Source organism: Asterias rubens, chromosome 20 (assembly GCF_902459465.1).
Source record: "Asterias rubens chromosome 20, eAstRub1.3, whole genome shotgun sequence".
NCBI lineage: Eukaryota > Metazoa > Echinodermata > Asteroidea > Forcipulatida > Asteriidae > Asterias > Asterias rubens.
In genome coordinates this window covers 12,492,473-12,564,561 of record NC_047081.1, presented here as the reverse complement: position 1 = coordinate 12,564,561, position 72,089 = coordinate 12,492,473, and the positions used below count along the sequence as shown (strand labels likewise).

The window sequence follows — 72,089 nt, the reverse complement described above, 5'->3', positions numbered from 1 at the left end:
GGGGGGGGGTCAAGAGATATAAGGGGGTGTGGCTATTCACATCGAACTGTTCATCTGGGCAGCTTCGGGTCTCATTTCGGGAGGCAGAGGCAATGGTTCTGATGAGGGGTGGAGCACGCTTTCGGAACGGCAAGCAACAAACGGTGCATTTCGCTATAATGAGGAGACCCTTTATACTCTATGAGGAGACAAACACCAAAATAACTAATAACAAAAACAATCAGTTGATCCCCAGATAAAGTAGAACAGATAACACCACTTTGAAACAATACAACTGATCTAGTTTACTTCAAAGTTCATGTACGTTGTGCTCCATCGACAGTTAAGCTCCTACCTAATCCGTTGCTAGGTATGAAACGCAAACCAGTGTTACACACTGTTATAGCGAGCCATTGATCATGCGTGTTGATTTTGCGGGCGCTATAAGCACTCACCAAACGCACAGAGCCAGAGTGTCATTCCAAGACTGTTTCCTCTGTTGCCAACACGTAGATTATAATTCTCTTGTAATGTAGGAGTATTTACCAGTACTGTGTGCAAAGTGGACAGGCTTTATTGACAATTGGATGAGCGTTATTTGGATAGAGTAAGTTTTGCATGCCAGATTTGAGACCAGTGGTGCACGTTGGATATGGACACAACCCTACCATGGCATAGTGCGTACTCATGACACATGCACTTTAATGTAACACCAACGTAAGTACCATATTGCAGTTTAATTTGCACGTAGAAAATGACATTAGTAAAGTTGACTTGGTTGGAGCATGGAGGAATAAATTAGATCTAATTTATTCCTCCATGGTTGGAGTGAATTGCCACCGGAACGATACGATTACACAATGTCAAGACATTGGTTCACATTCCAACCTCATTTATATCGGTGTGTATTAATTGTTCGGAACTCTTTTCAGGAATTCCATCGTTGGGATATTGCAATTGGCCTATTATTCAGAAAGTTGTTGTTGGAATAGTTGATTGCCATGGACTGACTGATGTATTTTTAATTGGCAGGTTCTGATTCGAAGTGGATTGATGTGATGATTACAAAGTGAATGTGCCACTTGTTTGCGATTCAAGCAGTTAACAAGGTAAGCACAAACCAACTTATATACACTAAAACTGATGTTCACTGTAAACTTGTTTACATATTGCTTTATACTTTGCAAGTAAATCTCCCATCCCACGTTGATATAATTGCAGGGTTCAACCGTCTTCAGAAAGTGGATTTGAATTGCAGGATCTTGAACCGGGTCAGACTCTGATCCTGTTTAACCGTTTTTAAACCACATTGCATGATCATGAACCGGGTCAGACTCTGATCCTGTTGAACCGTTGTTAAACCACATTGCAGGATCTTGAACCGGGTCAGACTCTGATCCTGTTTAACCGTTGTTAAACCACATTGCATGATCTTGAACCGGTCAGACTCTGATCCTGTTTACACCAACCGTTAATCCACAATGCAGGATCAGATCCGGATCTGATCTACCTTTCTGGATCTTGTTTTAATGGGGAATGTTTCTCTCTTGAAACCCTAGAAGGGGGGAGGGGGCTTGTTTGGATCGTGCCTCGAGTCATTGTCATTGGTTGAATAATAAATAACATAATCGTAGAGTTCGCACTGAGGTTCCGAAAGTTTGTCAGGTTTGATATCGCTTTTATGCATGTATATGTTATGGGTGTCATGTGTCTTTATAGTGACTATTGTTATATCAGTATGGTGAATATGTTAAAATAATTGGGACTAATAACGCTAAATATGTACGTGTATGTCCTTCTGCAATCCAACCATTTATAAGTAATGGTATAACGACTGTTCATAATAACTCCGTGTACGATGTTTGGTCTATACGAAGTTAAGATGCGGGACAGTAGGCTTACATAGCACATCAATCCTTCAAACTCTGTGAATAGTCAGGCAGTAGGAGGGTTAACGATTTCACAAGTATAGTTCCTTATTTTTTAGTCATGAAAATTCCCAATCAAATCACAGTCCTACCTTGCATTCTTTGTAATGTTAGAACATGTCGTATAGAAGCTTAATCTGTATACACTTGATAGCAATATGTACACAGTAATTGATAATGTTTATGTTAGAATGTACTGCTTAGTACAGTTACTATCGGCGGATGACGTCATGATCGTAGCAGTAGGTACATGTTGAACTGCAGTAACCAAGTTGCTGCACTCGAAGTAAATGAATAAATAACCGAACACGCATTATAAATAAATAAATAAATACATAAAAAACATAAACAATGAATACACAACAAGAAATAACGAATACAAAAACACAAATTAAATACATAACAAAGACGTAAATAAATCACAATTAAATAATTAAATTAATAAATCAACAAATAAATAAATTTACAGACAAACAATAATGCTGTTTATGAACTTTACCATATAAATAGTCCCCATATGGTGTACAATCGGATCCTGACTTACATATATTTACTTGCCTTTCTGGATCAGTATAAATGGGCCGAAAAGCATGGATGCAGTGGATTGTTTGTTGCTGAAGTATCACTAGATTGTGGCGTTAAGAACAGCTTTACGTAAGACACGGTGCAGTGGGATAACCTTGGCATATAAAGGTCCCGAGAAGTAGAGGCTGTCACCTCAAGTCTTTTCTATTGATGATAACATCATCACCTGTCGTCTAGAAGGGCGGCAGGTCAGTGCTAAGAAGACTTAAGCTCAGGATGGGGCTTCATGAGGAAAACATCATTTGTATTAACAACAAGTTGACTTCAAAGATTTGTAATTCTTCATTGGCAGGCATACAAGGAAATTATAAATTCTCTGAACCGGTTTAGTGAAAAAAAGCAAATGTTGATTTTATACCTTGTTATTAGGTGGTACCATTTTGGAGAAGATGTCGCAAACATAAAGTGGTTTCATTTTCAAACTTTGGGTGATTACCAAACGTATACAAACCCTTTAAGTGCATCTGTTGACAATATTATCATACCAGGTGTACACACAGATGTACATAATTCAAAGAACGCAGGTTTAATCAAAACATGATTTGCGAAGTTTGAGTTGTTCTCGCGTAAGCAAAACTCTGTCTAATACTGTCAATACAGCCCTGTATTCTAGTTGAACTCACTCATTTACTTCCTTGTGCTGTCTGCAACGGCCACGCCCAGTTGTGCAAAAAAAGATGATTACTTTTTAATAAACCTGCGTCGTCACAGTTTTATTATTGGATTGAAATAACTAATAACATAAGGGGAACATTTATAAATGATCCGTATTACTTTAATGTTGCGTCTGTTGGTCATGTTTTCCTGGGGCATTTTTGAGCTTGGAGCCTTAAGTGATCGATACACTGAACCCCGAGGGGTGGGGATGTCTTATCACGTGATGATGAGATTTACCATTCCAGATGTCTTGCATCGCGTGGGTAGACTGGGTCTGATTGAGAGGATGTCACAACTTGTCTGTTCCTCATTATTCATCCACACTCGATTATTTCCCCAAGATACAAACATTCTTTCTGCTCTCTCTTAAAGGGAAAGAGAGGTTTAGAAAAATCCACCGAACTGTTCAGCCCATCATCACAGGTCAGCCTGGTTTGTAATGTCGAGTGTCGACAGAGCTGTGTGTGATACATATTCACGTTCTGGTGTGGGTTCGAGTCCCGTTAGCGACACTTGTGTCATTGACACTTCACCCCGTTATAGATATGTCCTTCGGATGTGTCATAAAGCCGAAGGTGCTACGTAATGAATGTATAGGAAGCTAGTACACTTGTATCGTAAAGAGAAGGGGGTTGTCCCATAATTATTGCTGGTCTGGTCAGGCATGCAGCGATGTACACATTAACCGAGGTGTACTTCTCCTGCCAAGGTGTTATATTTTGGTCTCTTAGCCTCATTAAAACATTCTAAAGAGCACAGCCTGATTTGATAACTTTACGACAGTCATGGCGCATTAAGAATGTACGCCATTATTATTAGCAGTACTTGTAGATATCTAAGAAGCTTTGTGCTGGGCGATATATTCTTCATTAATTACTAACAATTATTCGATGTTTTGATGACTTATCGATAATATGCAGCCTTCTGATACCTACTATCTGAGTTGTAGGTCTACACTAAAGAGTTAATCCGTGTCTCTCTAGTGTTTTTACATTGTGGATTGCCTCGATTCTACGTTCCTATGTATGAATATCTTTGACACAATTATGTACAACCTGCTTACTTTGTGAGTTATTTTAAAGTTTTGATATTAAATTATCAAATTTGAATTACAAGATTTTTCGGTTTATTCGTTGTCTCTATTGTCTACTGTTTACTATGCTTATTGAAGACTGTCATTGACCCAAGATTGCACATGACGTCACGCTTTTAAACATGGGCCTCACCGTTGAGGCAAAATGAGGCAGATCATTGGACAGCTGCTCTTGGTGCTAATAGTTTACCCATAGCCATGGACTCGGGGCTTGTTCTTTTTTCGTCATGATACGAGAGTGGATTGTTTTCCAATATTGATATTTTTATTGATACATCGGACAGTCTTCACACATCAGTACAATCAGTACATCTTTCTGCTGAGTGATGTATACTTCAGTCGTCTGCTCTTTTATCAGGATTATCATATTCCTTCAGGCATGTTAAATGCTGTAATGCATTTTTTTACGGATGTAAGAATAGGTTGTCATAGCAAGCAATGTTTCGTCTTCATGTCCAGTTATCGATACGGAAGGGGGGGGGGTCTAATGAGTAGCCTCAATATCATCGTATAGCATTGTTGCAAATTAATACTTATATTGTAGATTGGATGGGGAATCGATTTGTCATTACATCCACCTGGTATTGAGAAGTGTGACGCATCTGTAGATTCGTCTTAGACAAAGTGGAGTTTGGATGAGTCCGTCTTTGTACAAAGGTTGAAGTAGAACAGGTAACTAAACTGTGTGTGCTTGGTATTAGATATAACAATATTCATATAATATTAAAATATTATGCCCTATAAAAAAAAACACGTAAAAATGTTACCCTGTAAAAACGTGGAAACTCATGATGGTTTGGAATGGCGTTTTTGCAGATTCCAGAAGGGTTCCCTTGATCTGTCGATTACGTCATTCAAGGTCGGGGAAATTAACAGACAATTAGCGTTTTAATGCTCAAGTTGTTTTTCTCATTTCGGTATACATGGTTTACTTTGGGAATAAGTTGTAAATATCTATTATTAGGGAACAGAAGTATATTTTTCCCATTCCCTTCAAATCCAAACCGGTGTTCTATCTGTGAGATCGATTGTTGTTTTTGATCAGGTTTGTTTAAACCCTTGGGGTGAGTCTTCAAAAAAATGTTCAACGAAAAAAAAAACCACTTAAAGCCAACTCACATTTGGATTAAATCTATACATGATCACAATGCGTCTCTTTGTTGTTTTTAGTCGTCTTCATCTGTTTTGACAGCTGAAAACGCTTTTTTGGTAAGATATGAAAACGTGACGTAGGTATGGAATCGTGTTTCTCTTGAGTCGATCTGAAATGAATTATCTTTTATCAAGGGATACGGAACGAAACAACCAATGTTGAGCCATTAACATACTCACCTCTTCCTCAGGAAGGAAGTTGGCTTTATTTAATCATCCCATTCTAAATTAAAAACAACAAATAAACTCACTCTATTTTCAAAATGCCAACATGTTGTGATAACAGACAGTTGACACAGTATCAAATATTAGATTATTTTTATCGACAACAAAAAGAGGAATCTACGCACTCTCATTCAGATGTCAGTCGAACTTTTACCACCCTGACCGGTTCTTCATTTCGTTTCCCCATTATTATTAAGTTTACTACATGTCTCTAAGTTTGTCCTTTTGTCATCTGACAGTTCAATTCACATTAAGACTACATTAACCACCCAACTCAGCCTTAACAACTTTTGATGGATGTAAAACCCGAATTGGGTTGATTGTGATCTATCTAGCTAGACATTCAACTTGATTGCTCATCTATAAATATCCAATATTCGTCTGGTTCCTTAATTCGCATTTGATTGCTGTGGTACGTGACCTTTCAAACCGAATCAAGATTTAGGAACAGGTTCGAATTTACTTCGTGTCGCGCATTTCGAATCCAAATGTCACGTGCACCCTTTCAAAATGGTGAACATCAAAGCCAAATCCTCATCCGAAAGGACCTGTGAATCAACAGCAAGTCTACCTTTCGTATTTCTCTTGTCACTCGAACCAGGCCTCGATAACGGAACAAAATTGAGGACGAGGTCGTTTTGTTAACATAGTAAGGGGCGTAAACCAACACGTATAACATTAAGGTGTTGATTGACCACAACCAGCCTTATAATACTTTTTAACCATTGTCTTATGAAGTCAACTTGATATTATAATTATTGTCTTGTTTTGTCATTTCATTATCATTTCTATGTTCAGCTGAATTCAAGTGTTTCAGCTGATTTTTTAACCCAGAAGCGTCTTGGAGATTCCAAGTGGTTCCAGCAGACGAAATGATCACAACTATGGTGTAACGAACCAATTCATTTGACTGATACACAAGAGGTCATGTGTTTTATTATGCATAACCCGATCATAACATACACCTTCATGAACTCCAATATTGTGTTAACTCCTGAGACTTTTCTCTAGATTTATGTAACATTTGATATTGTAACGTTGCGCCGCTTTGCCTCTCTGGGCGTGTTGTACTTATCTCTTGATATTGTCTAGAGGGCGCACTTTTCCAACCTTAATGCAGCTCAATCACGTAATGCTTCTGATGCGGTATTCAAATGGGAGTGAATTGTGATTTGCACGTGGAGCCTTTCGTATAGATTCAAATAAGAAATAAATTAAAGCCAAACAGGTTAATGTTGTTATTAGCTACAATTATTAACTTTTTAATCAAGGCAAAAACTACCTTTTTTCTTGTAAGCTCTGTGGAATCCCGCTCTGATGATCGGGTCATAAAATGGATATCTTCTTGATGACACTATAGTCAATTAATTATAACAGTTATGACAGGAGTGTTAACGCCTCATGGGAGAATTAAAATAACCACTCATGCAAATTTAATAAATACTTTCAGCAAATTGTCTTTAACCGTTGATGAGATTATCTCCAAATGCAAATAATTGTATGAGAATATGATTTCCAGTCCTAAATGTGTCAATAAGTAATCATTGCTCCTGAGTTTTGCGGTATCAAACACTCATCTTAAGTCAAAATGTCATACTGAGAATGCGAATAAGGATAGCATTGTTTCAGATGAATAATTTAAGACTGGAACCATGATGACATTGTCATTGCTTGAGGGATTAAACCTGTCCAGTAAACACAACGTCGGGACCTGGGCTTGAAACTGACAGAACTTGACCCGGATGCAATGTAAATTTACAAAGTGACAGCCTCAAGGTGTTTATAGCTCTTCTATTTCGATCCGTAGTCTTCCCAAATAAATCGGGTAGCTTGTAATTTATTGTCTTTGTTTTTATTTTACGCATTTTTACCAGTACTCTTCCACAGGAAATTCACCTGAGGTAAAGTCAAAGTTGATATAAGTTGGGTAATTAGTTGATTGTTCAATACGTCTGACCTTCGTTTCTGCTCGACGTATCTTGCAATGGAAATGAGTGTCATCGTATATAATGCTTTATCGATGAGGTAAAACACTATTTGTTGTATTCTGCTTACTAGTCTTAATTTAACTTAGCTTGTTCTGCCCATACTATAATTATTGGTTTGCTCTTAATGCAACAGCAATTGGTAATGTAGGTTGTAAACAGAGCATGACGAAAAAACTCAAATTACAAAAGCCATGATTAAAGACAATCAGTACCCTTTTTCATAATTCCACGTTTAAATGACTATACCCACATTTTCTTGAAAGATCTAAAGAGATTGTTAGATACGATCCCTTTGAAGTAGTGTAGTTTAAGAGAAATATGTTACTTTGAACCCCAAATCTTGAATCCTAAAATGGCTCAGGCTTCTCGTGTTATGCCAGCTTGTTGAGCAATTGAGTCCACATTTTCACAGGTTTGTTAGTTTATGCATCTATTGAGGTACACCAATTACTAGTATTTCACAGGTTTGTTAGTTTATGCATCTATTGAGGTACACCAATTACCAGTATTTCACAGGTTTGTTAGTTTATGCATCTATTGAGGTACACCAATTACTAGTATTTGTTAGTTTATGCATCTATTGAGGTACACCAATTACTAGTATTTGTTAGTTTATGCATCTATTGAGGTACACCAATTACTAGTATTTGTTAGTTTATGCATCTATTGAGGTACACCAATTACTAGTATTTGTTAGTTTATGCATCTATTGAGGTACACCAATTACTAGTATTTGTTAGTTTATGCATCTATTGAGGTACACCAATTACTAGTATTTGTTAGATTATGCATCTATTGAGGTACACCAATTACTAGTATTTGTTAGTTTATGCATCTATTGAGGTACACCAATTACTAGTATTTGTTAGTTTATGCATCTATTGAGGTACACCAATTACTAGTATTTGTTAGTTTATGCATCTATTGAGGTACACCAATTACTAGTATTGTTAGTTTATGCATCTATTGAGGTACACCAATTACTAGTATTTGTTAGTTTATGCATCTATTGAGGTACACCAATTACTAGTATTTGTTAGTTTATGCATCTATTGAGGTACACCAATTACTAGTATTTGTTAGTTTATGCATCTATTGAGGTACACCAATTACTAGTATTTGTTAGTTTATGCATCTATTGAGGTACACCAATTACTAGTATTTGTTAGTTTATGCATCTATTGAGGTACACCAATTACTAGTATTTGTTAGTTTATGCATCTATTGAGGTACACCAATTACCAGTATTTGTTAGTTTATGCATCTATTGAGGTACACCAATTACTAGTATTTGACAATAATACCAACAGTTTACCTTGTCTTTAAATTTTAGAAGTCTACTACTGATGTAGACTGAATACAGTGATTTTAAATTCACATGGAATTGCATATGTATTTTGCTAAATGAAGCCTATTTTCTGTTACACGACTCCGTTTGTTGTACTTGAAACAAGTAAAAGTAATTACTGATTAATTGACCTGTTTTATCTAATACATATTCATTATTAAGTACGTGAGCAATGAAGTGTCTCGTTTGGAAGTCATTATTTAAAACCAGTTTTAACCAGCAAGTCGAACACTAGTTCACTCTATGTGTTGGCCTTTTATATGACTCCGAGTCTTGTCTGTTTACTGTATACTACTCTAGCTCACCTATTAGACGGAGCATTTTTAAAGCATTGAGAGTACATGTATCTTGATAGTAATTGGAGCATGGGAACACCTGCTTCTCTATATAATGTTAATAATGATCAGTGAAACCAATGAGGTGTACACCATTCGCAGGGTCAATGTGTTAACAAAATGATGCAGTTGCAAATTAAGCAAGACATAAAAACCTCTGAATAAATAATGAGGAAGGGGATTGGGTAAATAATAAAACATGTCCAATATTAAACGAGTGTGAAATCAATGGAGCAGCAGAGAAACGGCTGGGGTAGAAAGTCATAATTTATATATTCAATTCAATACACGTTTATTCAATACACGTTTATTTCATACTCTTGTTGAGAACAAAAAAACAATTGTGAGAATTAGACAGTACATAGAAATTTAACAAATCTAAAGTGTATTAAATTATACAGAAAAACAATATAAGTAAAGTACATATCATTAAGAGTTTTGAATGTATGCTGAACCCAAAGCAACTGTTTAAAACTAACACCCTACACAACCCCTTATGAAAGCAGCGCACACCTGCACCCAAAACATGTCTAAACTAACGGCAACTAACAATCCATATGGTAGACAATTGTAGACGCTATCTCAAATCATAGCTTCTACACCCACGCATTAGATCCCTATACCCACCCAACCCATGCATACACGATCATCCCATTTCAAGCATGACTTGAAGGCTTTTCTTGAATGAAAAAAGGAGAAAACCCGAAGAAAAAAGCAAGAACCACGCCCCCGCATTCTTCACATTTTGTTTCGCAATTTGCGTTTTTTTTTGTGATGGAAAAACATACACAATAATGTGACCATTCGAAATCCCAGACAGGTGCGAGAGTTTCTTTGACAGATTCCTTATTTTCAACCATTTTCTAAAGGTCAACTCTCGTCTTATCAAAGAGATAATCCCAGTTGGTCCAAATTGTATTTATTTCATGGCTCGCTACATTCAATCCTACCCCGGTCTAGTACACCTGCACGCGCTTACTCGAGTTGTTCTTCGCTTAGTAATGAATTACAATTAAAATTGACCAATCTGTAAACATTTGTTTTTCAAGCTGTGCTTTTTGATAATCAACATTTGTATGCAGCTCGTAAATATGCGTTAAAGGGATTGATGAGAGTTATCCGGTATAGTCTGTCAATAAAAGGGCCAGGATAACATAACTAAAATGGAGTAAAGATAGTCGTGATGGAACATTTCCCTTAAAATAATTAGTTTTTATCTCGCTGGTCTGAAATGTGACGGTGATCCCGTAATTCCGATGACCACTTCTGTATATAATGCCTCTGTATAGGGTAACACAATGTATGCGGATTCTGGTTTGTTAACAACAAAAGGTGGCCAGGTGTTTTACACCACCATTATTTACCCAGATCTGTAAACAAAACAGGAGGTAAAATTCGACCAGAAAAAAAAAATGGGCAACTCTCTATAATTTTAAATGACAACAACAAAAATTATACAAATGTCTTAGTTCAAAACGATTTTTAAATAACTTGTACACCAATCCGAAGAGCCTTTTCGTAACGTTCTCGTTACAAAATGTCAGCATGCCGCTCAACATATCATTTTAACAAACTGTTTGCTGTTGGCCCAACCGAAATGTTTGTCCAACTGACAGTTTGATCTTTGCCTGCTAAGTGGCGGATGGGCTTTTCTCAACTCCCTAAAGCGACAATGTATTCTTTATAAAGCAGGGCTAGCCACATGGGAGAGTTACTGTCGTCAGCTTGAGGATTGACATTGTGCGTATCCAATTGGCATGATACAGTTTCAAAGCTTAGTTATTAAGGAACAATCACAAGTCAGATTTAATCTGCATCAAAACTAATCAAGGTAAAGCCGGCTTGGTCATAGTTCCTTGTTGAGACAAGATTTTGTGTTATGGATATAGGGCTATAATAGGAAACATGTGAGAAATGAAGCAAATATTTGCAGACATTAGTTTATTTTTGACACGTTGGCAAAAACAGAAGAAGAGATTTAATGCCCAAGCGCACTTTTTTAGAGCTGCAGCTAGGTATTTCGCAGTAGCCTTTCTTGACTGGACAAATCTGTACAACTTCGTAAGCAAATACTATTCACGAACGCTCGAGTGCGTCCATTTTTAATACACCATTCGGTGAAAGTGAAAAAAACCTCCCTGTTTAACCACTTTGTGTGTTAATCACCTTAAAGGCGAGATAATTAAAAATGGCGGCAAGCCGAAAAAGTAATCCAAACTAAACATTTTAGTTCGAAAAGTTTGTACTAAAAATGGTGACAAGCTAATCAACTTTGAGATTTGAGTGTGTAGAAACTCTCTGAAATATTGTTCACGTTTATTTTTTTCTATTTTAAATTGTTATTTATTGTATCTTACAGCGCAAAAGACAATAAGCGGATGGATTCGAATTTTGTAAAAATTTTTAGAGTGAAAAAATAGACAATAACACAAACACAATGTTGCAATGCAAAGCGACAAATTAAAACGGAACAAACACATTACAAGACGTAACCAGACCAGACCAGACTAGGATTGTGTTTCGAGCAGTGGCCCTTTCACTGCCATTCACTTCCAATCATTGTCTCCAAAGGTTATTTGTGATAACATTCACCAGATTTGGTTATTATTTCATAATTCATAATCGAAATTTGTGGTGCATTGTTTGTGGGTTGTGTTTGCAAAGGAAGACGATCACGATCTGCAACTTGAAAGAAAATGTCGTGTATAGGTGATAATGTGTTTATTCTAGACACCAGCAGACACGTGGGCACATTGCGTGGGAAGTTTAAACAAACGATAAGATGTGATGGAGCATAAAGTATGGCAGGATACCTTTGTTTGTTGTGTGGGATGACCTTATTTTAGACAAAGGTATGTCACTCCATCAAATTCTGTCTTGGCAAATATTTGGCCGTAATTTTTCGGTTGAAAAGCTTGTCTTGCAATATTGCCTGTTTGTTTCCAAAAAGCAGAGCTTGCCACGTTTGGTAATTGATCTTAGTAACAAGCAATGGAGGGGTGTTGGTAGTAACATTGCGAGAAAAGGCTCCCTCTTAAGAAATGAAGCTTTGAGAAAGAGGTTAATGCTTACTAAAGTTACGGACAAAGACTTCTGTAGCCTTTCTTAGTCATCTGAAATCACAAACAAATTTTGCAACAAGTGTGTTTTTCTGTCATGAGCCAACAATTTCAAAGATTTTCAAATGTTGGGATACATTAAGTGAGAATACTGGTCTTTGACAATTACCAAAGGTGTCCAGTGCCTTTAGTTTGCACAGCAAGTTTGCAGCTCGATGGGAATGACCCTGTCTATGACAGGCAAATTTGAAGTTATTCTCCAACGACTGAAGATCAATGTATAGAAGAGGATCAGGTGTTTTTCTTATGCTCTCAACACATGCATCTAAATAATGTAAGTTGCTTAAAGTGACGTCGGGGAGGTGTTTGGACGACCTGAGCTTTGAATTTGCTTTCATGAAATACAGTTTGACTTTGATTATAAATAATATTGAACATTTTAAAGCTCCATGTTTGTCAAGGATGCACAACACTCCTTGCGCAAAAACAACAACTCTAACTAAAACAACCAATGGTCTAAGCTATCAATTCCGAAATAGATAGGCTATTTAAACCAATATTGGCCCGACAATGGCCGATCATTTTGAAAATGTTTACAAGTTTGCTAGTTAATGTATGTGGGGCTTACATTGCCAGCAACTGTTTTGTCTGCAAAAATCGAATGCAATGTTCATTTAATGTTGTAATCATATTCTCTTTTATCAAACAATTTTGTTTGTACCATGGCGGAGTAAGAGATAATCCTGTTGCTATATAAGGTACAGTTTTATTGTTTTGATAGTGATTGGCTAATCCGAAAGCTGTGTTCTTGTCATAATTCGAAGCAAATTGCATCAACCTTGGAAAAGCAATTTGACGTTTAAGATTACCTGACCCAGCAATAAGGTCTACTTTAGTTCAGTAGCACGCAACTCGTCCTCGCTCGGAGTACCTTATGGTGCTCTCTAGGGCTTCTGAATTGCCTTAGACCATACAGAAATTGCCATGTAGATGGTCAGAGACATTGTAAATGCCCTATCAATGGCCTACGCTTAGGATATTAAGAAGTCAAACCATGTTCGCATGACAGGAGATAGAAGCCGTCGTGAACATTTTACTCCAGAAAAACATCTACTTTATTCCCCCGAGAAACATTCCAATTACAGACTGCCCCTTTTTCAATACATATTTTTGTTGTTTCCTGACTAGGTTTTGTGGTCTGCAAAACGGAAAATAAATTATGTATAACGCTCGCGTATGCGTCCTGGATAGGTTTCACGCGGAGTCGAGGTGGCACTTCGGACGGTCGGGTCAAACGAAAATAGTCGCTTTGTCCGGCTCCAAAACATGTGTGTAATTTTACCCCAAACAATCCCCATTTCCTCATTCAAAAGCTTTTATAGTGTGTGAGGCGTTGCAATGGTGAGGTATCATTGTATATTCGGTATTACGGTAACACCATACTATAGTGCTGTTGTGTATTTTGCTCGTAGAGAACTAGGTCTGCCTTTTTACTGCCGTGGGGTAGATTTCAGAACTTGGTAGACTAATTAGTAAAAAAAACCAAAAATCTGTCCTGCTTTATAATTACTACATTGACAGAATGTATAATATCGGCTTGTGGGAATTGGTATGGAGCCAACCGAGTAGTGGCGGCGGGGTAAGGTTTTACTTTTTGAAATATGAACAAATCATAACATTGCGTTGTTCGTTTTTATAACGAATATTTGTAAACAAAATTCACTTAAAACTCAACACTGATAATTTCAATGATATAAACTTGTTGATAGATTATGCACACCGCATAATTAGCATTAAAGCATAACGAGAGGAATTACAGGCGTTTAAATATCTCATTCCTTTAGACTAGGGACTTATGGTATATAAGGTTCCATGACTATTTGCCAATCCTACAATATGATATGTGAACGTTGGAGTTGTATTTCTTATATCGAGCACATGAGTAAAGATATAGGGATTCTATTTCCTCGTGATGTCAGATTTAAAGGGGAAAGTGAAGGCAGATTGAGGCGGTTACCTTACACTTTGATATCCACCCCATACTGTCATGGACACTGTATCAGCACCGCTGATTCCGTGACCAGACTATGTTAGCCTAATTTGGTCATAACAAAAAGTCTGTTCTTCATATCCGTATATTAAGGGACAACAAGCATTCGCAGCTTCACCCCAAGCCTATATGACATAATTTTACTCGCTTCATGAACATCTTTTATATTTGGCCAATTGTTCCGTATGATTGAAGCTTTTTAGGGTTCGTTTGGTATTATAAATCTGTGCAGCAGGTGATTCCAATGGCTTCGTGTCACCAAATGTCATTGGATTCATTGGTAATTGAGCGCTTGAGACACGGGAGCTGGAAGGGAAGTTTGCTTTGTTAAAAGAATGTAAAGTAATGGATGGCAACTTAAAGGGACACAATGCCTCCCAACTCACAAACAAAACGAAGAACGTAAAGCCTAACGCTATATGTTGAGAAATAAGATAACATGGAAAACCTATTAAGTTTTGTATCAGAGTATAAAACCATTTCATAAATATACATCAATATTGTTCACTTTATTTAGCCATTAAAGCAGTCGTAAACAAAACATGTTTGGATTCAAATATTGCAGTACAAATACAGTGTTGTATGAAGGTATTGAAATAATTATATGCACAGGCCCCAAGTAATCCATAACAAAGATTTAAATAAACAATAAACATTTCCCCCTTTTTAATAATAAGAGTTTTAACGGCAAGCACAAAGTAGAGTGCAACCTATGAAGGTGTTATTGCAGGCGAATGGGTGACAACAACTCCAGCAGGGCTGGATTATTCTCCTTGAAGATACATAGAGAATGCTCTTGTAAATATACCCGTAAGATAGAAGTCTTGTTGGTGTTTCTCTGGGTGTAATGATCTAATAACCTGCCATTAAGTCAACCGCGAAATAGAGTAAAAACATGCTCCACATGGGACCGTAATAAAAATTGGTGTGTGTGTCGTGTATGAGAGCATCATTCTGTACATAGGGAAGGTATCTCTACACATACACATTATTACAATATCATATTGCTTGGGGTGATTATGCAACCACAACCAACCATTATTTCAAACTGTTGAAATAGTGTTTGCCAATCCATGTTAGAGTATCACTTGCAGAATACTAGTCCTTTACAATAACACGGATTTTGCAATGAAAATTATAAATTTAAATATATTTTATGATTGTCTCAAATAAGATTTAGTGAGAATTGTTTATTCCAAAACACAATATGTTTCGGTGACAGTTTTATATGATATTTAATACGAGCCAGATGGTTGCAGATAATTAGAGCCTTCTTCTCTTGTCAGTCAAATTTCCCAGAAAATCCCCGGGGAGTTTTCAACAGTTTCGACAATAACAAATTGAATTGTGATGCAGTTAATTAAGCACTTGATGTCGTTTATTACATTATTCCCCTGGACGTGCTAATGAAATTGCATTAACAGTTTATGAAGGCCTTCCTTCATAAAAGAATAAAAATATATAACAAAAGTCGATCTAATGTAAGGCCACACTGTGAACTGTTGCATTAACTAATGATAATACAACAACAGTTTGAAGTGGTCAAATTAAAAACGAAAAGTACAAGAAAAAATGACCATGAAAAAAAATGGAAAAAATCATCTCGCATGAGTTTACAAATGAACAGAAACATTGGACCAACACAAAAACCGACATAATAGTAACCTCATGAAACGAAAAGTAAACAAAACGAACAAATCTTGTTAAAAAACACAAAACAAAAAACAAAACAACAACAACAACAACAACAACAACAACAAAAAAAAAAACAAAAACACTAACTATAACTGCAGAAGTATCAAAGACAACAACTACACGAAAAAAAAAACCCAAAACGACAACATAAACAGCCGCAGCAGCCGGAAAAAGAAGAAAACAAAACAATATCAGTTGCAGCAACACCCGGAGCAATTACAGTGCTGACATAAATGACTACACTTTTATAGCTTCACCTATGGAAATTGGAGAACTGATAAAGTTGGTGCGTTTCATTTGCCCTGGCTCTCTCAAGTGGAACCAAATATATTAAAGTCACACCTTACGTTATTAAAAAATACTCCTGATCACAATCTAATAAGCCCTGACACTTTGTGACATACGGTGCACGTCTTAAAGATGCATTACCGAATTATATTCGAACCTTTAGTCTTCTCGACATGATTGGGTATACAAAACGGCCCTTTTTCTGAGAAATTTGTTTCTTGTTAACCCAAAAGAAAGACATTGATACACACTGTTTATAATCTTTTTCCAATGAGTGAATAGTAAATGCGGTTGAAATATTTGTCCGTTCACAAACGTCAATGTGACCATTTACATTTTCCATTAGAACTCCTACTCAGAATGTTTGTTTGATAAACCGGAGCACAAGACAACACTTTGCCACAAAATTCTCCTCGCAATTTTGATTGTTGGAAATTAGGTCTCCTACAAAGTCAATTGATTCAACAGAATTAGAGGAATAAACGGACGAGTGAGTGTAAAAGAAGCAGACGTCATTTCACACAATAAGTAATTCGGCCACAGTATCAGTGTGGATACGATCGATGTCAGCGCGACCGCGCCATTTTGTTGTCTGCACGTCGTTTACCCACACGTGTTGTCATTGTCTGATAAAGGGCGCCAATTTAAAAACTGGTTTTACTTTCACTGCACTTTAGCGACGAGGTCAATGTTACTGACTAAAAAGTACATCTGATATTTAGATTGCTTCGCGATAGGAAATTTAAATATATATGTGACATGTTATTTATTTGATTTGTTTGTCCTTGTCTCTGGATAAAATCTAACATCTTTCTGTCTGTATATAGAAAGAGAGAACCATCTGCACCTGAGCCTAGTGGGCTCTTCTTACCGCCGAACTCTGCGTTTAAAGAAGCACATGGCCTAAGGGCCAAAGTAATTCTTTTCAGAAATGATTAGGGCATGAGATTTTTAAAAGCGATGTGTCCCTTTAAGAGCACCATTTCCTGCAAAACTAGTGCCGAGGTTCTGCGGACAATAATTAATTGACAAACCTGTAAAAGTTTAGCTCATTAGGTCGTCACAGTCCGAGAAATAGTGAAAACAAATCTTTTCTCAAACACTGGGTCGGCGAGATCATAACAAATTAATTGTTTTACTTACTTTGAAATTATCGGAATCAGGCAAAAATATTTCGAGCGAAGTTTCCACCAATACATGTTGTATGCCTTGTATTTGCAATTGACTGGTATTTGAGTATTACCGATGTTGTGCAAGTCCTTAATTGAAGTTTGATATCGAGTAAGCTATTAAGATACCTTTCATTTCATTTAATTTCAAATGACCTGAAATGGTCTCTTCTCTCCTAAATTAGAGATAATTTAAATATAAACAAAACAGACATATTATGTATGATAACAGTTACAGCATCTCTTAACCAAGAGGTAATCCTGCACCTAAATCACAGCACACAAACCAAACCCAATTACCCTAAACGCACCTTCCCAGACCAATACTCACACGTGTCATTTCCAATCATAGGATCCAACATTCTTCTCATGAGTGTCATGACTTGATAACCTCTTTACATGACATAAATACAGACCATGATATACAGCCCAGAGCTGTTTCTAGGACATAAAGCTGCTGCATCCGAGCATGAACAAACTGTAATTATGCCACAAATATTACCGTCTGTTTTCCACATCTTGCAAAATGTTAATGATGACTTTAACAATAACCGTATTGACGAAACGAAGCGTCGTTATAGTTTTTACGTTTTTTCCTACCACGGTCTTTGGCCTTTTTTGCTGTCATGTAATTAAATGATTTGTCTGCAGCATTGTTTTTACCCAAACCCTGTAGTCTACATAAATTAAAACACACTGTTTACGTTTCTATCTGATGTCAGACAGCAAACTGGGTATCCAATAGAAACTTAAGCAACCAAAGTAATAAGTCACTCTTACAGTTAATGGTGCAATTGTAAAGATTGGTAGTTCTGTCTAGTAATGCTTTGCTAATTTATTTATCCTTGTTCATAAATCCCATTTTTTTTGCTCTTCAATAAATACTCATCGTTTCTGTTTGTTCGTATCAACTGATCTTTCACTGCATAATGTCAGTAGGCTCGATATTACATACAGTTCTGTAAAATAATAAAAGCCACCCACATTCTAATCTTAATTCGATTAAAAGACGAAGGTTATTTTAATTGCATGGATTTGTCATCACATTTTGAAGGAACAAGTTAAAAATTTTCATATAAGCAAGCTGTTTGTTTTCATTTCGAATTTAATTTAGCAGTTATTGCTACATTATTGAGATATCTACTGCTGCACTCCACTTCTCTGCTGAGGCGCACAAGTCGTAATTCCTGCATTATTGGTCGTCATAGTGCATCACATCCATGCAGAATGAACCCATAATGGACTTTAAGGAACAGTTACTGTACTATAAAACATGGATACCTCGTCTAAGTTTAGAAAACCACAATTTGAATGTTATTGTTCTTACTAGTGAATTTAATTAAAGTACAGGATTGCTGAGTTGTAAGGTAATCAAAACGTTTCATATCATCAAACAGTAATTTGCGTTGTGATGTTTGTTTATTTCCATTTTAGCACAACTAGACAATCTGTTGTACATGAATTAGATACAAAATGGTGACATAATAATGGGTTATCTGCAGTTAATCGGAGCTCGTTTGGGGCTTTACTTTTTACAAAAAGTATGTTTCATCATTGGTTTACCTCTACTCTAAGATGGCTATTGTGTTTATTTATGGATATTATGTTGGAAAAAAAATTGCATCATGCCTTCACAATTCGAAATTGTAAGAGCCGAATTTCACAAGATTAGTAGCAAAGTGACATACAGAAACTATTTAATCCTGAAATGGGCTTATGGAAACTGTTGAAGGTTACATTATGTGATGCTTACGATTCAAGATTGAAATCTACCATGGGTGAATCTACTCTAATCTATCACTTCTTTCGACCGAGACAGGGGAGGAAAAAGAGAAAACCAATTCCCTATATAGAAGAGGTTGACCTACTTATTTCAGCAAAATGACAAGACTAAACACTAAAGTATTTATCATGAATGCAGGCTACCATGTTATGCACATTAAAGGAATGGGTTATTACATTGTTGGTAAACCTAAACACGATCATTATTTTCAATCGCAAGTACTTATACAATTCAAATTCTGGTTCATGGTTTTCGGATTTAAGTTTGTTATTATGACTCATTTTAATGGCAGTATAACTTCACAATGTATTTCTGGTCGTTAGAGTTACGAATAAAATTGTTCGTATCACCTGTTTTTTTTTATAACGACAACCGGTGCCAACTTAAACTCTTTTGTTTAGTTGCCACATACGCACAAACCGGTATTTTGTTCTAAAAACGAGCATTCAATTGCCGATTGATTTGTCGCGCACATTTTTTAATGTAGATAATGCTTACAGTAAATTTCTTGTTAAAGTTGATTATTTAAGAATATTAATTGTGTAAAGCTTCATCAACGAGGCGCTTTTTTGGCTTTGATGTTACGATAGCAATTAAGATGACGTATCTTTCCAACCAATCGGATTTGTCGTGATGTATCAGTAGTGAACCGTGGCATTTAGATGACGTATCACCTGCTACAGCATGGGATATGGTATCATGTTACCTAATAACCAAGCCCCATTGGATTCAAAGGTTCACTGTCACCAAGTTGTTCGTAGCAAATGCATTCGGTTGATCTCATGTCGATTTACTAGTTGTCTTATAAGTTCACAGGGCTGTTTCAGTCAGAACTTCTGCCTAGTTTTTCTTGTTTAAATAATGTGAAACATTAACCTGCCTCTTATCAAGCCGTTGTAAAATCTCTTGGTAGAATGTTTCTTAATAATGAACCACAAGGAAAACTGAGTGGATAGTGTTCATCATTTTAATAGACTATAGTGGGATTAAACCTTGAACCTCCGGTTGGGGGGGGGGGGGGGGGGGCTAACACAAAATTATGGCCATAGTGGGATTAAACCTTGAATCTCCGGGATGGGGGGGGGGAGGGGGGGGGGGCTAACACAAAATGATGACTCAGTTGGATTAAACCTTGAATCTCCGGGTTGAGGGGGGGGGGGGCGGGGGCTAACACAAAATGATGACTCAGTGGGATTAAACTTTTAACCTCCGGGTTAGGGGGGGGGGCTAACTCTAAATTATGACCGTAGTGGGATTAAACCTTGAATCTCCGGGTTGAAGTGCTGGTGTTTTCACCAATCATTGCGATAACGAGCTTCTCTTTGGCAGTTAGTGTTCACCTCTATACCTCTAGTTTAAGTTCAACAGTGATCAAATACTCATGTTCTCTTATAATTCAACCCTTTGACATTTCTATCAGGTTATAATTTGACACTCAGCTGGTACGAATCGGCATTTTATAACCCACTTTTCAGGTCTGAGACCGTTGTGACCTTAACAGAAACCTCGCCAAGTTCCTCTTGAAACCACAGCCTGTCACTATTTCTACTAATATTGTTCAGCAAGCTACTCTTAGTCCGATGTTCAAGCGTATTCAATGTCACTCTCTCAAATAGTATTCTTGAAGAGGGCAGTCTGAATGGCCGGGTTTTCAGTTTGAAACACTTGTTTAAACTAAAGGAGAAAATGCAGCTACTTAACCTCGTTAATTTTACTATTTATAATTCCCATAAGCTGTTATACATGTCCGAGTTGCATTTTAATATGGTTGAGTTTCGCCAGTACTCAATGTAACAATTTGTTTTTGTACTTTAATCTCATAGCACCACCATATCAGCTTATAACGGACCTACCCTTTAACGACATACTATTGTGTTTACTTGAAACTACTCTTTATGTAGAACTCCGACAAGCAGACCGTATTTCTATATATTATATTATTTCACCGGAAAGCTCTTGAGCAGTACACGATTTTCCCCGTTAGGTACTTGTTCATGGCACATACCTGGACTCATATTCGAGAGGCATACGTTCGGCAGGTTTGATGTATCGATTGAAACTTGCTCGGCTGGATTTTTTATTTACAGTTTATAATTTAAACTCCCTCATAACGCCGACCTTATCTTCATGTTACATTTGACTCTGTTTTTCGCTAGGAAGATTGTGATCGTAGTTGAGTGACGTCATCAAATGAACGGAGGCCTACAACGTTCTCGTCAGTAAATACAATTTGAGACAGTCGGATGTTTTATACAATGTTGTTTCTAGAAAAAAGTCCCGAAAAATCCCGTTTTTGTCATGTGGGAAAATATTCCCAGATGTATGTATGTGCACTTAAAACATCGAAGTACACAAACAATGGAGCAATGGCCTTCTAAAACAAGATCCTGCACACATTTTTCATCTTTGTTTCAGAGGTCGCACAATTTTATGGTAACTTAGCGGCCATTTTGTTTTCTCTATGATGCCTTGACTTTGGTGTGCATGTATATTTCACTCACTCTGAGTGGTTAATTATTCAAGAGGCAATGGAAAATGTATATAAGCTATGGAACTTGTTAATATTATATACGATTCTGTAGAAGCAATGAGCAGACGAAGCAACACATGCAGCTGCATATTTCAGTCATTATTGGTTTTCTAAAAATGGTGACCTAGAATAATTCCCGAGATGGAGATTCAATTCCCAAATAACGAGATATCATTAACTTGTTCTTACTCATCAATGTTTGTTTCATGATATGTTGGATCTACGAGATATCATTAACTTGTTCCTACTCATCAATGTTTGTTTCATGATATGTTGGATCTACGATATATCATTAACTTGTTCCTACTCATCAATGTTTGTTTCATGATATGTTGGATCTATCAGCACATTTCGGGAGGTTAAACTAACTGGATAATGTAATACTCTTAATCCATTTATGTTGTGTCATAAAATCCCCGTTGGTTTCAGCCACCAGGATCTCAATTTCCACTTAACTGATTTCAGGCGAAAGGTAATGAGACCACGGTTGTTTGTCGTCTGCAAGCCACAATCCTCCCCATCCATCAAACACGTAGATAAATAACCCACAATGTAATTGAATCTTAGTAGAAAGAAATTGAGTCTGATTATTTGTGAGTTTGTTGTTTCAATCAGAAGCAGTGCTTTCGAGAATTGATTCCGACATTGAATGCTTGGCCACCACGGTCAAGAACAAATACAAAATACTATGAATATTGTGACGCCAGGCTACCTTAATAATTGTCAGTTTGGATAAATAATGCTGTATATTTTTATGAAAATAATAAATTGAAAACTTTTTGGGGATAGAAAAACTAACATAGAACCACTTCTGATCTCATTGAAACGAGGCGGGAGTATGGTGCAACTTACACATTATGTTATACAACCAATCAGGCACAGTAGTTTCCTTCGTTCGGCACTCTCATTTTCGTCTTAACATATATTTTATTTTTCCTTTTTTGTTTTTTAAGACTCATAACTCTTCTTCACCTTGCACGAAGGCGGGGGGGGGGGGGGCGACTTTGTGGGGGCGACAATAACAAACCTGAGACAATTTGAGCTCAATCGGTCATCGAAGTTGCGAGATAATAATGAAAGAAAAAAACACCTTTGTCACACGGAGTTGTGTGCTTTCAGATGCTTGATTTCGAGACCTCAAGTTCTAAATCTGAGGGGCTCGAAATCAAATTCGTGGAAAATTACTTCTTTCTCGAAAACTACTCCACTTCAGAGGAAGCCGTTTCTCACACTGCTTAATACCCTCAACCTCTTCCCATTACTCTTTACCAAGTACGTTTTTATAGTAATTATTTTGAGTAATTACCAATAGTGTCCACTGCCTTTAAATAGAGAGGTAACTTCAAAACATCTAATTTTGAAACTCCAATCTTGGCAAATATTTATGAAAAGTAAGGGTAACGCCTTGTCCTGTCATCGGTGCTGTAACTCTCCATGCCACATCAACCCTACCCACACTTAAGCACTATTATATATACCATATCAGGTAACATAACGAGAGTAGACTTGGAACGATTTGATCGGCGTAAATAATTAACAGCAATTGAACTTAATGCACTTTTCTTAAATGGGTTAAATCCCCGTAGAAATAAGGTTCAACAAGTCAGTGGTTCTCGATGACCAGATAACCTGAGCTTCATTAAGTTATAAATGCGCATATTAACCTTTTCGGTTGAAGTCTTTTGGTTTGATAAAAGCGGCATAAATATGAAAATGGGTCAAAATGGATGATATCGCAGAGGCCGAAACGAGTTGACAAAAGAGACATCTTTTTTAAATTGATTCAAAGTCAATCAAGAAAGGCTATGTCCTTAGTTTTGGTATTAGGTAATGGTATATTGATATATTGTTTATATTGTTATGCTGTGAACTAGGCCAGGTATGACTAAGCGGCTATGACTCCTGCTAAGCGCAATAACCTCCTGGAAGTCGTTGCCCTCAGTAGCAACAGCCGCAACCACTCAGACACTAAGTCCCTATCCGAATGGGGGTTGGGGACGCCAACGTGGATACTACACACGTCAAAACAGTTGAAGCAACAAACTTATGTGGACTTTGTACTTACACACGTCCAAACACTATGTGGACCAACACACGTCCACACAGTAATTTCAACAGTTTTAGAGAGTTATCTGACGGTTAACATTAAAAACAAAAATAAACCCCAATAACGAAACTATGAATCAATGAACATAGTTACATTGTATGTCAACTCTACTGAACATCCAATAGACTTAATCGTCACACTTTTCATATGCCAATTATAAACAGTTTTTTATTAAGCCGATTTGAGGCCATTGTCTTTGTCCACGTAGTTCTGAATGAAGATCTAAGGCCAGGCAATTTGAAAAGATTGGGTTTAAAAAAAAACCTCATTTTATCCGAGGTGCATATGGCGTCACTAAGGGCGCCCCCACCATAGAGTTCAATTACAAAAAGGTCATTCAAACAGGTTTATGGCGTCACTAAGGGCGCCCCAACCATAGAGTTCAATTACAAAAAGGTCATTCAAACAGGTTTATGGCGTCACTAAGGGCGCCCCCACCATGTAGTTCAATTACAAAAAGGTCATTCAAACAGGTTTATGGCGTCACTAAGGGCGCCCCCACCATAGAGTTCAATTACAAAAAAGATCATTCAAACAGGTTTATGGCGTCACTAAGGGCGCCCCCACCATAGAGTTCAATTACAAAAAGGTCATTCAAACAGGTTTGTTGACAGTATTTTAACAGCATCTTATACCTAATACTGCAACGGGATGACGTCATTGCGTGGGGTCTTTGAGCCCGAAGCCTGACCACAATTTTCCGTCAACGTTCGTTAAATGAACTTGATTTATGTGCGAAATTATTGTTATCCAAACGTCTTGAAAGGTTGACCTTTAAGTCTGCCGAATGCTGATTCTCGTATGATATAATGATGATTCCAAGGCCATCATTAGTACTTAATGTCATGCAGTCGAAAGGAGGCAAGAACCAGACCTTATCTAGCATTACATCAGGTGTGTCCAAGCGTTACGTTGCCAGATGTTTCAACTAATGTACCTGCGCAGTAGGTTCGGATTAGCTCGCATAATGATCACGGCTTGTTTGATGTTCGCTTTTGAATATATCCAGTAAAAAACACGAGTTAAAATAATGCAATGAATACACGCACAGTAAACACTGATGTTATACTTTGACTCGATGCAAATAATAACTCTTTTATAAAAAAAATCAGAAAAAATCAGACGTTGGCTGCAAATTTTGAATGTTTTGACTTAACCAATAAAATAAAAATAAGAATAAATAAAAATTAAACACATATTGAAAGCGCAATCCCTCTTTTGGACAAAACCGTACACGTTCTTGCCAAACAAAACAAAAATCAAACATAGAATCAAACCGACAAACACTCCCGAAAAACACTCTCTAAATTTTTGTGACACGAAATTTGTGTCAACACGACCCAGAATCCAAGGTATAATCGCGTAAAGAAACCCGCCTCAAAACAAGTTTGGCTCAAGCCCCTTGGATGTGGACCAAGCCCCCTGAAGCGATATCACGATGAATTCTTCCTGTGAGATTTTAGAGTCTATTTGTATACGTTATAAACTAAATGAGTAAAATATAAAACCAGCAGGGGAGATGGCTTTAGCTTTCAACCCTAACCGGACCTTCGTCATAGGCATAAACAAGCACGAACGAAAACATATCAATTTATAGCAAAACAGAGGAGCATACAATTATGTGGAACCATCCAGAAACAGTGGTCAAATTACTGCCAATATACAAGGTTTGAACGCCTAAACTTTAAGCTCGACACATAAAGCTGTTTCGCGAAGACAATGGACTGTGGTTGAACATTACAAATGTTTTGTTTCTTTGTATATATCATTTTGACTTTTATGTATGATTTATCAGGGTGTGTTTTACCTTTAAATAATGAATTCCTGCAGCAGTATGTAGGAACTATTCTACAGGCAAACACTAGTCACTCCATAATGTCCTTCAATTTAATCGTTGCTAGGGCTAGGATAGGAAAGGACAGGTGAACAGAGAAGGGTAGCAGGACAAGATGCTTCCCTGACCCCAAATCAACAAATTTATTTGGGCGGGAGAGCTGTCGTCTGTCCCGATCGAGGGGCTATTTCCGAGCGGCCTTCCGCTTAAGACTACCGCTTTTTGCATTATCCCTCGGGCGACGAATACACTCTTTGCGCGGCTCACTCTTCGCTCTTCCTCGGAGCCGGTTGAGACAATATTTATGCAAGGTTTCGACCGCGGTATGTAAAAAAATATATATATTTAAACAATAACATAAAAAGAAGACAAACAGATTTAGGATGAAAATCCCTATCATTGTGTCCTCGAAGTATATGTATTACGAGGGGACATAGATCCTTTTACTACTTCAATTAATTCCGTCTTAAGCGAGTAGTAGAAGATTTGTTTTTTAAAGCAGCTGTTTTTTAAGTAAATTTCAGCTTACTTTTGTTTAAAACAATTCTCCGCCCACGTGTTTGAAAGGATAATACGAGTATCGGGGAACAATTAGGTATTTGAGTATATGCCAAACTTTATCAGTAACATATCTTGGATACGAATCATGGAACACCGAATGATAAGGTAGTGCAGTATCAGACAGAACAATAAATAATTCATTTGATTTATTGGAACCGCCAAGTATTACTGCTTTGTATAGCTTCACTGTTATCATCCATGTTTAATGGCGAGACATTTAAAGTCACCTGGAAATATAATTTTTTTTCTTTCAAACATAAGAGTATATGCTTACGAACAATAAAACATTTTTTTTAGTAATTGTTTGTCACGATTTATATGTTAAAAAAATATATAAAGTTGTTTGGGGGGCTGACTCCGCCTACCCCTTTTGTGACGTCAATCGAGGCAGACTTTGCCTGCAATGCGTATAGTAAACACACATGCAAAGTACATGTACGTCCAAGTCGTGAGTTGGTACATTTCAAAAAGTGTTTTTTTGCATTCAGCAGCAATACACCTGGTCGGCATTGCCGGAAAAAGACAAAAACTCACGACTTGGTCCGTACATGTACTTTGCAATTGTGTTTACTCTACGCATAACAGGCAAAGTCTGCCTCGTTTGACGTCACGAACAGCGCCCTCTCGGGTCGGGGTCTACTCTTAAATTTGTAAATAACATAAGAACTGATTTTTTAAAACCTTAGTTAACTGTTTATTCACATTCCACTCATCAAAACACATATATTAGTGACAAAAGCTTTATTTTGAAAAAATACCACTTCCAGGTGACTTTAAAGATGGCTCTAAATTCAGTTTCTTTTTTTTTGTTTAATTACGTGACACTTTCACTCTTGCTTGCCACTTTCCTGAAGCTTGTTCTTGTTTTTAGATATCCACTGACCTTAACGATCTCAAAGTCTTGCTGTATCGGAAATTCTCTTAACGATAATGATGTTTCATTCGATGAAAGAACACCAGCAAATCCGTCTAGAGCATGCAATAGCTATGACAACGGTTTTTTAATAATGGGAATGCTAGTAGCACTACAGAAACTCGAAGATTCTTAGCACCCGTATCTCGTTGCGATTGGGCCACATTCATACCCGACTTTGTACAATAATTATTCATGAAAAAAATTTGTTTCGATTTTTGTCATTAAGTCAAACAGACATCACAGGTTGACTGTTGTGACATCTACAATGTCAACTCAGAAGCAATACCCGGAATTAGAGCCAATGCATTATGTTATGTTTGCATCAGGGATGAAGAATATAATTTGTAAATCTAACCTAACACTAATGTATAAAGTATCAGTCATTATTTTGATAGTACTGTTTCAGTTAAAGATACAATATTAGACACTCGGAACAAGAAGCATGACACGATAAATATGCATGTAAAATAGCTGCCATGTTTTCCAAACGGTACGTTTAACTAGATACCATCACAATTTGTAAATATTACATAAGTTCTCCAATTCAATTAAGTTTTCTTCCAGCATCAATGTGTAGCCTGGATCTCCCAATAATCACGAATGTTTATGCAAGCTTCCCTTTATGCAGTATTAAAGATATGAAACATTAAACACACTATATCGATAAATAATTGATATGATTGCCATATTACTCGAGTGCAAAACGACACCTTCTACAGTTCCATTATGGTTTGATCATGACATGTTTCACACGAGTAGCTAGTGAGTTGAGTCTGACATTTTGTTAACCTTCCCACTTGCTATTGATTTGCAAGATGTATGACGTCAGTTTTAGGCTCATTTCGGTTCCTAACCCTCACGTAGATAACGGAGGGCATACTAGTTACATGTCAGGGAGACTTGGAGATACTATTATCCATACACCAAGGTCTAAATTCACCAAAACTACAACTGTTCTAGCTCGGCAGGTAGTCACCGGGAACCCCTCGTATCACCATTCAGTTACACAACCTTTTAGGTGATAACCTGAGTTGTTCTAAATAGTGAAACTTCAGCTCAGCAGACTTTGTCTGCCAAGCGTTTTTATAACGACATATCTAACCATGTTTTGGGAGGAAATTTCATGGTGAAATTATTGAAAACGGGGCTGTGACTTAATTGTCTGTTGTGTCATTTCCTTGTTTTGTAGGCCAGGTCAGGCAAGGCGAGGCCACACAGCATTGTCTTAGACTGGTGCCCATTGTGTAACACTGCCCTTTACCCAGTGCGTATGGTAGAAGTTGACTGAACACATACTTCTGGCGCGACGTTTGTTTGCACAGCATATTTGGATTTTTTGGACCAGCATTTTAAAGCTGCAGGGAAGAGCCGTTAATTTCACTGAACAGTTTTGAATAATTTAAACTTTCTCCTCAGCTGCAAACAAAGTTGAGAACATAGAATATATCCACAATGAATATTGTGTCATCTCTTCTGAAAAGTCATGTTTACGATAGGCTGTTTGTGGATTGTATTGGCAGAGTGTTCTTTTTTAATAGAGTTTTTTTCTCACTTATTTATGAATCGATATGACACACATTTTCTTTTAGAAACGTTGTTATAATTTGGTACTTTTTCGTTCATTGTTTTAATGCAAAAATTTCCAAAAATATATAAAAAAAAGGAAATTAGAACGAAACCTAACACAGTTACCATAAATTGGAAACAAGTTTTGTCTCCCTCTCTTTTTTTTTCGAAGGGGGATGGATTACTGCCAAGCACACACCTACTCCATCTGATTGCTCGCTCACTGCGTCCTACTGTGGACTGCCCATCATATGCTTTTTATCTGTGAACGTATTATCGCACAGCCAATGCTACCCGATCAGGGCACTTATGTCGTCACATAATTGCATCAGAGAGCCATATCTTGGCCGATAAATATCACCTGCGTATGGATAGGGTTGGACTTATTCTAGTACCTCCACGTGTAAAGTCATACCTTTGTCGGAGTTGTTGGGCCGGGGTTGTTTGTGTGTTTGGGTTTAGTACCTGTCGATTTGAAGGTGAGTTTTGAATTGTTGTCTTGATCTGATCGAAAGATCATATAAATCATTTGGAATCGATTGTCCAATAACTGGCTGTTGAGAAACAGTCGTTGTGTTTCCATTTAGGGTTGAGTGCCTACACGAAACATGTGTTAATGACAGTAAAAGCCTTTTTGGCAGTTGTAACTGCTGGAGTCACACTTAATGCTTACGTGGTAATTGTCTCAATTTGTTTTGCTTTGTGACGTAGTTTGACAGCATAACGAACTGTGACTGCATTATGTACATGAACGTTGGTTACTTTTGTAAGATGTAGTTGATATAATTATACATTATACCACTGGCATTGTGCCATGATAAATGATACACCATTATGACACCTGTATTGCTTTATAATGAACGTATCTTGTGCACCAACAAGGCCCGATTTGTTTACATAGGCAGAAAGCTTACACATTGTAAATCGACAACAAAATGTCCGATGCGAACCATGTTTGTTTTGTTTATTATACTGTATGACCTTAACTGTTGCCCAAAACTAAGTAAATACATTTAAATAACATGAGCAACTCTAAATGAGCTTCCTGGAAAGAGGAAGTCGTTGACAAAGTGTTAACTTTGTGGTTTTCTCTTTAAATTGTGATATTTTTTTGTTTTGGAAGCCAAACGTGTTTTGACGCTTTTACTGCCTCGTAAGTAAGTTCATGTGAAGAAATTTGACGTCATCGTAGAAGGTAAAGTAATGATACAATGTTTGGTTGTACGCGCTATGCACCATGGTTGGCCAACGGGCAACCTGATCTCTAGCCGAGGGCGCCCTTTTCAAATGACGTCATGTGAATGAGGTCTTGCCGAGTCAACTTCACTGTGGTGCTATTCATTATACTATCCTTGATGTTATTGTCTCTTTATGGATACTGGGATTTTTGGTGGAAACACTTCATTTATGGTGGAACGTCTGATGGCTTCTTAGCCAAATAATTGAAAGTGGGTGTTTGATGAACAACGTCTCCCGATTTTATGAAACAGCGCCATCATTTGTCAATCTAAAAGTGTGAATTCAATCGATTTTTTAGGAAAAATTGGCTTTGCATTGCCACAGTGCCATCATTCTCGGTAACACATACATCTAATTACTCATACATCAAGTCATTCAAATGAAAAATGCAAAGAAACATGACTCGAAAAGGAATGAATGGTTATGTTCACAGGATTTGGTACAGTACCAACAAATAGTCAAAAATTGTACCATGTTGTAGCGTCGAAGAATGTTTAGCCAAATGGATCCTAAAAGTCCTTGCCATTTTATGGTACTTTTTCCGGTTTGAGGGGGGGGGGGACGACTAAAAAATGTTATTTTGAAATATTTACAGCTGGTCTATTTTTAACGGATCTTATTGCGTGGAAAGTTATGTTGCCTACGTCAATGCGCACACATTTCCCTAACAACACCTTGCTATCGCGATTCAGACTCAGACATGGGGTCGAAAATGGCATTTATTGAAGAAATCTGATATTGTGAAGAAGGTGCCCCAAGCCCTCATCTGTCCTCTGTCGCTGAAGGCTGAAATGACGGCACATCAGTCTCAGCTCTTTTCAGATGAGATAATCATGAAGGGGGGAAAATACCTGCAAAACAAGTCTCAAATATGCCACTTTGTTGGGATGTAGATGTGCTATGTATTCAGTGCGTCAGATGCTGAAACAAAGCACGGTGATGTACCATTGCTGTCCTAGCACTGCCCCGGGGTATCATATAGGTAGCTCTGAATCTTGCAAGGTTGGATTGCGACTCTCGCCTGTATGAAGTTGTGTAACGAAATTAAATTACCATTTAAATAATAGATTTTTCTACTTGTCATTTTGAGTGCAGCCTCTAAATGGTAACAACAACCTGTTGTTAAGTGCTGTCTGTGGACGCGGATGTCATGTTCCTTACTTTGTTTCACTCTTCATAAGAACACTGTTGTATTATAATAATATATATGTATATATATTTTGTTTTAGTTTTATGGATATTTTGTTGGTCATTTTAGCCTTAACTTAATGAAAACGGTACATAACGTTTCAATGGTGTCAGTCTTTGTTATCTTTGAGCAGTTTATTTGTTTCCCTCCCATTAGCTTTTTTTCCTGCAAAGTATCTCGAGTGTGCATCGTCTTTAAGTGCCATCATTTTTTATTGACAAGACATAAGTTACAAGTAATGATAATTTTAACCATCTGTCATTTATTTATTACCTTATTATGTTAAGTCAATACGTCTGCACAGAAAACCAGAGGACGTGTGAGCCATGTTGTTTTCTTCTTTACATTTGCAATTCTCTAATCAAACTAGGCATCATGGCAGGAATTAGACAGGTCCCTCTAACCAGTATCTTATCCAAGAGCTTATGAGCCTAAGAAAACTGTGTCAAAAAGGAAAAAGGCAAAACGGAGGAGGATGAAGACTATTTTAACTACGTTGAGTTATCGAGGTCTGCATCCCACCCCGAGAAAATGTCACCAAGTCGGGTGTGGGTGAAGGTAAAATGAAAACAACTCCAGATTTTTTCAAAGTAACCTGTTTCTTACATTTTAAGTGACCCTGCAATTGAGTTTTAGAAGGTGCACGTTTTCTCAACTACAAATGTCTTGAAGGTTTGCGAGCTAGGGATAGAGGTTGTATGCATTACTACCAACATAAGCATTAACACGTATAGTTCTGATCAAACGTAGTTATCGATCACCCATGCCATGATTAATTCAATGATATTAGCGGTGTCTCTTATGTATGTAGCACAACACATTTCTAGCTATCGATCCGAGATCGGAGACTCTGCTTTCTGTGTTTGTATACCTAGATTCACTTGGGATGGATTGACATCGAATTGTGTGATTGTGCATGCTATGAGCTGCATTAAGACTTGTGGAACGTGCTTAGTCCTTGTATAGGTATATCACACCTATCAGATAGAGTAGGTCGATCTTAAAGGTGTTGCTCATACTATGATACTGCAAATAATAAAATAGAAGAGATAGTTGAAGTGTAGCTTATTATGAAACAATCGCATCACTATTACAAATAACAATAACATAGACCAAATCAAAGAAACATAAACCAATCTATAAAGCAAAAGTTTCTACCTCACTGAGATTGACCACAAATAATTCTTACTGAATACAATACAAATTGCAACCCAAGGGCATCTCGCTGCAGATTCGACCCCATGACGTTTCATGCCAACGTCAAATGTCTTTATTAATGTTATACAATATGGCTGCGGGGTTTGCCAAGTGATGACGTTTGCACATTCAGAAATAAAGTGACCAGAGCAGAGTACTTACTTGTCCAAGCACAGCTGTCAATCATACAAAGCCAACATTTTTGAAAACTGAAATGGGAACAGTAAATCCCAACCAAGCAGTACACTTTGTATACTGTTATTATAATGTAAACCATGCAACAAAAGTTTCAAAGTGTTAGATTAAAACATAGTTTATAAAATGAGAATCATCAATCTATGGGGTTTATTTTAAACCTATTGCTGTCAGTTGTTGATGAAACTCCACACGGCGGTTAGGCGTACCGTACTATAATTTAATTTCCAAGACAGGCATCTTGATGAGTAAAGATAACTATTTTTTATTTGAAGAAGCAAAGCAATATGCAAAGACTTATCTCGTGTGTCCCATGTGTACATTTTGAAACTAAACGGAATTGTATTTACCATGTCAGACTTAAAATCAACAGTTGAACTTCATTTCTTGCTGTTGAACATGTTACCCAGTACGGTATAATTATTCATTTGATAAACACAAGACTTGTTTGGTCATGAATTGACTAGTCCTGAGCTACTAGCCTGTTGTAAAACTTGAGCCCTGCCAGTTCTAAGAAGCATGTTGACGTTGTTTTGTAATGACAGCCTTTGTTAGATTGCGTTTTCTTTGTAATTATTAGAGGTTGTAACGACGAGGAGTAAAATGAATATTGTTTTACTTTACTTGCATCCTTTGTCTCCCTTTTAAACGCAAAACCCAAGCCCTACAATCTACCATATCAGAATAAAAAAATAAATATTTATAACGCATAAATAAAGTACAGAAAGCTATTTTTTTACACTGCTGTACGTTTCTTTAAACTTGCAATGGAACTATTTATTACATGATATGATTTGTACAAGTTCCATTGTAGAAAAAGTCGTGTATAATATTTCTTCTAGAGAGAGAGTGATTATTTTCCTCTTAGATCAACCCACGCAGTGAACAGCAACGCATTTTTGTAAAGTAATGTATTCTCAAGTTAAATGAATAAAGAAATTTTGCTTTAAGGAAAACGCCTCACGAATACACCAATTATGACGAGGTTGAGCATTTGAAATGTATACCCACATAGGACCCCAAGGTGTCAACTCGTTTTCATCCATAACTTTGCTTGACATATCACGACAGATCAAGTCTGATCGAAAGAACAAAGCACTGCTCTATAACTTTCATCTTAGTAAAAAGGACATGTATAGACATTCCAACAGAAACCCATGGTGATGGTTGCTGTCTTGGAGATAGATGAAAGACTATCTTATCGAAGGAGGAGAGACTGTCTTCCGCTGAGGAGGCTAACCAAAGCCTTAAGCCACGAGGAAAGGAAATGGTATATTATAACATCCCGCCAATCAGGTTGATGTAGCGTCCCATGGTAGACTAGCCACAAGAGTCCTTATAGTACAAAGAAACATGTAGGATTGGATTGACAAGGTGTCTCGGGAGGCGTGGACTCGTAGCGGAAGACTGACATAGGAAAAGAAATGCAGAGAGGAAGTTGAACATAATTTCGATGTGCACCTTTTGGACAAAGGTATAACAGAATCTGTCAATGATTGATGCAGTCTATCCGGCGTAGCTACGGGGGTAAATCTCAAATAAGGAGACGAAGAAAAAAATGACGATGAACAAAAAAAGAAGAAGACGAGGAAGAAGAAGAATGTCTTATTGAGCCAATGATAAGATACGTGCGTCATTTGGCGTTACATTAGTGTACTTGTTAAGGTATCGTGTCCCTCTATTGGACATTTACCGAAGCTGACATTTGGAATGATTCTCTTGAAGAATCCATTCTGTCGTCTCGAACCACCGGAGAATATTACTATTAAGGAAAGATAGTCAAGCTTGAATTGCACCTGGAAAAACATCCAAAACCATTCACAATGGCAAATATATTTACTACTACCTTGCACAAAAAGTGTATGCTTGATTGTGCGATTGTCAAATACAATTCAATCACATTTGTAACTTGTTTTTTTTTCCATCTTGAAGCTGACATTTTGGAAGGTTAGGATGAAGGTATTTGTGACAATCTGCTGACATTGCAATGGTGTGAGGCATGGTAAAGATGCGTTAGATACGACATGTACTTGTGTCTCTCAAGCCACCTCGTCTCATTGAGATTCTATTCGAGAAAAAAAAGAAGAAGAACAAAACTGTCCATGTTTTATTCCCTATCAGTGTCGTCAAGTCTGTACTATCTGAATACCCTGTTTTAATGTATTTGAATTTCATTAACCGGTTCGGAAGTGTTCAATGTGATGTTATTACTGATATATAGATACCTTAAGTGAGAGATTTTAAGTTGGTATGAAATTATTTGTCTATTTGGTTCGACGTCCCCGGTTTAAAAGTCAAAGACCCTGTTGATTGTTACACATTTGAGTGTCTTTATTTCTCGGAGATATCTGAAACTGGTTGCCTATAAACTGCCTTTTGGCCATAACAAGAATCCTTCATAATGTTTGTGAAAGCTTAAATAATGTCATCCTACCTCTAAAAGTGCACTTCAATGTCACTGGAAGTAAAAACACTTGCACAACATGAAAAGAACAAGTTAAAAGGTTATGTGTTCTGTTTTCTACCTCGGAAGTTATGACTGCATCAGTGTCTCGACATGGAGCCTTTAGTCCCAGCGAATCTGAGGTTTCATGGTTGGAAACACAACTACATAATTAAACGTCTACCTGTCCCACAATGTACATGTAGTTTGATGAAAAGAGCCTAGCAGACATACATGTATTCTCATGTATATCGAGTTACGAACCAACTTGCGAAAGGGCTATAACAAGATTTCATTAGGTTCGTGAGGAATTCCAAAGTTTATCAGAATCGGATAATTTTATCCAAGTGCCCGAAATCGGCAGATACATTGAGACAATTAAGTGAACAAGTTGCATGTGTTGGATTATAGAATACATAATGGTGACATGTTTGATCGAAAGCTAAGCAATTAACAGGAGGCGTTTGTTCTGCCTAGGCTGCTTGTGGGTGCACTTCGGTGTGCCATGATGGCGATAGGTTAGCTGCTGCCAGGCAGTATAACAGGGTGTGGTTTGGGTGGAGGAACTAGTGTAGGGACTTGATTCCAGTTTGCGGTCCAAACTATTGTGGTCTTTACAGGGCGGGAACTAAAGATTTAGGTTTGCTGACCACATGGTCAATGGGAGACTTTTATGACGCTAGGTGGCAGCAAACTTACATGGTAAATCTGTTGTTCTCGGTTATGTGCGCATTTTCAAAACTACTTCAGACAAAGGACAATACCAGGTAAGTCTGCTTCCTAAGATTTCCGTTCTGACCCACAAGTTTTAAGAGTGTTTTTTAGATAGACATATTTGTTATCAAAAAGGTTTGCTTATCAGAGCTCGACAAGATTTGAATGGGCGCAGATTTAAATCTAAAGAAATTTGATAAGCCTGACCTGCTTACCATATTAGCGATTAGCAATTTAATGAGATTAGGACATGCTAAGGTCGTCTTCAACAACAACATGCTAACAGTAATTGCAAGATCACCACGTCTTTATTTACTTAAACATAACCCCTGTAGACAACATCTTCAGTCCTTGCTAATTCTTACACAGCAGACCCTTTACACAAGTATTCTGTTGTTTACATTTAATATTAATATCTCATATTCCTATTATAAACTTGCAATGGCTCCCTCATTCATATGACTGTCTTTTCAACAAAGAAGGCGCCTGAAACCAGACCTCCATCACAATATGATAGCATGATCGTAGATTAAAGAGCCAAGATTGCTTGAAGAGTCAATATTATTGCAATAATTCTACGGTTTATCATATTATTGACAAACATGGTTTGTTTTAAGAGTTGTAATTAATCATCTGTTGTGATGCGGTTAGTGATAAAACATTTTGAAATCTTCCCTCAGAACGACTCGGCTTTGGATAAGACAAGTTTGATCCTTGCGCGCAACCATGATAAATATTGTTGGTTCATCGGAGCGACTTATCTGAAGGTCGACTAAAGGCAGACGAAAACTAAGACCCTCGGAAAAGGGAGGCTGTGGAGATGTAGTCCAATAGCAGCCGAAGGCCGTGTTGGATCTTATTCAAATCTTATTATAAGCTTATCCCTATAGCAAGAACACCCTGCAATTAGCATTATCGATAGCATTGCCCCATATCAGACGCTCCTTTAAAGACATACTTTGGCGATCTGTCGATTGTCAGTCAAATATATATTTTTATTTCGCCTGAGAGCTTAAGGCGTCAGATTAGTTCCAGGAGTAACCGTCTTGCAGATTATTTCAGTCTGAAAGCAATGCCAACAAAAAGGGCCCATCACGTGGTATGTCTAAATAACCTGACAAGAACCATTCTCCTGAGTTACAATCTTCAAGACGTTTTCATAATTTACTTTGTCTTCTGTTACCTACAAAGAAACTTATAAAAATAAAAAGTAGTCTAGTCAAACATAACAGTTACAGTTAGTTATACATCCCTTTAAGTGGTGGTTTAGCACCCGCAACTAAGTGCTTTTCCAAATAGCGCATATCCATCCTCGTTGTTTAAAAGCTTGCCATGTCCTTAATTTATCTTAGGCCTACAAACCTGGACATAATCTCAAGGAAAGGTGTGGTTGTTTATCAACCGTAGTCTTTGGCTGAACAAGCCCCTTAAAGACTATTCTTTGAAGTCAAAAATACTTACCATGCTTAATGCGGTGTGGATGTTGTATGAAACAAACAAATATAACATAAATCCTTAAAGCAATGATTTCGATGTAAACTTGGCATTGAAAGCGCCCTCATGTGGTCACATTAAGGCCAATACTTTGCTCTACATCTGAATTGATGGCTAGGGCTACGGCTGTTGCTAAGGGCGTTGCTATGAATGTTCTTTATGTTAACGCAGGATGACGCGGTAATCCAGACGAGCCATAGCCGTAGATGTAGCCACAAGTTCAGACGAGGCCTTACCACATAACTTATCAAACTAATATGAGTCTAAACTTTACTTCTGTGTGCTCAGCACAAGTTGAAGCACTGACACAAGTTGAAACATTAAACACCCAACCTGTTTATGAAGAGCTCATAAGCCACCATGCAGACATAATCTGATTGGAATAGTTTTTAAACCTATTACTGTATTAGAGCAGTAAGTCGTTGCGAATAGCATCGTGAGTTATTTAAAGGAGAGTCATAAATATTGTTTTTTTTTGTCAACCGAGTTATAGGCCAAGTTGAAAACTAACATTCAACTAAATGTCATTAGGAAAGTTTAGCTGAATAAAGTGTCGACTTGTTGGAAGAAAAACCATAGCAGCAATCTTTAATAACCATTTTCATTAAGAAACTCGAATATCGATTTGTGAGATGACTGTGGGATACCAACAGTATCTCCCGCTGAAGCAATCACAAAAAGGGAACCACGGAAACTTGAATCTCCAATAGGCGCCTGACTGCATGTTTGGAAGTTCAAAAACTTACGCCAATGTTAATTGACTTCTAAATCAACAGGTGCTCTTCAGTAATTTCGCATGATGCTAACAAAGCTTTTACCATTTATAACAAGTTTCTGATTGGTAAGCTAGAAAAAAAAAAATGTTTTAGTTCGATGTCGACCACAACTGTACACCAACACGTTTATATTTCCAAAGCGTGGTAGGCCTAACTGTGTTACTTTAAATGCATTATTCGTGAGCATGACTTGGTTGAAATGATTGCACTCTTCCAATTACTAACGTTTCAATAAACATTTGACGTGGAGTTTGCGCAGTTCATTGAGCCTAAATCCTCCAAAGTCTTTAGTTATTTGCTTAATAACAAGGGCAAACAAATCTCACTGGGTTACAGTACTATACAAGATAACGTGTCTCATTCCACATTGCCAAAAACACATAAACTAATATGTTTTATTTCATCTCGTCCAAATCCTTTTCATGCAATAGATTTGTTTTGTAGGAATAATAAACTGAAACAAAGAATGACTATTGGCTCAGGTGACTCCATAGGAATGCATGACCTTCAAAACGTCACGGCTAAATTATATTGGGCTGCGCGCTACAGTTAGTGTGTCTATCAATTAAATTGCTCGAGTAAGCAACGTGAAATGACGCTTCTACGCTTTTCTCTCGTTGATGGCTATCGTAATAATTGCTTTGATATTATACTTTAGCATATCGTCAGAGAGTCTACGATATAGTCATAGAGTAATGGTGACATTTTATAGTATACATAAATTAGGGATATTGTCATAACGCTGAACTTATACTATTATAATGAACAAATTAATGTACTTTTTGGGATGAAACATTGAAACTCTAGATTTTGTAGAGGTGTTGGTGATTTTTTGAAATAATAGTTGAACTAAAAGTCACAGAGCATTAGAACAAACATGATCAAAATCACACACAATTAAGTTTACATGAAAGATTGATATAAGAAAACTGAAGTTTTTTTTTTTACAATTTGCGGATATCGGTAATATTTCCTTTCATGTATAAGTTTGTCCGAAAGTAGGCAATCTGCATTTTTCTTTCGAATCATAATTCCCAAGGGAGACCTGCGTGCTTATCGTCTGAAACGCTGTCATCCGGTATTACGTTGTTTGTACATGTTGCTATGGCAACTACATTCAGTAAAATAGCCGCTAAACCGCAGTGTTTAAATTACTTTGAAATGGAGGCTAATTTTTGTACATTGTTTAAAACAACAGTTTCGCAGAAAGAAGCTAATCTCTAACTTGTTTGAGGCTAACTAATCATGTTATTGCGAACTTCGATTTGGTTGAATGAAGCGTATAATACGATTTAGAATGAGACTATCTTTAATTACTGAGGTTTGTAAGAAAGACATCACAAAGTCGTACCAATGGAGTTTTATTTTCAAACTATCGGCTTTCACTAGTTAAGAAACATGTGGATGCTTTGTCACTTATAAATTATTACCAAATGGTAAACAAGGAGGTTTGGTTATTTTCGAAAACAAATAAATTAATAGTAATATCTAATCAGGATTAATTCATTGAGTAAGTGAATGCTATAGGTTCGCAACACATCTTCTGTGGATACAAGTTCTCCGAATATTATTTGATTGTGAAGTAGATATGTTTAAACTATGTCGTCACAAGACTAAAAGACTGGTACTTTGTCATGTTGTTCTTCTACTTCAGAAGGTAATTAATGCAACTTCATATCCGACTTAACCGATCGTGTATTGCTTTCAAATGTTATCCTGCCATTTCACAAGCGTCCTTGAATTATACAATCCTGCCGTAGAACCCATCGGCCTGGAGGTAATTGGCATAACTTATAGTCACATGATATCAGAGCCATATCTCCGCATAACTTTAGGGGAGGTTTTACAAATCAAGTAGAATATTCATTTTTTGTTCATGCTCTTTCTCCATGGGTTAAAAAAACACCGGACGGAGTCCCCCAAGGCACATATCCCTCTTTACACAAAATATTAATTAATTTTATGAATTGTGGGGTTTTGTTACCACTTGAAATGTGAAGTTATAATTATACCAAGAACTGGTTGTCATTTCATGTATCACAAATCTCTCTTGGTTTGTTTAAAATATTCAACTTCTCAACATTAAGTTTGCCGTGTAACAGGCATTACACAACTTATTAAAATCTTCTAGGATAATTATAGAGTGGTTTGTTACAAGATCCCGAGACCTTTCACAAAATACCAAATTCTACAGAACTTTTAAAATTCGATGTGTGTAGAATATTCAAACAAGCAATTGCTCGATGTTCAGATCAATATCACAAACCAGACAGAAGTCCACATCCTACCACGGCAAAACGTTTACTGCCCATCACTTGAGAAAATACTACAACGTCTCAATGTCACTTCTTTCACCCTTGAACTAAATTTATTTTAAATCACCTGTTATCCCTTTCCACTTCTTTCCTTCTTCTTCAATGTCGGTCCACGACTGCCGTTCCAGAGGGGTCTTCTAAGCCAATAACTACAAACCTCAGACATTAATAAAATGACAAAGCCCATTTACTTATTGACCTCCTTGTAAACATTTGTTGGTACCAGTCGTCTGAACTCAATGAAGGATGCAGATTCAGTTTCATCTAACATGAATATCGTCGTTTGGTCTAAAATCTGTATCCTCTCTCGATACTCTAGTTGGATTACTTTTAGGTGATTAAGTCGAAAGGTGAATCCATTTAGTAAAATTACTTAGAATAACTCGAATAAAATGTTTCCTTATGCTGAAGATGTTTGTACACGGGTATGTATTCTGTATTTATCGAACTTTTGTAAATTTGTTGAGTTGTGGTTACAACTGTATTGAAGCATTGACCAGTTAATTTCATTTCCTGTCTGCACATTATGTAAACCATATACTGTGCTACTCGGCACTTTGGTCTATATACCTACACGACTCTTAAGAGTACCGCAACATTTTTAAAGTGCAACCTTTTTAAGGTCTATACTTTCTGCTCCGTGTGTTACTTCTCTGACATAGGACCTGTGATGCGTTACTCTTTCAGTACACATAGTCATGTTCAGTGTTTTTTGATTGCCGTTGACAATTTCTAGCAAAAAATTATACCTTTCTATTTTAAAATTCCACTTATTCACTTATTCACAATTGTAAGGGAGCATTCAAATGATTTGAAAGGTTACTCTACAATAGACCAAGATGCAGTGTGCATAAAACAGACATCTGAAAGTACAGTTAAGTCTTTACTCGGTTGAACGGTGAACCAAGTACAACTTATAGAATTGCTTCTTACAGCCTGTGACATGACAAACTTCAGTTTAAGCAGTTTTTTCACCTACATCTTTCTGGTTACTCCTTTAAACCGAACTGAGGTGCGAAATGTAAAAGATGGAGTTCCAGAATATTTGTATTCGATATACTCTGACCTACCTTCATAATAACGGTAACCCTTGTAACAACTGAGGTGTGAATAGAGTCTAGAGACTGCACTACCCACGGTTCAAGCCTTGGAAAACACTCGACTAAAGTTAGAAATATATTAAAAAAGGAGGAAAAAAGAGAGAAAAAACAGATAGTTTCTGCACAGCGAATGTCTACTTTGCTATTTCGATGTTTTACATTCGCATACGACCAATACATTGAATTTTGTTTTCTTCTTCGAGATTGGACATTCCTGTACAAACCTATGTGTGTGTGAATGTCCAATGTTCAATGAACATTATTAAACGTTACTCTTAAAACATTATGCCATCGATTGAAGCTTGTATGATCGAGTTTGGGCAGCATCAACGTTCTCAATGTAGTTAAATCATGCACCCGAAACACCCATTCGCATATCAATATACAAAATTGATAAAAACAATCCCACTTTCTCCCTCTCTCAAGAAGACAACTTCGACACTCAATCCTCTACAAAACTCGTATAAATACCTCCCTTTCTCCATAATTTTGTTTCAAGGATATTGTTGATGGAAAGAACCACACTTACATATCGCCAAAGAAAATGCACAGTTGCTGCTCGAGCGCTGACACAGCGATGCAGGGCTCTCCGTTAGATGTTTGTCCTCTTAGGAAAACAGTCTGATCATATTCTATGATGCACTTGAAGTCCTAAGATAATACTCCGTCTAAAGTGTCTTCAAACAAACTTAGCTTTCTTTTCCTCCTGAGATGGTAACTGTCCAGTCGCAACAACCAGAGATTTATCTGCCTGTTAGCCACAAGAAGTATCAAAGAACTTGCCCAATATGTCTCAAGGGGGTTATTCTTCTTTCAGAAACTGGGCCATTTTAATGTTTTTCTCTTCCTGAATGTGTCTTCTCCGTCTAGGATCTTGTAAAGCATGATAGAGAGCAATGTAATTACAACACCAACACTAAGTCAATGTATATTGGAGGCCAACTCAACAACTCGTCTCATAAAATGTATCGCACTTCAGTTTCCTTGAAAAAAGAGACACACAAACTTAAGAGTAGCTCAGTTTGAAATTGTTATGTACGCTGATGAATATTTAAATATATAGTATTGAAAACGCATGACTGGGTTATGTTTTCATTTGCTTACTTGTTTCCGCCTTTGGATATTAACATTGTACTTATCTGTCCTCCTCTTCTCTTACAGATCTTCAGTTGAATCTTAATGCAGTAACTCCTTGGTCTATGGATGTTGCAGAAGAAGCCACTGACTACGTCTTATAAGACGTAAGATGTTAGCTTGACACCATCCGAAGGGACGGAGGGATAAACACGCCTTCTAATGCTTATCACTTTCTTCCTCTCAAGGGGAGTTGAGTGACACAGTCAGTGCATTTGTCGCAAGGAATATAAAGGTTCAAGTCGTCCGTATGTCCCTTTCCTAGAGTCGATTGGGAAACTCTTTACTGAGTTGAAGTGCATCTATCCCAGCAGATCTTTCAATAATTTGGATGATAAAGGGATCAGTCATCTTGATGTTTGGTTTGTTAGTTGGAGAGGGAGAGCTAGAAGTACTATATCTCCATGGTAGTTGGATCTGAACCTTTTTTACGGTAGAGAGAGTTTACTTTTCTTACCAAGTCATCATGGGAATCATAGCTGTTCTTGATATGCTTTGTTGCTGCTGTGAAGGATGGAGACGGAAACTCAAGAACTCTGAGTCCACTACAGCTATAGTTCAGTCGCCTCTTAAATCTCCTGCAAGATCCCCAGCCAGACATCATCATAAACGGTCAGCTAGTACTCCATCAGAGAGAAGCTTTCATTTCTTGGTTACTAATCCTGTAGGGAGAACGGAGCTAAGACACGTACAACCCGGTAAGTTACATTTCATAATCAACAGTTTTATAATTCATTGGGATAAATTAGTTCAATATGTATCGTTTTCCCATAGGTTTGATGCATGTTTGAGTCTAACTTACTGTTGTTGGCAATATTGCTCTTTTTGTATGAAACTTTGTTTTGTTCAATATTTTGCTGACAAATCAACAATGGACAATTGAGTCTGTACAACAAGCTTCAGTATTCGACTATATAGGTTACCAGTAATGTTATTATGAAAACCAATGGCTGACGTTTCTAATATCACGCTCGTGCATTGTAGATGGTTGTTTCTACATCAAGGCTTTATGGTACAATATGAAGGCACCCATAATATATAAAGAGAGTTGCGTTTAAAGGCAACAACAGTCGATACCCTTACACTAGAAGGAAGTGCACATGCATCCTTTCAAATATGAATTTGAAACGTAAACGGTAATTAACGTACATCCAGTTCATGACTCAGTCTGACTCCGACTAGAAACCAGACCAAACCGCTCCAGGGAATGAAGGTCACAAAATAAACAAATCGTTGAATGTTTTTCTTTCCGTTTTTTGAAGTAGCTGATCTAAAACGTTGACCCATTTCATTGAAAATCGATAAAGTATATATGGTTTGCCCTATAAGACTGCACTATATTTGTTATATCAATAATGAGTTATGTGTGATCCAGGGCATATATCAATTAAATATCGATATCAGAATGCCAGATCCTTTGACATCATTATGAAAAGCGTCTATTGTGACATTGCTGCTTTCAGGATCGAACCCACCGTTGGTATAGCAACGACTTGAGACGCAGAAACATGTCACATCTGGCTGGTTTTTAATGAACGCATTTTACGAAATGTTAGATAATTATCTGGACACCAAAACTGGAAAAAATATGTTATTCGAGTTAATTTGAACCTAGTGTAATTTGAAGTTAATAAGGAGATACTGTTCCTATTGAATTTAATCAAAAGAACATTTCTTTCTTTCATTTATTCACAAACATAATTTCGCGAGAAGGTTCTCGATCCTTAAGCCCAAATCAACATTGGTTCTTCAAAGATTCTAAATGTCAGCATATCATGCAGAGGGATAATCAAACTATTTATGCACCTCATTTAAAGGTAGAAATGAAAATTAAACATAAACAAATTGTACTCTTTATTGGTGTCCATGCCGGAGTCCAGACGTCTCATTGATGTTCGCTTATATTAATTTGCCTGAGTATTATTTACTTTTATTGAAGTAATTGATTGGTTATGAGAGTTGGTCCGTTTAAAAACTCAAAGTTCAATATGGTATAATCGATCTGGAGCGTACAGTGGGATTGGAGTGGCACCAATAGACGAGTTGGTGATGTACATGTAGTTGGAAAATTCAAGTAAATATTCATTACTTGAAGATGTCTTGATGAATATACCCTTATTGACAAAACCGACCCTGTTCACTTAAGTTCAAAATGATGTTTCATGAAAAAAGGTTCCATTTGTGTACCGGTAATAGTCAGCCTCTAAATACTGAGATAAATCCCGTACAAATAGTGCAGATGTAGCCAAGCACTGACCCATAGGGCACAGCAAACACGTCGAACCTCGTTACTCCCTGGACCGCTGCTAATGCTGTAAATAAACAGGCTTGCCAATTCTTAAATTGAATATGATTTAGAAATTGAACCACGATTGACGGGAGTTGTTATAAACGTTGTCAGATTAACTTCACTCTACTTTTGGAAATCCTCATCAAATTCTCATCACAGACCCAGCGCTTCTTTTAAAGGAGTTTTATAACCGTCTAACCTAAAACTTTACAAGCTGTTTTTATATGAAAATAATTATAATTATTTGTTGCAAACTGCTTACTAACCAAAATGACCTAGTAAACAACAGTTAATGGCCGGACGTTTCGACCTTAGCTTCTGTCTCTATAAGGCTTATTATGAAAACGCAAGAAACATTAACAACAGATAGATAAGTTTTATTTAAAGAGCACATGTTCATCCTTGTTGTGACATCATTTAGCCCTCGAGAAAGACTCTGCAGGGTTGGAACGTCAGGTCAATAACTATTTGTTTGCAGTTTTTCTTATGATCCAAGCTAAAATCCTTAAACATTGTTTAATAATTTTTGTTATGTATCGTCTGTGTACCTTCGTTTGTAAGATGTTGATATTTAAATGTATGCAACTATTGTTTACCCTCTTAAATATTGAATGCATCCAGTAATTTTTTTTTCATAAAAATGAATTGAAGACTCGTAGACAAAAGTACAACAATATGTTCCGTTCTGTGAATTAAGACGGCTATTATCTTTACTTCCGCTGTCATTACTTAAACATTACTGAATCGGCAAATGTCCGTCTCATGATCAAGGTTAAACACATCCAGCATATTATTGTAATTTACTTTCCACACTCTCAACCACATGATTCCTCTTTAATGGTTGCAATATCACTCAAAGAGCTGTAACATTTTAACATATTTCCATCATCACATTTCACTTGGCGCTCAAACCCCCTTTCGTGTCCCCAAGCTTCTGGGAGCCATCACTGACTATTACGCCTACCAACAAGATAAATTCATCAGACGGTTTTTGAAGAAAGTGTGTTTGCCTTGACTAAAAACCGCCTCCGGACCCATGGTCGGCCGTGCACAATTCACAGCAAACACGTATCGATTTAATATAGCAATGAACAACCGTACCTTGCATTTTATTTTCCCCTATATGTTTAGAATAATCGATTTAACGAACCAGAAACTGCTAAGGAAATCAAACCGATTGTTTGTATACATGTAGAGAGGCATAATTGATACACCGATTGGTTGACCAATTGGATTTGTCAGACTCAAAATTAGCGGAACACAGAATGAAAACATATCCGTTGAGGTATCATAGCAGTAGATGTGGTGATTGGTTGGCTTCTGTCTGTTTGTTTGTTCGTTTAGATGATCTTCCCTTCTAGGGAACTCGGCAAACTCCCACAAAAGGAATGTAAACGCCATCTGGCAACAACCAATCTCTATTACATTGGTATAACGTCTATGAATATGAAATGCAAAAATCAAGAAATTGTGATTCAGAACCTTAGACGACAATACTTGTTTTAGACGTTGTGAATAAATATTGTTGATTAAAGCAAGATTATTGGCTCAAAACCTAAAATACGATCTAGATAAAAAAATCTTATGACACAAACTCATGAAAAGGTTGGAACAAGTTTTCGATTGGCCCGCATGTTTTCCGAAGGATTTTAAAACAAATTCAAACTTGGCCAATAGCGCCGTACAAGCCGCCTTCTAAGAAAATACATAATAATTCCTGAAAATAACAATATTTTACCTGCAACTTATGCATGAGCAATTATTGTCATAAACCTGTTTGGTTGTGCAAAACTGACAGAGCTCAACGATTGTAAATCCAACCTATTAAATTGTAAAAAAGAAAAAAAATACTTTCTTTACATGTTGTTGCATGCTAGACGGGAAGCTTTGCATCGGATATGAGAGTGAATTACAAACAGTCGTCTGCCCCCATGAGACCGTTTACGGGGCTGAGTGATATAGGATGGCGTAAAATACTATTCATCTAATGCTTATCGATTTTATACAAGAAGACCCCTTATAGTTGTAACAGACGGGTGTTTCATGAACGCCCATTTATTCTCAATTGGGACTTATGTTTATCTGGCGTCATTCTCAGTTGGGATTTATGTTTATCTGGTGTCATTCTCAGTTGGGACTTATGTTTATCGCAAACAAAAACCCAAAATGTCTGCTGATGGCACTCTGTATTAACGGCCGCCTACCGCCCATCCACCACACCTGCCTTTGAAAAGACAGCCAGGATCCCTACTAATTACATATATAGATCCACTATTACTTTCAAAACGGACTCTTGCACTTTGGCAATTAATAACAAGAGAGAAGAAAGGAGACAACACATTAATATAATTTACACATTCTACTAGAAACCACTTAGCGGTCTACATTTGGCTGGTTGAGCCGGCGGCCATCTTGTTTGACCTGACAAAATGGTTGACTAGCTTAATTAATTGTATTAGAAAAGTTTAACGAACTGAGCTGAAATTGATACAGGTGATGCACAACTTGTATTAGTAAGTTCTGAGTGTTTACATAATCGTCCGATATTGAATTGTGGATTTCTTAATCATCTCACCCACTGCTTTGTCAATGAGTTGTTTTCTATGATATAATTATAATGTGGATAATTATGTGCTCTAATGATTCTGTCATGATATTAATGAGGGATTGTTGCATTTGCGTACAATTACTGTATTAATAGGGGGGGGGGGGGCTGCACAAGTCAAATGAACGAAATCAGTTATTGTAAATCATTTTTGATATATATATATATATTTTTAACATCTTGTGTTCTTTGCATAATTATAACCAATCGTCCTCAATTGTAATGATCAACTGCAAAATATTGTTTCTTTCAAATGTTAAACAAATAATATATGGAGTCTTGTAGAAATAGAACAGAAAGTTAACTCAGCTGAAAAATGGACACACAAAACATCAAAATTAACACATCTATAAACTAGACGAGCAACCCTTGTAGTGGATACGTCTATAGTGAGAAAAATACTCAAGATTTTACCGCAATAATTAATCAATTTAGTCTTCAAAGGCCAATAGCAGCAGGTGAAAATGACCATCATACCTACGACGTGTCTAAGAAGTAAAAAAGTAATTTCTAAATCATTGTAAATGCCAATATTGAGCTTTGCCAGCTCAATTTGAACAATCAGAGTGTTATGGCACAACATAACTGATCATCCTATGTCTTTTACCTGAGTTGTTTCCGCTAATTGCCCACACAGTTTTCTTTGACATTAGAGTTGAGACACTTGACGGGTAAGACGATATTTTGTTTTGAATCCCGCCAAAGACTTTTGAGTAGAAGTTATTCACTCTGTTGACGGTTCTGCCACACGCTTATAGTGATATCCATGGCATTATAGGAAACCCAGCTCAGCCATTTCGGAATTGCCTATGAAGTGAACGACCGACTAAATACAATTATGCCTTCCGTTTATGTTAATGTATTTTGTTGCTGATCTTATTCGACTGTAGTCAATACTAATCACGTTAGTCGGCACTTGTTCACATGAAATAGGCGTCTGTTTTTCGAGGTTGAGGCTTCTAGTTGGAATGCACAGCACAGATTTGAGGCGGGTTTGGGGAGAACGCGGGCGGGAGGAATTGTCGCCTTGTGTCGGATGTCGGGATATTTAACGAGGACTGAAACAACAAAACCCTTACTCTATTCTGTCTGCCGTGTAAATAGGGGGCAAAGGGTCACCTGTATAACGAGTAAATATTAACATTTAAAGTTTAAGGGTAAGCGTGGCTTTTTAAAAAGTAATGACGTGGTGTTTTCTCCCCTGGGATGGTGCCCTCTTCTGATCATCGATTAATACAATGATGAGATGTACAGTGTAAAACTTTACGAGACGCAGATGTATCCTAAACACTTTATATTAGGTCCATTAAAACTTCTCAATATATTTTGGAAAGTATAGTTATTTTTAAGATTAGTAGTGAACAACAATCTGTGTGACTTCGTTTATGGCAATGCAAGTTGATGAGAAAAACACTTTATCATCTGAAACCTCTTTTGCAAAAGATTTAGCTACACTGGTATGACAACACACAGCACACAACTATCTTTCATCTTTTCTCCAAAATAATCAATTATAACTTCGACTCCTCTTAGAACGATTTTTTTTCGCAAAATGAAGCTTGACAACTCATCTTTTAAAATGACAAAATGTATAAAGTGACGCGGCTGTTTTCTATGGTAACCAATTCAAATCACGTGATATTTTGTTGACGTCATTACGTTCCACTCAGGCAGTCCTAATTTTGAGAAACACGTTTAATCTGCAGTGCACAATGCTTCATGGCATATTAAAGGGACGGTTCTCTAAACTGCAACATGCAGACTAGACAACTTGATATGAAAGTACATGGACCCAAACTGCACTACTTCAGACCGAAATGTAATTTCATGAAGAGTAATACTGACAGTTGAGAGAAGAAACGTTTTATTTATTGAAGCATTTTGTAAGAATTGGTTGCAAATTGGTCGGTGTCTTTATTGAATTGAGGGAAGACGAAAAAGTGGAATGTGATGGACTTGTAATGAAAAAAACCCTCTAATTGACCCAGATGGGGGCGGTCTCGTTTCAACGAGGAATCCTTTTTGTACATTAATGAAAAACAGGAGTGGATTAGCCAAACCGGGAGAATCAGACTGCGTATACTTCAAGTTGGTTTATACTCTTTGCTGATGATGTCATTGTAAGCTGATGACGTCATTGAATACTGCTGAGTAATTTTAGGTGTTGACATTATCACTTTAATGCAGTCCAGCGGGAGTAGATTAGTAAAAGCGGTCTAAATAAGAAGTTAGAAAGGCCTGAATAAACTCTCTTTTCAATCTCAAAATGATGTCCTCAGATGTTGGATATTGACATTGCTTTTGAATGGTATTGAATACAATGGCAATTTACACCATTCTAACCTGAGGTTTGAAAATTTGAATTGTTTCAAACTCATACGAAGTTTGGACCTGAGAACAAATGAGATGTAAAGGACTAGAAAGACTATGTGGACTTTCATATGTCCACACAGTGTTGTTTACAGAAATTACCTTTGAATAATAGATTTTTCCTTACAGAGCAACAAGGTATTGTCCACACAATGTCTGCGACATCGAGCTTTGTCTGTCTTTCAAACCGAAGATTTGTAACAAAAGGGGAAAATAATGTGTGGTTCAAGTTTGTCCACAAGACGCACAGTTCAGCAAATGTTGGTCTAGAAATGGATGTCATTAATGCACCCACTTTGTGTGTGTGAACTGTCCACGTGTTGGACCCTTAGTGATCTTGAGATCGTTTCAATTGGTACGCTGATTATTATCTGCCTACCACGATTTCTGCTTTAAGTGTTTTAAAGACATTATGCCAAGGGAATACATGGAGGTACACTGAAGGCCTACTAAAACTAAACCGATTTTTGTTCCATTTTTTCCAGGCACAGACCCCTATTATAGCGAAGAAGATAGTCCATCATCTGCTGAGGAAGTGTCTAAATCAAGCGAAGACATTCGTAGGAACACACTATCAGCGCCCCCAACGCCTGAACGAATCCGGAAAAGAAGTCTAGAGTCAGTCCGGTAAAACACATCATGGTGCTTAGCACTGTTTCTAACAACTAACCTGTTCTCATGAAGACGATGACGATCAGAGCATACTGATCGAAATGTTCAGTTGTCAATCACTAGTTCTTTTCAGAATCAACACTACTCAAAACAGACTCTCACTGTGTAACCACAAATCAAACATTTCACAATTCAGTGTAGTACAAAACGTAGTTTCCCAAACTGAGATCAAACATTTCACAATTCAGTGTAGTACAAAACGTAGTTTCCCAAACTGAGATCAAACGAGTTTCACAATTTAGTGTAGTACAAAACGTAGTTTCCCAAACTGAGATCAAACATTTCACAATTCAGTGTAGTACAAAACGTAACTTCCCAAACTGAGATCAAACGAGGTTCACAATTCAGTGTCCCCAAACTGAGATCAAACGAGGTTCACAATTCAGTGTAGTACAAAACGTAGTTTCCCAAACTGAGATCAAACGAGGTTCACAATTCAGTGTCCCCAAACTGAGATCAAACGAGTTTGACATGAAAAGCCGTGTCTGAATTGCCGGCTTACGCAGTGGTTTGGACACATCTTTCCTCGTTCTGGTTACAGCCATTGATTCGCTATAGCCATTAAACCTTAGCCGTAGCCAAACTGACTGGATTCAGACACGTCTATATAATGAAAATCTATTTTCAACGTGAGAAGTAAGCCGTTGGTTATAGCAGCCATGTCGTGTAATTCATCTTGAGTCAAAGAGAGTAAATTGTAACAACAGTTTTTTTATTTTTATTAATAAATGAATGACAAGTTAGTGGTTCGAACATAGTCTTTTTCTTAAAGGTTAAGCAATAAGATTGCTTTCAAATATTATTAAAAATATGTACATTATCTTAAAATAGGACGCAGGAAGAAGCTTTCTATGAAACCTGCAGCTTCGTAACATTTCTAATTGGGAAGCTCTGCTTACGTTAAGCCCTTGCGCACATTTCTAATTGGGAAGCTCTGCTTACGTTAAGCCCTTGCGCACATTTCTAATTGGGAAGCTCTGCTTACGTTAAGCCATTGCGCATAAATAGGCACATTATACGTTGTGAAACTAAAAGTGTTTTGGGAGTTGGCCATCATTACTGAAAAATATTGCCTTCATCTTTCTCCCTCCCTTGGCTCTTCTAAACCTTCTTTAAAAATCATAACAAATATTATGATACATATCTGATGGATATCAGGGGATGTACATTTAAATATTGAACAAACACATTACTGCAGAACTTAAATCCGCTCATATGCAATCTATTCCCTGAAGTTGACTGCCAATCGATGTTGAAAAAGGACAAGTATTTTGTTGTTTGCTTCCAGACCAAATCATAACTTATGCACACAGGGAAAAGTGCATTCTTTTTCTTATTCCTAATTAAGCAGACAACAAGAAAGAACCAACAAACCATCTCCTTCCCTTTAAGTCAAGATGAATCTCTACTTATGTATTTCTGACCGATTCATGTGTAAAACCTGATGATGTTTTTTTCACAATTTGGAGTGGAAAAGAGGAAAATAAAATGGAATTGCCTTTATAAAACCCTGCTTTGACAGCAATTTTCAGACTACATATTAAGCTGTTAATTAAAATAATAAAACTGACCAAATGCAGTTCAAAATGGATGTAACTAATGTATTTGCGACAGATCTATGTAAATTTGAACATTTGAATAATTTAATCTGTTTTCAGATACTCCTGTGAGCTCGGTCAAATTCAACCTGAGCTTTATGTGACTGAGGATACGGGTAAAAGTAAACCACTTCTTATAAGTAGCGGCAAGAAGAATAAGAAGGATGAAGAAGTTGCTGAAGAAGCTTATGGTACAATCTCAATTGCTATCAAGTATGAGCAACACAGACAAAGGTAATTCACTGCTGTGTAGGAGAATGTGACTTTTAACTTAGTTAGTTTTTGTGGTAACGGAAAGTGTTTTTCCAAATTTGGTATTTATTTTGATATCAGGGATTTGTGTTGGTTCTGGCACATCTATGATGAGAGTTAAAAAGATGCCTTGACCCGAAATGTGTATATTATTGTAATCTTTATTTCGTAAAAACTTCTAGAGATTTAAAACCAATAAATGTCAGGAACATTTGAAAATGATATACAAACAGGTTTGTCATTATATCGGAAGGCAGGGGAGCTTGAAATATTTATGCAAATGAAAGGATAACTATAGTTTTTCGAAAACATTGATCGTATTTTTTTTCATTATTTTTTTAGGGTCACAGTTCACCTCTACAATGTTACTGACCTTCCGGCCAAAGGTCAACGAGAAGGCGTTGATGCTGTCGTCCATGGCTGCCTCCTTCCCGATGAGAAGCTCAACCTCAAATCCAAAATCATAAAGGATACCCTCAACCCCATATTTGATGATACTATGGAATTCCCTGTCGACCCCTCCAAGGACTTTTCCTTGCAAGCTTTGAGATTGTCTGTTTTCGATTCTGAGAACTGTAGTAAGATTTGCGCTATTGCACATACCATTATACCCTTAACCGATTGTGATATGGATGGAAAACAGAAAGAAATTAAGAAGAAACTTCAAAAGAAAGCAGAGGTGAGTCTGCCCTTTATATGCCGTTGAGGGCATTATAAATTCAACATGTTAATTAAAATTCAATTTGCCGATCTTTCAAGTCAAGTATCATTAAGGGTTTTGAGAACGGCGCCTACGACACAATGTAATTAATACTTACCCTTTGACAAAACACAAATGCTAGGGATGTTTCGAACATCAGTTACCAGCATCACATTTTGCTGGATTGTAATTTAAAAGTTCATTGGGAATAATTCTGTCTACACCTAGCGAAGCACGTCAAATCATGTTCACTCTGTCGTAAATGTCTTTGGCACAGTTTCCTACAATGTATCACGCACGTAGAAACCCAGTATTTTATTACTCTCTACCTCTGGAAGTCTCAAAAGTGCATCAGGGTAAATGGGTTCACTGTGGGGGAGTAGTTTCCAGAAATTCGATATCTCAATCTCGAAATGACTCGGTTATTGCCGCGTTTGACTAAATATCTAGCATTCAAGAGGCATCTGCGAAATATCCTAAATTTGCGGGGTTCATCTTGATTTAAGTTGATCTGGTAAGGACGGTCTGCGTTGACACATCATCGACGTTTCGACCAGCTTCAATAATTATCATCAGAATGAAACCAGAATCCGGACCTTTCCAATTCTGTTGAAATTAAATATCAGTGCACTTTAATTTCTATTTTTGTCGTTTTAGATGGTTGGAGATTTAGGTCGCCTGTATCTATCGCTAGCATATCTCCCATCTCAGGACAGACTTTCTTGTTTCATCGTAAGAGCGAGAGGTCTCGTACCAGAGAAAGGAACTAGTCAAGACAATCTAGGTAAGATACATATCTTATAAAGGCTCCAGATTATTTTACATTCAGGGGAGCTAAGCATTAAAGCACTATTAAAATGCGATTTATATTGTAATCAAAATAAGTTTTGTTATCATTACTAAACATCTCCTTTCAATCATTGTATGTATTGTAGTTGTCCTTCCATTTTATTACAATGACTCGGCTATAACAAGTTACCAATCTATCAGCTCTGCACATCTCCAATAACAGTAACTATTCAGAACTTCATGTTAGATGTACCAAGCTAAAGAGATTGATGTGGTCTGGGTATTGAAGTAAATGCTAAATAATGGCAATCGAAACCTAAATAGTGAGGTGACAACTGAACCATGGGGGTTATTTAGAATGATTACACTCTGACCATCACAAGACACTCAATGCTATCATTATTAAAATGATCATCAGCTGGGCCAATATGCCATATGATTATAACACCAAACTAAAACGAAAGTAACACGACACTAACACCTCTTCAAGGTGGTCGCCGTGTAAAACACTTTCCGTTGAACTTGCAGACATGAGGAAGCTCTTTCTGACATCATGTTGTCTGAAGTGGTTTGACATTCTTAAATTTGATATACTTAGTTCACAGTAAGATATTCTGTTTGCCACAGCGAAGGCTTATCAGCCAGAAGTACGGTACCACCACTTCTGTGTTTTCTTCAAGTATTAGTTAGTAATTAGTTTGTAGATTCTTTCAAAAGATTTATGTCACTGGGAGGTGGGAAATCCATATTTTCAAAAATGTTGTTTTAATCAACCAAAAAGGGTTAGAAAACGTGAGATAGGACATGAATCCAGCCTGTTTTTTCCGAGTCAATAGACAATGCAAGTGGGTGCTGCATGAACTCTTATCGTCATTCGCAAGAAAGTTGATCTTCTTAATAAATAAGTTCATAGTGACTTGAATCAAGAGAAAACTATGAACACTGAATTTATACAGATCTGAATTAAAATGTATATCCACCGTAAACACAATGTATGGAGAGAGTTTCCTGTTACACTCTTGACATTTAACTCTGAATCGTCATGGGTCGATAGGCACCACTTCATTTTTTTCTATACCGATTGCAACGATTCCACGACTGCATTAGACATTATTAAATGATTTCTGACGAATGTGCTTTATGTCTAATTGTGACTGTGATTGAAATTTGAAACCCGGTGTTGGAATACACGAAGCTTGAAAAGAAAATAACCCTGATATAAAAGGTTCAGGAGTTTGCACTGTGGAATACTAAAGCTGAATCGTCACGAAATATTGGACTCATTAGTTTGTTGTTTTAGTATGGGGGTAACTTTCTGCTCAGCGGAACGAAGGGTTTAGAAGGAGATTTTGCGTCCAATCTCTCGGTGTCTTCGTATTGTTTTGTTATATCAGATTTTATACAATCATCCTGTCATTTAATTGTTATATCGTTGCTGTGACAAATTCAAAAGATTAATCGAAAATAGTAATAAGTTAATGGCAACTGAGAAGACGAGATTTCTCAACGGCGACATGCAGCCTAAATTAATGTCTGAAGAATGAATCGTGTTAGGTACCATGACTGGCTGAAAAAGAACAGGTAATATTTACTTACTAAACTCTCTGTGAATATAATCACACGGTTTGATTTGAACTTTGCTTTGTTCTTTCTTCCTCAGAAACTTACGTCAAAGTGTGCCTCATGTGCACAAGTGAAAAAGTCAAGAGTCGTCGGACACCATCTTCGCGGGGTACCATCGACCCTGTGTTCACGGAGTCTCTGAGTTACGTCTTACCAATGTCCTTCATGGAAGATTCATTTCTGCTCATTCAGGTTATGCAGAAAGGTCACAACTTCAAGAAAGATTCTGTAATCGGGCAGTTAATTCTTGGTCCGTATACTTATACACAGGGTCGGAGTCTAAGTCACTGGGGGAAGATGCTAAGCACACGTGAGGCGTCTAAACAATGGCATGCTTTGTACTTGTAAAAAAGCTTCGTATGTTTATTATTATGTAGAGTGTAAAATAGACATATTCATTTTAATTTACCCCTGCTTCGTTCTTATGAAGTTTTGAGAACTGTTGAGCTTTGGTGCTCGAGGCACTTCGGGCATGTTGAAATATTAAGCCAATTGACTAAACATTAATGGAACCCGAACCGTACCTTCGAAATAGGCTCTAGCCTTTTTCTAAAATGGAATATTTCCAACAGAGGGCGCTATACAAGCTTACAGTACTATCATGTTGGAAGTGTGGCGTCCAGCTGTTATCTTTGAAGACATTTGTTGTAAAGTCAGATCCTATCGTTGTATACGATCAAAAAGTTCAAAACGTCCCCCAGAAATAACGATTTAAAAAATACTCAAGACGCCCCAAAGAGGCAATGAGTCTGACCACTATAAAGCAGTGTAATATTGCGAGTGCTTTGTCGTTTAAGGTGGGTGCTTCACTGGATAATGAATACAAAGTCGTAATTGTTAAAAGTGATAACAAAAAAATAAAAATAAAAGTATTTTAAATAAGCAAAATAAGTGTTGTGTTGGTTCCAAGATATGATAAACTGAAAAGAGGAAAACACCATCCTTAAAAACAAAACTTGATGATACAAATGGTAATGCCTACAAATGGTAATGCCATTGTAACAGTTGCTACAATTAGCGATCCATATTATCTGTACATACTACCAACATTTGTGGCAATTCACATTTGGCTGCTTTAATGTTAACCGAAGACGTTAATACCAATGCCTTTACTGTAATTTAAATTGATACAGGCTTCTTATTGAAAACAGTAAGCATCATTGACTATGACATGCGACTGTCTTTACTTAATCCTCCTCCCAATATCAGCATTTTGTTATCAGCATTTTGTTATCAGCATTTCCATGCATCAATTTATGAACACTGTAAGAAGGCCTGTGAGAATGTTTTGGTTCTATGGAGAGGCAGTGCAAGAAAGGGTTGTGCATTGAGTGTTGTGTCATGTGTGAAAGTGATGTAGTCATAATCGATGACATCGGTGCTAATTCAAACACCTTTATAAGTTAACGCCCCATCATAGAGCTAAGTGGAGACGAAACATTGGAAGCACACCTCTGTTTGAGCGAGGCACATGAGTATCCATTTTTAGCTAGGGTGTTAGGGCGCTCTCTCCAGTGAGGTCAAAATAAGCTTTAGGAAATGTTCGGGTTCAAAATTGCGTACATTGCATTTTGTTTCATTTACCAATGTGCAATTGAAATGAATTCCCCACTATTTTCTAGCACGCGAGAGATTTGTACCATGTATTCTCGGAGTGAGTTGCGAGTGTATAAAAGAAAAGGAAGTAGAGCGGATGATGGAATGCGAAGCACGTGCTTACTGAGGTGTGGAAGTTGAAATGAGCTGAGCTGAAAAGGGTTTGACTGGCGCCACCAAATTCCGTTGGGATCTTAACTGTTAGAACAGATTCACAAAGAATAGAATTGCCTTGAAGTCATTCAAATTCAATGGGTTCATTGACAAGATTATAAACGCCACCCAAATTATAAGGCAGACCTATTTAAAGGAGAATAATTGTACGTCAATGTCTGACGTAACTCGTTTACTGTGTTATGTCTCTTGCGTTCAAGGAATGCTGGACTGTTTGACAGTGTCATGGTTTTACTGAATTTTAGTTTATTTCAATATACATTGTAAGGTCTCCTGCTTCCTGCTCTGCTGAATTTTGTAGGAAATAATAATTCCACTTACGAGGGACCTGACTATGTTTACCCCAGCCTCGGTTTGAAAGCATGGATGTGTACATACAATGGTGGTTGCAGAAAGAACGGCTGCTTATGCCAGTGCATGTACTGTAGCTAAGATGTGGTTCGGTGTTGCATGAATGTTCCAACTTGAGAGAGCGTTGATTCAATGGTAAGTCAGGCTGTATTGATCTAATAGTGAAGTCGTGTGTTAGGTCTGTGAAGTGTGTACAGCTACGTTTAAGTATTAGGGGGCATGCAGTGGTTTTATACAACTCCCCGTTTTGAACTCGTTGGAATTCATTCTCTAAATCCATAGTTGGATAAGGTGTCAATTTAATTATTTGTTTTTAAATAAAAAATAAACCGTCATGACTTAAGCCCAAATCCATGGCCATGCCAAAACCCACCAAACCAACCAAAAATACACAACAAATAAACCGTCATGACTTAAGCCCAAATCCATGGCCATGCCAAAACCCACCAAACCAACCAAAAATACACAAAAAATAAACCGTCATGACTTAAGCCCAAATCCTAGGCCATGCCAAAACCCACCAAACCAACCAAAAATACACAACAAATAAACCGTCATGACTTAAGCCCAAATCCATGGCCATGCCAAAACCCACCAAACCAACCAAAAATACACAACAAATAAACCGTCATAACTTAAGCCCAAATCCATGGCCATGCCAAAACCCACCAAACCAACAAAAAATACACAACAAATAAACCGTCATGACTTAAGCCCAAATCCATGGCCATGCCAAAACCCACCAAACCATTCAAAAATACACAACAAATAAACCGTCATGACTTAAGCCCAAATCCATGGCCATGCCAAAACCCACCAAACCAACCAAAAATATACAACAAATAAACCGTCATGACTTAAGCCCAAATCCATGGCCATGTCAAAACCCACCAAACCAACCAAAAATACACAACAAATAAACCGTCATGACTTAAACCCAAATCCATGGCCATGCCAAAACCCACCAAACCAACAAAAAATACACAACAAATAAACCGTCATGACTTAAGCCCAAATCCTAGGCCATGCCAAAACCCACCAAACCAACCAAAAATACACAACAAATAAACCGTCATGACTTAAGCCCAAATCCATGGCCATGCCAAAACCCTCCAAACCAACCAAAAATACACAACAAACAAACAACTTTTTTAAAAGTGCTTCGGATGAAAATTTTTTTTTTTGCTGACCTCTTCTTCTTTAAGGAGAGTACTTCGATGTTATGTGTGGCGCTTAAAGTTGGCCCAAAGTTTATTTATGATAGATGAGAATTTTTTCTGATGATGTTTTTTTGTTCATTGAGAAGGGGTACTTCGGTTCCAAAATAAGCCGCTTTTCATTCCTTTTGGACTTCACAAGAACTGCCACGTTGCGTCTGTAGTACGGTAGCAATGGAGATAATAAATCAAACGAATGCAAGAATTAGGAGATTGTGCTCGAATGAGTGAGTAGTAAAAGATGTGAAGATTGAGAAGTGGATTTACGCGTCGTGTTCTTGAGCCCGCTGAGATCGATGAATGTAGAATAGACTTCGTGCAATGACGTCATCCAGCCGCCATCTTAAAGGTAAACCAATACAATGTAAGCGCACACAAATGAACGCGCGACGTACAGGAATGGCCAATGACCAATGACCCATAAGCAAACCCCTTTTGAGCCGTAAGTGAGGGCGCCCTACTTCAAATGACGTCATGCATGAGGCTATGTTTATCTATATTGAAAATGAGTATACGGTAGAGAATGGAATGAAAGTATGATCATTTTGAATTTTTAAATTATTATAACAAAACTTTTATGAGTGTGCACACAGCGGCGGTATGATTTAATAATGTTTAACAGATTTACACATAATTTGTATAATGGTTCGGTCATGGTGGAAAACTTCGCGTACAAAATAGTTTGCCCAAAGTGCTACATTTTTTGAGAACAAATTACTAAACAATTATTGGTTTTGACCTCCTAGGAACGTGAATCCTTTTCGTTTGGAATAGGGAAACAAACAATTCGGATTGAAACACAGTCGACCTGACTATTTTAAGGAGAATAAAAGGTACAGCACATATTGTAGTTAAATTTCCCCTGACGAATTAAACTTATTTACATCGAATATAAAAAACTGATTCATGTTGAACGTGTTAACTATAAAGACCTGACCCATTTCTAGTAATACAGTACAACACCAACAATGATATGGGTGCTTGCCTCTAGCAACAATGCTAGTGTTTGTTTCTGAAAATGAGAACGGCCGTTAGCTAAAGCTTAACAATACTAAACCAATCTAATCAAACGAGGGCGGTATTTATCAACCACAAGCAGCTCGAAACTGTTATTTCAATCTTATTTTAACAATTAATGTAAATATCGTAAAAGTTTTGTGTTTTGATGAAGCAATTGAAGCCTCACCGTTTGCTTCAATGAATTATGAATATATAAATGTAAAAGGTTAAGGTTTAAAATTGTGACCTTTAAATCAAACACTAAACCGACATATTTTTAACATTTTCTTGCAAATATTATACGCTGAATAAATTAGTAAACTTCTCTTCTATCTACAGGCATTGTAAACTATGGAGGCCTTTTGTAAAGTTATGTCTATTTGAATCTTAACGATTGTGCAATCTTTATTTATGAGTATTAGTAAAGAAAGCTGCGTGTAGGAAAACAAATAAAATTATTAAACAGGTAACAATTAAGGATGTGAATAAAACAATATAAATGTGTGGAGCAACATTTTTTTGTTGATGCAATCTTCAAACCTGGGTATGTATAATACTAAAAAGATCGCACATTCAATACTTTTATGTCATACATAATTATTATAATATGGACAGAGAAATATTACTTCCATCATGCTGTATTCGTCTTTATGTGAATACAAATATAATTCTATAAACAAACCAATGCTGTCAGAGGTGCTATTATTTATTGTCTTCATTAAAATGTATGAAATGATTCCACTTAAAGTTAACCGATGTGGTTAGAATGGCAATGTCTAAAATATTCAAGTTATTTGCCATACATGAAATAAGCTTTAAATTAATTGACTGGCCGAAATGTTTCTAAAAACTAGGTTACCGCAAGGAGCTAGTTAAAGCTTATAATATCTGTAACACACATCAATATGTGACAAGTGCCCATTACCGTCACTTGATAAATCCCATTCCCCTCCGGAACTCAACTGTGTGGAAGAACATTCACACAAAACTGAATATTCATGTTGTATTGACTTCCCTTGGTGTACGTCACATCCTTCGAGATGGGTCTTAATTGCAATATTGGTCGACAGTCAGAAGATGTTACACCCTTCATGTCACTACTTTAGGTTTTCTATAATGCACTAACACTGTTTACATGAAGACCTTTCGATGATAAATTAACGACTGGTGTCATTAACAAATGACTGAGTGACCATAATCATGTCGGTTCACAATGATTTAATCTGTCCTTGGTAAATCAGATATATAATATCGGAGCATTGTTTGGGGGCTAATTACTACAGTATTATCTGATGATCTTGCACTCACGTAAGCCTTACTTGAAAAAAGTTTGTTTTCAGCAGACCAATTTGAAATTGAATGCCTGTTGCAATCAAAAGTGCTCTCCCAAACTTCAGTAAATTGCTGTAACAAAAAGAACATCCAAGTGTTTCTTCCAAACCAAAACATACTTTGTTTTAATTAAAACAAGTTTATACCGTGAGTGTATAATAGGGTTGTAATTTATCTGTTATGAAGTAACTTCATATCGAATTTAAAGAAACAATAATTGTTTTCATTCTGAGAGTCAGTATCCATCGGGCGACATTTTGTATCCACTGCTCTTTCGGTATAGCGCCCTCCCTTTTTTCCTCCGTATCAAGCATTTTGTTTATAGGGAAATCTGTAAATTACGTGATGCGAATAATTGTTCTGCTATGAATGCCGAACTCACCCATAAATGTCGACCCTAACTAAGTGGATATTAAGTGCTACCTGGTTTGGTTTACAAAACACGAATTTTGTTCATCAACTGCTTTTATATCACCCATGAAACACCACATGTTCCGGCAGGTTAGTCGGTTGTTTTATGGGTATGGTGAAATGAAGCAATTTTTTTGTTTCTCAAAGTAATTGAACGTATGAAAGATTGAAGTTGTCATGAAACCAGTGCCAAAGTGACAGTATGTGGCGGCCCATGGCATCGAGAGAGCAAATTGAGCTAAAGCACATACGATACGTGATATTAGCAACATTTTCAAAGGTTGGAAAGCACGTACGAGCTGTGGGGAATAGACATACATGCTTAATAAGACCCTTGGTTTATTGTGATGTAGCGATGTGGCTGAGTGTAATCCAGGTACTTTGTATGTTCTTCTAAGTTTCATTTATTTTTTTAGTCATGGCTAGATACAAAAATAAACATAAATATTCGTAACCCATGGCAACCGATGTCCCCAATGATATAACGCTTCAGTGCAATATCAAACCTGTTCCATATATAATGAATAGGGTAGATGGCCTTAGCTTTCGATCCAATCCGGACCTTCTTCAGAGGCATAAGACAAGTACAAACAAATACATATCCATTTATAGAAAAAGAGAGGGGGAAAGGGATTAAGGAAAGGATCCAGAAAGAAGCGGGAAAATAACAGCCAATCAAAGTTCCTATTTCAGAAACAATATTGGGGGCTATGAACCAATAGGAGTGAAGTGGCGAGGACAAAGGATGTTTAGAATGAAAGGAAGGGTTACTGGACCATAAAAGTGGTAAATGTATTGTTCGACAACAATGGAGGGAGACATGAAAGGGTAGGATTAGAGAGCAAGTTGCATCATGATGCAACTAACAATGGTCAATTAATAAGAATAGCAAGATCAAAGGTATGATGATTTTAAAAATAGGTATGAGGGACCTGTGGAAAAAAAAAAAAAAAAAAAAAAAGGGGGGGGGTTACTTACATCAGATAGTTACAGTGATGAATTTATAAAAACAACTTTAAACTAGGTTAATTTATACTTTATGTACAGAATATATACAACATATGAGTTCTTAGGCAGAAGTGAAGTGGAGGGTAATGAGAAGTTATTTAACACCAGTGTTTATGTTAAGTCCAAAGGGTTTTACTGTCTTGAGTTGGTGAATCCAGTGTGATTCTCTATTCTTGCGGTGTGTGTCATCACCATTGCAAGCTTCAATCACCAGAAGTTCAACATCAATGACACTATGATTGGGGCTGTTGAAGTGGATAGAGACTGGGTACGGTTTCTTAGTCTTTATGGAAGAGACATGATTCGCAAAGCGAAGACTAAGTTTGGTCTTAGTCTCTCCCACATATTGTAGCCCACATCTCTTACATGATATGACATAGACTACATTAGACGTGCTGCATTCAGAGTCGGTCTTGATGTTGTATGAAGAGCCAGTGGTATGACTCTTCACCTTAAGTGAGGGCTTAATGTGCAGACACGTTTTGCATTTGGAACGGGTACATTTGTGACAGCCCAGTATATCTGTCGGGGGTTGTGTTTGGACTGTACCTGGGGGAAGTTTGGCCCTGACTAGTATGTCACCAAGGTTCTTAGGGCGGCGGAATGCAACCATGGGAACCTCAGTGATTGCTGAGTGTAACCTGCTGGAGGAGTGAAGTATAGGCATGTTATTATTGAGAATTGAGGGAAGTTTGGGTAGTTTGGGGTGGAAGGTGGTGACCAAAGCAACTCTATTGGTAGGAGGTTTTTTAGCTCCCGTGTTAGTCAACAGAGTATGACGAGGTACGTTGAGAGCCCTGTTGATAGCAAGTTGGACCCTACGTTCGCTGTGTCCCCTAGATACAAGGTGTTTCCTTAGCTCTGATGAGCGCCTCTTGTACAGGGTATCTGTGGAACAGATACGCCTGATACGTAAGGCCTGACTGTAAGCAATTGCCTTCTTACAGTGACTAGGGTGACAGCTATTGGAGAGAAGGTACTGGTGGGTGTCGGTGGGTTTACTGTAAACATCTGTGACAAGGCCATTAGGAGACTTGGTTATTGTCACATCTAGAAAGTTCACACTGTTCCATATAGTTACATTATTTTCTGAACATCGATGTGGTATGTCGGTAGTTTGATATGATATGATTTATGATGTGATATACAAAGACAATACGAATATTGGATAGACTATATGTGACTCATCTTTAGCCAATAATAATAATCGAGACATCCAAATAGTTATGTTTTGTAAATATTAATTTAACACCCCTCGGATAAGTTTTGTAAAAGCAATTTTGGGAAGCCAAACCAGACAAGTTATCCACAATTGAAAAGAAGATTTGTCCCAAGGTTCAATTCCTCTCTGGGAATGAACCTCTTCAGATATAATTTTGTTCATGACAAATATTATTATTTTACCACAATGACCCGCATGAGGGCGCACTAGAGGGACGTTAACAGCTGGTTACAGTTCGTCCTCGTTCTCACCATCGGTTGAATTGGTCGAACCCGTCACTTTCTTTCACGAACTAGTGTAGACGAGAAATAATCTTATTCGCACGTAGAGAAATAAAGAACATCTCTGATGGGTACAGTGAATATCGTTACGTATTAATGTTGTGTTCAATGAGTCTAATGATAATACGAACTCAATGCATATCAGAGAGATAAACTTGATGTAAGTATGTCCAACCCTAAAAGAAAAACACCTAACGTCAAAGAGAAACATGTACAAGTAAAAAGCTAACAATTTAAGTAAAAGGTAAAAAGCTAAGTTCAAGACGATAACTTGGCATACACAACTTTCTTTGAGGAGACTAAATTAATGTCACTGGACTCAACAACCAGAGGGTGTTGGGAACACCAAATCAAATCAGTCAGTGTCGTTCCTATAGGAATAAGAAACAGGCTTCTCTAAAGTCAAGAGTGTCAACAACATTTCTCTGGATACGAACATCCACAGCTGACGGATTTAATGTCTGTCCAGCCCTATATAAATATATGGTGTCTCTCGTATTCTGATTTATTTACTGGGAAAGCGCTTGAAAGCAGGAGTTACGGTTTGAGATGCTAGAGTTGACGCGGCAGGGTCGGTTGCTTTTATGAATGCCTGCCTCCTTTTTGACTTGACGCTCTTGTGGTTTGGTTTTCCCTGGCGGGGATCGCTCCCACGGGAGACCCGATACATAACGGAAAAAACACCACCTGACGGTTGTTGACACTTAAAACTGAGCCTCAGCGTTATTTTCATCTTGAGGGTATTTAATGAGCGTCTTTTACTGTTCATGATCCCCGGCCTCGGCGTTTGGTCAGTTCCAACGCCCAGGGGAAGGTATTGTGTCCATGTTTGTTTTGTTTTTAGAAAAAAAAAATCCGGGAATTCTCTGCGGATGTTTAGTTCAAGTAGTTCGATAAGGCAAGGTTAGCCTTTAAGTTGATGTTTTTTTCAGGATGCATTTAACAACAACATGATTAATCCTGGATGTTGATTATGAATGCACTGCATAACTTTACCTGCATTACATCTGGTATGCGAAGACCCTGCACCCTCATTAACAATTATTGTTTAACTCTGTTTTTGATCAAAGGTATTGTATTTACGTCACCAATGACGTACAAAGCGGCATTCCAAACAAACAATTCCTGGCTTAGTTCGACAATACCATTTTGTCAACAAAATGCATAAAATGTAATTTTCTAGTAATGTCAGAAAAAAAAAAGTATGTAGTTTAAGTTTCAATCCAATGCCTTGAACCCTCCCCACGTAATGCAATAATCATAATTAGCAGTAGACTTGCCCCAAATATACATACTTGATGCTAAAGACGTCAGTGTTGTTTTTACAAATAATTAAATACATTAATTATTTATGGAAAATTCCAAGTGTATTAAACAAATGACGTAGATTGTTGTATGGAACACTATAGAACACATCTTAGAATGCCAAACCATTCAGTCGATCATTGGGCTCGACAGATTTGCCATCCAATGTTTGAAATCGACCATTTCAAAAAGTAATCATTTACTGAATCAAGCACGATCTAATATAATATTCTTTCAAACCCATGAAATGTCCCTTTTTCATAAAACCATATTCCTACTACGTGTGCAGCATACATGCATTATAATACTCTTTTCTAATTGCTCCACGCATTGGTTCGCTAAGCCGGTTATTTATAGGTGAGATTGAGACTTAAATAGTGCGCAACACTGCGCATTTCAAGCACTTAGCAAACCGCTTATGTGACATATGCGGACCAATTTTAGGCACTTGAGGCGATTAACTCAAGTAGTCCCAAAGCTAAGGATATTGAAAATCTAGCCAACTGGAAACCTCCGATCCCAAGCCCATGATGTAAATCACATTTTCGACAATTATTCGATTTAATTTCTACGTTTAAACCAATTTATTAAAATTTATGTGGCCCAGTTCAAACTGAACCTATCATGCGTTTAGAGTTATTTTGGTTACAGCTGATACGCATTCCTATCATTATACATGGATATTGGAAAGGTAGTAGCATTAAAACAGGGCACTATTTTTGCAACTCAATCTTAGACAACTTTCTCTGACTTTTGTTTATGACACTATATTTCAGAATACAAGTCCACTGTATGGTTATATGTTTTATCGGGGCCACCTTACAAAACGTTCGAGCCCATGCGGTCTTTTATATATAAACAGGTCTTTGGGATATATTCAAATCTTATTAACCTCCATTATCTCAGTGCGTGTTAACTGCTGGACTTCTAAATAAAAGTAAAATTATAGTCGAAAGTTGAGATGTGAAGGGGTGTAGTTTGACCCAAAGCCTTCAATTACCACCAGATCACGTAATACCAAGGCCCTGATTACAAGATCTTGAAACGTGCCTTCCAATGGTGTAAGTCTTAAAGAGTATTGTGTGATTAACATTCAATAACTGGACATCGTGATCTTAATCTTGATCTTAACCTTCATCAATTATCAATTCACTTTAATGGTATGTGTATGAGGAGTGAATGGACTCATCACAAATTAGCCCCAAGGTACATCCCCTTTAAGAACGGGTTCAAGTACAGGGTATCTTGGGGTGATTTATCTCATCACATTATCTATATCTCGTTCACACAGCTTCTTTCTGGCTGATATTCAAGACTAAATCTGGTCATCCTTCACGGTCTATTAAGACAAGCTTATTTTCTGATTAGACTGTCTGCATGACTGAATGTGTTTTTAAGAATCCAACCAATCAGAAAATACTGGAGCGATCTTTATCATTTAATACCCACGAAAGCTGCTTAAACAAAACACCGACAAAAACGTAAGAGAGCGACACAATAATTACCAAATTGTTTTTAATATTTGTTAAAATGAATAAAAATGATTATCAGTTGTAACTGACGAGGCGTTAAAATAACGCCCAATACAAATAAATAAATAAATAATAATAAACAATTTTTTATGACAACCAGTTGCCTGATGATTCCCCATATGGTTATTAGTCTTATGCCAACTAAGATTGAAAGGACCGACGTTTCAAAAACACCCGGATATCTGTACAGAGTGGAACGGGCCTATACAAAATAGGAAGTTTGTCTGCTGCCGCCAAGTGTTTGAAAGCCCATTACTTTGGTTGTTAAAAAAGGAGAAAACCGGAAACACTCAACCCCCAAGCAAGACGGTGTCAAGACCGTGACTCGAAGCCAGCCTCTGCTGATCAGAAACCATCACGTCTTTAATGAAAGCTGCTAACGACATTATTATGTATCTGAGACATGTTTTTGAATCATTTTGTTCATAAAACATAATTTTTAATAAACAACAGTTTTATAATCATTAGCTTATGGGATGCTTGTTCAAATTCACAGTGCAATTTATTGGTGGGCAGTGCGGTTCTTAACACCGCATTCGAACTATATAATTATTCTGGGTTGTTCGAGAAGGTAACACGAAGAAATGTGGCCTTGAAGTATCTCGTATTCTATGTTAATCCATCAACCATTCAATACGTCATCGTAGTTGCAATATGACATTCTAATTCATTTCCCGTGTACTCTGCAAATCTCTTCTAAGGTCAAACTGTCATCCTTCTAAAAGGGCAACAAGAGAGAACTGATAAAACAACAACAAACAACGATAGAAGATAAGTTAAACCAAATGGAATTATGCAGAACAACTCTATATTTTAAAATGGAAATGTTCATCTATTTCTGTACTCAAAGTTTATAAAACGCTCTAAAGCAACACATGATGTACAATTATTAAGAGTGATTACCATCGCAGTACACTTTTACAGGAACATTATAATAATGAAAACTACACAAATAATGAAGGAAACGTACAGTAAACAGCCGAAGGTAAACAATTTGATACGTTTCATTCTCACAAGGAATTGATGAACTATTTCCGCCAATCTCCAGATATATTGCAAGAGTTTTATTTAAAATGCAAAACCTATTAAAGTTAAATTTACATAAAGTATAAGAATCAACTTCAGTAGGCTTTAAATATGACTTTTAAACCCAATTGAAAGTTTTATGTTACGCGGTTTCCTTTTGGGTTTAGGTCGCTTGATCGCCAGCTTGCGTAAGAAGCCTGCACTTTCTTAGAACTCGAAAGCCCTTGAATCACAATCAATCATTGCTTTCTTACCTGGGATAAAGTTATTGAACAGCATCCAACATTTCCAGAAATTCTGGAATAAGATATTTCGATGTTGCTTGATCGTAAAGAATCCATCGGTGCTGTTTTGAAACTCCGTCATAAATCCCGATGAATAATTTCCTTAAGTGTTTTTTAACCGGTAAATATTTTGTTATCTCCCACTGACGTCATCACTCTGGAACTCTTCCTCGAAGTGTTTGAATGAAAGTATTTCGAAGATGAACAAAACCTACCTTTCAGTAATTAGACAGGTGTTTAAGACTTGGTTTCGGCTACAGCTAAAGGTGCTTTTCAGTTACGCATGCCATTATTATTACAGTGCGTCATGTTTAATGTCCACTTACCCAACCAATCAACGCATTTCCATTCAAGTCGCATCAACATACGCACTACCCCCCCCCCCCCACCCCCCCCCCCCCCCCAAAAAAAAGAAGAAGAAGTGGTTTAAGATATGTTAAAATAAGTAATTGAGAAAGGTACTCGTTGTTCTGTTTTGCAAGAATCTTGTGTTAAATTCCAAGATGTCGTTACGCCTTGATAGAATGAGTCTAAACCAATGACCGTCTTCATTCATTGTGTAATCTTATTCAGCTGATCAGGTAAATAACTAATCATTAAAATCCACAATACGGCCAATATATTCTTGTTCGAAACTTTTTGTTAAAAGTCATGTAAAAATGATTCGAGCGTCTGCATTCTTTACTTGTCCCTAGCTGCCATTTTCTTATCATCAGCTACTGATGGCAAACGAGTAGCTTCTTCCAAGAAGAATATTGAAATGGTCATTTGAAATGACATCTTCATTCCTATAATCCATCGGATAGAAGGAGGTTAAGAGGGTCAGATTTAGTTTCTGTAATTCATGAAGGATCCCTGAGTCTAATTCTGTTGATATAATCCATTTATGATGAAATTACAAACCGGCACATTTATCTGCGTAATGATTCCTAAGAAACTGTTTAAAATATTGCAATCCATATTTCTGATGAGGTAAAAGGATACGATCCCCTCAATATTACGACGACTGTTTCATGATTGTTGGCAATTCGATGAAACCACAAAGGTAGGCCTATGCCTTAGGTTGAGAAGTGTGTGAACACCCCATATTTTCACTAGATACACCGCCCAGTTCAAGTCACAAATAAGACACATGAACCAACATTTGCAATTGCTGGAAAAAATACAAGTAAAGAATAAGACAGTTCAGTTAATGTGTTTAATCTTTTCGGTACAAGGATATCCGAAATAGACAAATAAAAAGTCATGTTTACCAACTGTGTTCGTAAACCATCGGAACTATAGTCTCAACAAAATGTCATTATAAACTGTAATTTTCAGGCAAACGAACCAGTTGACTTATACGTGAAATAAAGCCCCTTTAATGCATCCAAGTTCAGGAATATATTTTAGCGGTGCTACCCTTAATCATCTTTCAATAAACGACCGAAACAGCCACAGGGCACCCACTGCCAAAGTAGCCAATTAATTGCCGACCGACACACTATATTCGCCCCTCTATACCGCCCAAACTCCTCGTACAAGATATTCTGTAGTCTAAAATGAGAAAGGTGGAGGTTGACGGAAAACATACATGGAAGCTAATACCTTCTGAAGATGCATTACTGATGGGCAATCATAGCTGATCTCATCAAGCCATAGGAGGGGGGGGGGGGGTCAATAAAGCTGTTTCCGAGAATTGTTGTCGTAATTTGTTGGATGGATGGTGGCATGTGAACATTTAGATGAATTGAAACAGGTGCAAGACTATACATGTTTACATGCTTTTATCATTACTTTATCAACCATGAATATGAAAAGCCATGTTGACATCATTCGGATGAAAACGCAGTTTATCAACCTTTTACCACACACTTTAACAGTGAACTTAATTTAAACATCCTTTCCAATCATACTAGAAATACTTATATTAAATACCGTCTTTGTAAAGCTGTGTAGACAATTTTTATTTGACTGGAAATGGAATCTGAGTTGATTTACTTTAAGGAAAGGCTTGGAACCAATGATAGAATGGTGTACCGTTTGAAGTCTTGTAGATGATTGCACAGCCCAGATACGCAGGTATACAAGCTGGGATCGGGTAACATTTCTTGTTATATCCGTACGGTGAAATGACTTCATTTGTTGGTATCGTACATTGCTGCTCATCTTCACACTTAGATTTATCTCATGTTGTTTTTATTACTGCAATGTAACAGAGTTACAGAGCAGCAACTAAAGTTAACCTTTTTTCACCTTTGATTATCTGGTGTACATATCATAGAGCAGCATTTCTGAAAAAAAGAAAAAACATTTCTATAGTCATAACCTGACAGTAAACATTGAAACAAAACCAACACTTGCTTATTATTTATCCAAAAGAAAACACCAGATAGCATTGAAAAGCGCCCTCTATCGTTAATTCAAAGCTCGAAGGGGTTAAAGAACGATACAAAACAACCCTTCAAGAACCAAACAGAGGAACTGAAATTTGAAATCCAATCTCTGGCCACACAGCCTATTGACATCGCTAGTATATGCGGCAGAGTCACGACCTGTCTAAATCTAGCAGACTAAAAATAAAAAACAAAACGTACAGTGCCCAACAACCACATTACAGTCAGTGATTTCTAGTGATTAGATTATATTAGATTAAATTACACAATCCGGTTACGTTTCAAGATATGGACGACGAAAGAACGGATTTGCCTTTTATACATTTTTATCATTTCGGTCACTGTATCTCACTCTCCCGAAGAGTGCAAGCTTGTTGTGTTTGTCATCACAGTGAAAGTATTACCCAATTCAGATTTTGAAAACTTCTTATACATATATCATCAACATAAAATGTTATGAGTGATTTGACAAATATAATGTTAAAATTTGTCGTTCTTTCTTTTTCAACTCTCATCTAATGAGTCTTTCAATCATTCTTGACCGGTATCATCATTCATTCTATGACAAATCTACAATACGAAAACCTTAAACAGTCGTCAACTTTTGACATCATCTATAATGAATTAAGACAGCGTTGATATTAACCATATTTAAAGGTATCTTTTGCGAAATATATTAACTCAGACTTCCTTGACTCTTGTCTACTCTTTACGTGTACCACGTCGCCTCCTATGTCACTCAGTGACTCATATCTACTGAAGATAGCACAGGCGACTGATGAACTCGGTGAGCTGCCACGGTATTTAACAAGCAAAGCCCTTATGTAATTACAGTATTCACTCTGTCGCCCCTTATTAGTGTACGTCAGTTCAGTCTGAGCTCTGCCTCATCCACATGGCACCAGACCAATCAATTGTCATCACGTACAGTGGATGTTGCCTTCAACTTTATAGAAAGTGTTCGTATAGTTTCGTATTATTTCAAGGATTCAAAAATTGTGTGATTATTTTTATTGTATGCTGTGGTAGGTAGTTTCCAATTTACATTCGGTTTCGTTTACATTTAACACAATACAATTAAATTTTACGGGATTAAAGTTACACAGACTTGGGTCTCTACCCTTCCTCGACATGAAATTATTAACTTGATTCGTCTCGACTTGCAGACTGAGTAAACTCGTTTTCAAATACTAAGTCTTGTTCAAATAAAAAGTTTCTGTAAACTCAAACATTGTCTGACCTTAGTCTTAATACAAGCTTTGTCCACAGTAGATCTGTTTAATATACTGATGCTGTGTGATAGAACGAATCACCACCTATCATTGGTTGTAATAACTTATGGTGACGGCATCCATGGTGCAGATGCAAGTGAATGCTAATGTATTTTTACCTTGGCATAATTAGATGCTAACTCGAAAAATACTTTAACACAA

General features: G+C 37.2%; 1 protein-coding gene across 3 annotated transcripts; it reads left to right on the top strand.

The window, feature by feature from the left end:
• The first annotated feature begins 29,042 nt into the window (after positions 1–29,042).
• LOC117303761 (synaptotagmin-6-like) lies at positions 29,043–58,268 on the top strand. Of its 3 annotated transcripts, none has more exons than XM_033788095.1 (7): positions 29,043–29,327; positions 42,672–43,342; positions 50,395–50,536; positions 52,240–52,413; positions 52,774–53,110; positions 53,789–53,915; positions 55,581–58,268. In XM_033788095.1, exons 2-7 carry the CDS (start codon positions 43,111–43,113, stop codon positions 55,889–55,891), a joined length of 1,323 nt encoding a protein of 440 aa, XP_033643986.1. In that variant the 5' UTR covers positions 29,043–29,327; positions 42,672–43,110; the 3' UTR covers positions 55,892–58,268. The 3 variants fall into 3 exon arrangements, with proteins under 3 accessions (XP_033643986.1, XP_033643988.1, XP_033643987.1); XM_033788097.1 differs by lacking the exon at positions 29,043–29,327 and adding an exon at positions 42,207–42,224; XM_033788096.1 differs by lacking the exon at positions 29,043–29,327 and adding an exon at positions 42,392–42,408.
• The last annotated feature ends 13,821 nt before the right edge of the window (positions 58,269–72,089 follow it).

Coding starts and splice junctions, on each gene's coding strand:
- LOC117303761 (XM_033788095.1), top strand. CDS start 43,111: ATGGGAATCATAGCTGTTCTTGATATGCTTTGTTGCTGCTGTGAAGGA. Junction 50,537..52,239: donor AGAAGTCTAGAGTCAGTCCG/GTAAAACACATC, acceptor ATCTGTTTTCAG/ATACTCCTGTGAGCTCGGTC. Junction 53,916..55,580: donor AACTAGTCAAGACAATCTAG/GTAAGATACATA, acceptor TTTCTTCCTCAG/AAACTTACGTCAAAGTGTGC.